This window comes from Salvelinus namaycush, chromosome 29 (genome assembly GCF_016432855.1).
Source record: "Salvelinus namaycush isolate Seneca chromosome 29, SaNama_1.0, whole genome shotgun sequence".
Taxonomy (NCBI): Eukaryota; Metazoa; Chordata; class Actinopteri; order Salmoniformes; family Salmonidae; genus Salvelinus; species Salvelinus namaycush.
The window spans coordinates 5,657,363-5,713,766 of record NC_052335.1 but is presented as its reverse complement, the minus strand read 5'-3'; the positions used below and the strand labels follow the sequence as shown (position 1 = coordinate 5,713,766).

At 44.0% G+C, this 56,404-nt stretch overlaps 2 protein-coding genes across 2 annotated transcripts; both read right to left on the bottom strand.

Moving 5' to 3' along the window:
- Positions 1–16,028: 16,028 nt before the first annotated feature.
- On the bottom strand, positions 16,029–18,520 carry LOC120023933 (galectin-5-like). Its single transcript, XM_038968036.1, has 4 exons — positions 18,251–18,520; positions 17,528–17,616; positions 17,098–17,269; positions 16,029–16,187 (listed from the first exon to the last, which is right to left on the bottom strand). Exons 1-4 carry the CDS (start codon positions 18,518–18,520, stop codon positions 16,029–16,031), a joined length of 690 nt encoding a protein of 229 aa, XP_038823964.1.
- An 11,305-nt stretch (positions 18,521–29,825) lies between these two features.
- Positions 29,826–45,535, bottom strand: LOC120023932 (galectin-3-like). Its single transcript, XM_038968035.1, has 6 exons — positions 45,531–45,535; positions 39,869–39,937; positions 30,881–31,376; positions 30,570–30,658; positions 30,130–30,301; positions 29,826–29,984 (listed from the first exon to the last, which is right to left on the bottom strand). The coding sequence occupies exons 1-6, from the start codon at positions 45,533–45,535 to the stop codon at positions 29,826–29,828; spliced, it is 990 nt and encodes a 329-aa protein (XP_038823963.1).
- Positions 45,536–56,404: the final 10,869 nt, after the last annotated feature.

Here is a 56,404-nt window from a genome sequence, read left to right as displayed (position 1 = left end):
GGCCATGCCCACTACTTGACCACACCTGATCTTAATGAGGGCTTGTTTCCTTTTAAATGGGGTCTGTTTGAATAGATGAACAGCTTTGTATGAGTTTTTTTTTAAACATGGCGTGCTAGCTCCATCCTGGTGGTGCAGTGGACTAATTCTATGGATAGAGAACAGAAGATTATAGGTTTGAATCTGACTGATGCCGTGTCACATAACATTTTGTATGCATGATTAAGGAATATCATTTCCATGTGTTTGGAGTTAAAAAAAATGTTAACCCAAAACAAGCTAGCAATGTTATTAAAAGTCTTATTGAAACATTCAGTGGAAATTTTTAGGAAGTTATTCATAAACCTCCAAATAACCTAACATTTCTGTTCTCAGAGCGTTAATAAAACCTCCCAAAGGAACCATAGTAAAAAAAAAATCACTTCCGACTCAGAATGTTTAAAAAACGTTCAGTTTCACCGATCAGGAAACGTAATTCCCAGAACTAATGGAAAACCAAAAACGTACGTTCCCACAAGTTCCAAGGAACCAAATGTGTTAGCTGGGTAGTCCCCCCATTTGAAGGTGTCATGAGTATTTGGAAAAATTGACTTGTAGTGTATTACATTTAGTCAACATTGAGTATTTGGTCCCATATTCCTAGCACACAATGACTACATCAAGCTTGTGACTCTACAAACTTGTTGGATGCATTTTCAGTTTGTTTTGGTTGTGTTTGGGATTATGTTGTGCCCAATAGAAATGAATGGTAAATAATGTATTGTGTCATTTTGGAGTTACTTATAAAGTAAATATGAAATACAAACTTCTACATTAATGTGAATGCTTCCATGATTACGGATAATCATCTATGAATCGTGAATAATGATGACCTCGACCGTTATTGGTAATGGTGAGAGGTTAGCATGTTTTGGGGGCATGATCTTTGTGCATCTGTAATCTTTATCAATCATCATTATTCACGATTCATTCATGATTATTTGTAATTATGTTAGCATCCACATGAATGTCGAAGTGTCCTATTCTTATTTACAATAAAAGTTATTTCAAAATGACACAATACATTATTTACCATTAATTTCTGTTGGGCACAACATAATCAAAACACAACCAAAACAAACTGCAAATGCATCCAACAAGTTTGTAGAGTCACAAGCTTGATTATGTGTGTAGATATGTGTGCTTGGATTATGGGACCAAATACCAAACTTTTGACTAAATACATTTTTAGTTCAAATACTTATGACAACTTCAAATGGTGGGGCTAGATACATAAAGTAAACGGTAAAACAGATATGTATTAAAATACCCTCAAAGAAATCTGATCTCGAATCCAAAATGCTGGAGTACTGAGCCAAATTCAACATTTTAGATTCACTGACCAAATAAATACGTAGGGGAGTGTACTTTCTTTCTTTCCTTCCTCCTCTCTCTCTCTCTCGTTCTCACTCTCGCTCTGTCTCTCTCTCTCGCTCTCTCTCTCGCTTTCTCTCTGTCTTCCACTCTCCTCTCCAGGCCCTAGACAGCCCTCTGGCCCCTGAGCCCTCCAGTCGGCCCCGGCGTCGCTGGTCCTGTCGTATGGGTTCTCTGGAACTCATGGTCAAGTCTATGCTGGACCTGAGACAGCTAGAGGCCTTCTCCATCACCGGCTCCTCTCACAAGAAAGGCCCTGCCTCCCGGCTCAAAGCGAGCGACGCAGGAAGCACCTCCAGCCTGCAAGGGGCCTCGGTAAGCAGAGAGAGAGAGACTGGGAGAGAGGGAGGAGGGAGAGAGACTGGGAGAGAGGGAGGAGGGAGAGAGACTGGGAGAGAGGGAGGAGGGAGAGAGGGACGAGGGAGAGTGAGATGGGGGGGAAGAGTGGTTATCTATAGCAGGGATGGGCAACTGGCGGGCCGCAACTGGCAGGCCCTCTGATGGACTCAGTCGGGGTATAAGCTTACTGTTGCGAGTTAGAATAAACAAGGTGCAATTTTGAAATTTGTTTTTGCATCAGCGGTTTCTCAGTTGTTATGTTAGTCACTGATAGTCAGTCAATTAGCCCATGTCAGCAGAGTTAGTTTCTTGGCCAGCTATTTCTTATCATGGTCTGAGTTTGTTAGGCAGTCTCACTCAGATTTACATTGACGTAATTTAGCAGACGCTCTTATCCAGAGCATAGAAAGTACATTTTTCCTCGATAACGTAGCTATCAGTACGTTATCAGTAGAGTGAGAGCTAGAAGGAGGGGTGGGTTCGGGTGTGGTGGAGGGTGGTGGTGGGGGGGGTTCAAGTGCAAGTGCTGATAAATGTTTTTATTTTTTTATTTTTGGGGGGGGGCTGTTTGAAGAAGTAGGGTTTCAGATGTTTTTGGAAGATGGGCAGGGACTCTGCTGTCCTAGCTTCAGGGGTAAGCTGGTTCCACCATTGGGGTACCAGGATAGAGAAGAGTTTGGAGGTGGCCAAGAGTGGGAGGGCCAAGAGACCCGAGGTAGCAGAATGAGTGGGAGGGTTGGGGTGTAGTGTTTGAGCATAGACAACAGCGAGTTGCAGTAGTCCAGATGGGAGAGGACAAGTGCCTGGATTAGGACCTGTGCCGCTTCCTGTGTGAGGTAGGGTCGTACTCTACTGATGTTATAGAGCATGAACCTTCAGGAGCGGGTCACTGCTTTGATGTTTGCAGAAAACGACAGGGTGTTGTCCAGGGTCACGCCAAGGTTCTTTGCACTCTGGGAGGGGGACACTGTGGAGTTGTCAACCATGATGGAGCGGGCAGGCCTCCCCCAGGAGGAAGAGCAGTTCCGTCTTGTCGAGGTTGAGCTTGAGGTGGTGGTCGCCATCCAAGTTGAGATATCTGCCAGGCACGCAGAGATGCGTGTCGCCACCTGGGTGTCATAAGGGGAAGGAGAAAAGTAGTTGAGTGTCATTTGCATAGCAATGATAGGAGAGACCATGTGAGGATATGACTTGGTGAATCGAGAAAAGAGGAGAGGGCCTAGAACCGAGCCCTGGGGGACACCAGTAGTGAGAGTACGTGGTGCAGACACAGATCCTCTCCACATCACCTGGTAGGAGCGGCCTGCCAGGTAGGATGCAATCCAAGAGTTTGACGTCCAGCCCTGAGAGGGTGGAGAGGAGGATCTGATGGTTCACGGTGTCGAAGGCAGTGGATAGATGAGAGCAGAGGAGAGAGTCGGATTTGGCAGTGTGGAGAGCCTCCGTGACACAGAGAAGAGCAGTCTCGGTGGAGTGACCTGTCTTGAAGCCTTACTGGTTAGGGTCAAGAAGATTGTTCTGAGAGAGACAACGAGGAAGTTAATCAGAGACAGAACGCTCAAGTGTTTTGGAAAGATAAGAAAGAAGGTATACAGGTCTATGGTTTTTGACGTTAAATGAGTCAAGTGTTGGTTTCTTGAGGAGGGGAGCAACTCGGGCCATTTTAAAGTCAGAGGTGATGCAGTCAGTGGTCGGGGATGAGTTGATGAGGAAGTGAGGAATGGGAGAAGGTCTCCAGAGATGGTCTGGAGAAGGGAGGAGGGGATGGGTTCGAGCCTGCAGGTTGTTGGGCAGCCAGACCTCACTAGTCGACTGGATAGAGAGGGGAGGAAGAGGTCTAGCCGTAGGGTAGTTCTGTGTGAGTGAGACCAGTGGACTCAATAAGCTGAGTGAATGAGTAGCGGATGTTTTCAACCTTTTTTTCAGTGTGGTTAACAAAGTTTTCCACAGGGAGGGAGGGGGAGGGGTGGAAGATTAAGGAGGGAGGAGAAGGTGGAAAAGAGTTTCCTAGGGTTAGAAGCAGACGCTTGACATTTAAAGTGGTAGAAAGTGGCTTTAGCAGCAGATCAGAGGAAGAGAAGGTAGAGCGGAGGGAGTAAAAGGATGATAGGTCCTCCGGAAGTTTAGTTTTCCTCGCTAAGATATCATATTAAAAACTGCAAACATTTCTCTCCAACCTATGGTAAAATGTGTAGAATTGCAGGAAGTTAGCTGTAAAACAGCTCGTTTTCCTCTCCACCCCATGGCAAAATGAGTAGAATTTCAGGAAATTAGTTATAACATTTTAAAATCTTCTCTCCGCCCCATGGCAAAATGTGTAGAATTGCTGTCAAGAGTGGGGCCACTAAAATGTTTTGCTCGCAATAAGGGGGTTGGGGGGGGTATGGACGTGGGTGGGCAGGCAGATATTTGGTGGCCCCCACCCCCATCAAAGTTGCCCATGCCTAATCGATAGCTAATAGATTAGTAAAAGATTATAGACAGGTACGTAGATGGACTTGAATTTGGTTTTCTCCAACCCTAATGCTCCTCTGTTCTGTGGTATAAGCAGGACTTGGAGGAGCGGGTTAAGAGACGTCACTATGCTGCCTGGCTGACCCCTAACCCCAACCCTGACTCTGACCTGGGCTCCCAGGGGTCTGAAGGACGTGTGCTGTACCCCGAGGGTAGCGATTACGCTGCCAGACGACGGGGCAGGTACACTATGTTTAGATACACACACACACACACACACACACACACAGTCTTGTACAGCTAACCTTGTGGGGACATACAATTCAGTCCCATTCAAAATCCTATTTTCCCTAACCCCTAACCCTAAACCTAACCCTAATCCTAACCCGTACTCTTACCCTAACCCTAACCCAAAAACCTAAACTTTATCCTAACCCTAAACCTAACCCTAGCTCCTAACCCTACAACTAACCCTAGCTCCTAACCTTAATATTTAACTTAATTCTAACCCTAACACTAATTCTAACCTTAACCCTAAACACCCTCGAAATAGCATTTGACCTTGTGGGGACTAACAAAATGTCCCCAGCTGGTCAACTTTTTGTTCGTTTACTATTCTTGTAGGGACTTCTGGTCCCCACAAGAATAGTTAAACACGTCCACACACACACACACACACACACACACACACACACACACACACACACACACACACACACACACACACACACACACACACACACACACACACACACACACACACACACACACACCACTTCGACCTTCAATTTTTCCTTTCATGTTTCTCTTTTTCTATCAACTTGCTGTCTCTGTCTCTGTCTCTCTCTTCTTTTGACTATCTCTTATTTTTGTCTTCTCACTGTTCATTCCTTCTTTCTCCCCTATCCCCTCCCTCTCAGTGATTACCTGGTGAAGGAGTCGCCCCGCAGCTTGAGTAGGGGGAACCGTGGGCTGGAGAGCCAGGACAGCCAGAGCCCAGACAGTGCCTGTTCTGTGGGCTATGGGAGTAGAGAGCTTACTCCTGACCCGGATCATGGAGGTAAGAACACGCACGCACGCACGCACGCACGCACGCACGCACGCGCGCGCACACACACACACACACACACACACACACATACACATACATCCTTTGACTTTTGAACTTTGACCTCTCCTCCCAGACTCTGAGGGCACAGCAGAGCCTCTAAGCTCAGACGAGGACAGTTCTGACCGGGAGGAGGAAGAGGATGAGGAGGAGGAGAGGAAGATGGAAGTGTCTAGTATGGATGAGGCGATGAGGAAAGTCTCTGACCCTCTAGAAGACAGTCACCATCAGGCCTTCCTCAGACACCACTTTGAAACACTGGCTGAGCCCAGCAATATGGGTAAGAGAGGACACATTCCATCTTTGCACATGGAGGTGACATTATACCCATAAACTGTTGTACAGGTACACATTACAATTATTTGACTGTAATTATCCGCCTCCCCAGAAGTGCGCAGCACAGCTCCCAGCATCAGTATGTCAGCGCGATTCCTGGCCAGAGGCTCATACAACAGGTAATTGAGCTCGCTAGCTTGTAGTCATAAAAAACCTAAATGAGTTAGCATTTTCTACCTCTGGTTCGTCGGCCATTCCTATGGGGTAAATGAATGGGGAAAGAATGGGGTTTTGGGATTAAAGGCGAAAATGAGGTCTGCGGAGATTTTATACGGTAATATCAGTCAGTCAACATGACCTTCATGAATTATGAAACCTTTATGTGCTTGATGTGCTTGTTTTGATTCCAAAAATGCTTCAAAATGCTCAAAAAGGGATATTAACTGATTTAGATCATAGAACAAAACGTATACGATCTCCTAAGTCTGTGATTCCTACCAGGGATCCTAAAGACTTTTACACACATACATATGGAAGCCCATTTCTACTTTCACATGTACGCAACACCAACAAAGCTTTTTTTAAATTGTCTAGAGTTGCTTTCACCCTGTCTAGTACAGGACTGTAACCAGGTGATGTCCTCTCTACAGGAGAACCCCTCTGTTTTCCAAGGCCCATGAGAGGGAGCAGGGGCCCTTGGTGTCCAAGGTGAGGCCACTGATGGAGGGGGGCCAGGGGAAGGGCCACGAAGACAGGGAGAGGCCCATGACCCCTGCGAGAGGGCAGGAGGGGACAAAGTGAGTAGCTTTAGAGAGGGGGGGGACTAAGTTATTTGTGAGAAATATTTGCAAGTCAAAATATTTTTTTTATCATGTATGTATTTGTGAAAAATGTTGAGTGATTGATTGATTGATGAAGCTTCCCTCCCTGTGTCAGACTGGAAGTGTGTGCTCCAGAAAGGGGCACCGTGCTGCGTTCCCATCCCCAGAAGAAGAGGCCTCTTGGGGCTCATCTGTGGAGGATGTCAAGCCCTCTGGCCAGAGCTCCAGCCCTGCTGGACAGAGCAGCTGGACTACACAAGACCCAGTCTGTACAGAACCTGGCCACAGAGGGTGAGTTGCTCAGTGCCACTGATGTTCAGGACAGCACATACATTATAATACTGCACATATTAATAATCTAACCTCAGAGGGGGAGTACAGCACAAGCCACATGATCTCAAAACAAGATTAATGGCTTATCATTAAACACCTGTCTAAGTATATACATGTGACATTTAAAAAATAGTTTACATTACATTGGTTGTCTAATTGACAGTAAGCAGCATTCTTTTTTTTCTTCTATCCTCTCTACTGTCTCATGACCCTTCCCATGACCCTGGACCTGCCCCCCCCCCCCCACCCCCCGTAGTCCCCCGCTCCCTAAACCCCTCCAGTGGTAGAGGAGAGATGTGCCCTCGCCCCCAGCACCTCCCCTTCGATATACACCCTTCCAAAGCCCACTCCTGCCTCCCTTCTCCCTCCTCTACCTCTTCTACCCCCCCTCTCGTCTCCTGCCTGCCCTCGGAAATCCCCAAGCTCAGATCCCCCTGCGACTACATGAGTCCCACCACCAGCTCCATGGCCAAGACCAGCCACTCTGCATCCCTGGCAGAGGGCCTCCATCTGGGCTTACTGCCTTGCCATGCTTCCCTAACACCACAAGGCCTGGAGGATGGTAGTGGAGGGAGTAGAAACACACCTAACAGCCCCAAGAGCAGGAAGCCTTTTTGTGGGCTACTGGAGGCTGAACCACCTCGCCTCACTTCCTCCTCTCCTTGTTTCCCCTCTTCCCACTCTCTCTGTTCCCGCTCCTCTTCTCTCTCTTCCCCTTCTCCCTGTCCTCTCCCTGGCCCCTCCCCTTCTCCTCCATGTGCGACAGTCTCGCCCAATCCCAGCTTGGCGTTGCCCCTGAGCACCCAGCCCTCCCGCATTCCCCTGCCCAGCAAACAGCCACTCAGCCCTCGGTGCAGCCTCTGCCCGGAGACCAAACCTCAACCTGATTGGACTGTTTCCCCGACGAGAGACCTTGCCCTCGGGAAACAACACCAAAGTAAGCCAGAATTATTTTTGTAAAGTGTCTAGGTTATTAGAGGACATCATCACAAAGCAAGTATAAAATTAGATATTTTTTACATGTTTTATTGAGGATGTTATAGATACTGAAAAGTGTTGATTAAAGGAACGTTTAGTAAACTTAATGTAAAGGCATTGATGCTAATCAACCTGGGGGTGTCTGTCTCTGCAGCCTTCGGTAAACGCCTCTCCCTGACTACGGCCCAGATGCAAGGGCTTCTGGGTAACGTCCAGCTGGTGTCTGTCTCACCTACCTCACTTCCTATAAAGCACTCAGAGAGGTAAACTGTAGTCTATTTACTTAGGATACACTCAAATGGCACCCTTATAAATTCTTCATAGTGCACTATGTTTGACTAGAAAACAAAGTATTAAAATATTTGGTGACTAAGGTGTCGTTTGAGACGGAGCCCCCTAATACAACAATACATTGCAAACACTCAAAGTTTCCCCGTGAAACCTTTCCATTCTCAGTGCTCCAGACTTGGAGGAGGCGGTGTGTAGAGAGCCCCTTCTAGTGTCGGTCCAGGCCAACACCTTGACCTCCGACCCCCAGCCAGGTCTGAATCAACGCAGACGCTCCTCTATCATCCTCACCGCCAGTCTTCCTCTCCATCACTCCATCTCTCTACCTCCGCTTCATCCTTCTCTTCATCATAAGTGTCTGTGCGCTTTCTGGCCTGTTTGTCCATCTGTTTCTGTCCCTTCCTGCTGTCAACACTGCTGCCTGAATGGTGAGTCAGCTTAATGCCTTCAGCATTCAAACCTTCCCTTTGCCTATTTGCATGTGCTGTTTGTCTCGAATTTACTAACTCACATTGTTCACAGACTAAAGCTATATACCAATGCATCCATAACATGTTACCTTTTGTGTGTGTTGTATTAGCTCTGTACCTATCCATTACGTGTGTGTGTTATACTGTAGCATGTTTGTGTTTACTACTCTCAGCTCCTCAATGATTATGAGACACCAGAATGTATGTCTTCTACCACAGATCCCGCTGTCACTGTGGAAATCTGTAGACAGGCTATAGCAGAGCTGCACAACAGTGTGAGGAGAGCTACCCAGCTCTATACTACGGTCAGTCTGGTGTGAGTGTTTGGTTTTACTATCCTTGTGGGGACCAGAAGTCCAAACAAGAAGTTCAAACAAGTGGAAACATTTAGCTGGTCCCCACCAGGACAAATGCTATTGTAGGCTTAGGTGTTAGGGTTAGGGTTACAATTAGGGCTAGGGTTACAATTAGGATTAGGGTTAGGTAAGGGTTATATTTAGGGTTAAGGTTAGGGTTGGGTTATGGGTTAGTGGTTAGGGAAAATGGGATTTTGAATAGGAATCAATTGTTTGGTCCCCACAAGGATAGTAAAACTAATGTGTGTGTCCGTATCCGTGTCCTGGAAGAATGGCGCCGGAGGAGATGGCTGCCGTTTTACAGGCTCCTAACCAATTGTGCTATTTTGTGTGTTTTTTTTGTAACTTCTTTTGTACATAATGTTTCTACCACCATTTCTTATGACTGAAAAGAGCTTCTGGATGTCAGAACAGTGATGACTCACCTCGGACTGGACAAAGATTTTTTCATTAACGAGTTGGACGCGAAGGATTTACTCCGGATACCCGACCAGGCTCAAATCCCCGTTATTCGCAGGAAGAGAAGACGGCGATACAGGGGACGCAGGTCCGGGTGCCTTGTGAGAATTTGTCGGCGAGTGGGTAACCTGCCTCTACCATCCGTTCTATTGGCCAACGTGCAGTCATTGGAGAATAAACTGGATGAGCTCCCTTCAAGACTATCCTACCAACGGGACATTAAAAATAATGTAATATCTTATGTTTCACCGGGTCGTGGCTGAACGACAACATGGATAATATACAACTGGCTGGGTTTTCCGTGCATCGGCAAGACAGAACAGCTGCCTCCGGTAAGACAAGGGGTGGCGGTCTGTGTCTATTTGTAAATAACAGCTGGTGCGCGAAATCAAATATTAAGGAAGTCTCAAGGTTTTGCTCGCCTGAGGTAGAGTATCTCATGATAAGCTGTATAAAGCCATAAGCGATCAAGAAAATGCTCATCCAGAGGCTGTACTCCTAGTTGCTGGGCACTTTAATGCAGGGAAACTTAAATCTGTTTTACCTCATTTCTTCCAGCATGTTACATGTGCAACAAGAGGAAAAAAAACTCTAGACCAGTGGTTCTCAACTGGTTTTGCTTTGGGACCCAAAATTGACAATGACAATTGAGTCGCTACCCAATATAATGGACTGTATGAATAGATTCACAACCGTTTTTTTATAGGTGTACGTTTGTAACCAGTTCAATAAAATGTAATATGAATGTCAGAATTAATTAACATTAATAATTAACATACTGAACAATAACTAATTTACCAGTTTCTTTCTTTATTTATTGTGTGCGTGTGTGAAGTTTATTGAAGTCTGCGGTGATGGTTGACAGGGAAACTTGGAGGTCATGCTGGCTGTCGAGTTTATTTCTGCTTTTAGTTTTCAGCACGGCCATAGCAGCGAAGCCCCTTTCACACAGATAGGTAGTGCTGAACGGTAGCATGATTCTGATTGCATGACAGGTGAGAGCAGGACACTCTCCCAATACGCTGCACCAGAACTTTGGCAGTGTCATTTCCGGGAAGCGCATGCTCAGTCTGTTTATAAAATGACAGCTCTACCAGCTGATCATCGTCGTTACTTGGCAACGTGACGCTTCCCATCTCCACTTGAAAGGGGTCCGGTATCCAGTCGTCTTGTCTCCTCTTCTCCTCCGGGAAGTAGTCGCAAAACTTTCCCTGCAGCTTAACAAGACGCTGTTTAACAGGTTTTTTCAGTGTGTCGCCGTGCGCTTTCTTGATCAGATTCCTGCTTTTCCTGGAACTCTTTTTGATATTGTTGACACACTTGATCACATCCTGGAGAGTGGCGTGGAGCTCAGGCACCATGTCCTTCGCTGCCAATGCCTCCTGTGTAGGAAGCAGTGGTTCCACATTGCACTCGGTGCTCTTTCCAAGATCTGCTTTACTACTCCGGAGTGCTTTCCCTTCATGGTAGCTGCCCCATCAGTGGTCACACTGACGCACCCATCCCAGGCCAGTCCCACGGAGCCCAGGTACATATCCACTGTGTTAAAGACAGACTCTGCAGTGGTGGTGTTGTGCAGATCAGCACTAAAAAGGAACTGCTCCTCGAAGTTATTATCCCAGACATGTCTGACATAGACCATTAGAATGGCATGGTTAGCCACCACACCTGTGGATTCAACAAGCTGCAGTGTGTAATGACCATTTGCACTGATGCGCTCTGATGTCTGGCGTTATGTCCTCAGATATGTCCTGGATTCTCCTCCTCACGGTGTCATTGGATAGGGGTGTGGTTTTAAGTTTGTTGGCGACTGACTCTCCCAAGATTTCAGTGTACGTATCATTCGCAGCAGGGAGTATGAGATCCTCTGCGCTGGTGTGGGCTTTTTTTGCACTTAGCAATGCGCTGGGCCACAAGGTATGAGGCACGAAGTACCTTTTCTTGTACCTTGCATACGTTCTTCAATGAATCTTGTGAGGCCTCCATATATTGACTTTTTTTTTTTTTTTAAGTCCGCTGTCTTATCTTTGTGGCTTGGATGTTTGGTGTCCAGATGCCTTTTCATTTTGCAGGGTTTCATGCTCTCATTAGCTAACAGCTCGTTGCATAGGATGCACAGCGGCCCTGCCTGTCTTCTATATATGTAAAACCCCATTTGAAGTCAGGGGTAGTATTTTCTCTTCTTGAAAGGGACCGGGTTGTCTGCCTGGTTGTTGACATTGGACGCAGCACTAGATGAAGACGGAGCTGCACGGTTTAAAAACTTGTCCATGATTTTACTCCGACAGCTAGCCTACATGACATAAGTGACAGCTAACTATCCACATGTGCAATGCCTGCAGAACACATCTGCATTGTTAGCTGTCAACCAAGCTAGCTGTCCAAAAAGATCTGTATTATCTGATTGGACGTGTCACATTTAAAACAAAACAATGTTGCAGAATGACATTTTTATTGTATCAGTGTGTGCTTGTGGGGTGAGAACGTCATTGTATTTGTCAGTGAGTGTGTTCAACGTGAAAACCCTCTTGAGTCCCAACGTAGCTAGCCATTTCATCACTGCGGACGCGCTGCACGTGTAAAGTCAGCAACAATAAGCCATGCAGTGCTCGCACGCCTGTGTATAGCGGTAACGTTGTGTAAAGTCAGTTGCGACCCCCCCCAGTTGAGAATCACTGTTCTAGACAACCTTTACTCCACACACAGAGACGCATACAAAGTTCTCCCTCACCCTCCATTCGCCAAATCTGAACATAATTATATGGCCTGATTCCTGCTTACAAGCAAAAACTAAAGCAGGAAGTACCAGTGACTCGCTCAATACGGAAGGGGTCAGATGACGCAGATGCTAAGCTACAGGACTGTTTTGCTAGCAAGACTGGAAAATGTTGAGGGACTCATCCGATGGCATTGAGGAGTATACCACATCAGTCACCGGCTTCATCAATAAGTGCATCGATGACGTTGTCCCCACAGTGACCGTACGTACATTCCCCAACCAGAAGCCATGGATTACAGGCAACATCTGCACTGAGCTAAAGGGTTGAGCTGCCGCTTTCAAGGAGCGGACTCTAACCCAGAAGCTTATAAGTTATCCCGCTATGCATTCAGATGAACCATGAAACAGGCAAAGCATAAATACAGGACTAAGATTGAATCGTGCTACACCTGCTCCAATGCTCGTCGGATGTGGCAGGGCTTGCAAACTATTACGGTCTACAAAGGGAAGCCCAGCTGCGAGCTGCGTTGTGACACAAGCCCACCAGACAAGCTAAATTAATTATATGCGCGCTTCGAGGCAAGCAACACTGAAGCATGCATGAGAGCACCAGCTGTTCCGGACGACTGTGTGATCATGCTCGCCATAGCAGATGTGAGTAAGACCTTTAAACAGGTCAACATTCACAAGGCCGCAGGTCCAGACGGATTACCAACACGTGTGCTCCGAGCATTCGCTGACCATCTGGCAAGTGTCTTCACTGACATTTTCAACCTCTCCCTGGCCGAGTCTGTTATACCTATATGGTTCAAGCAGACCACCATAGTCCCTGTGCCCAAGAACACCAAGGTAACCTGCCTAAATGACTACCGACCTTCACGTCTGTAGCCTGAAGTGCTTTGAAAGGCTGGTCATGGCTCACATCAACACCATCATCCCAGAAACCCTAGACCCACTCCAATTTTCTCCAACAGATCCACAGATGACACAATCTCTATTGCACTCAACACTGCCCTTTCCCACCTGGACAAAGGAACACTTACGTCCGAATGCTGTTCATTGACTACAGCTCAGCATTCAACACCATATGCCCTCAAAGCTCATCACTAAGCTAAGGACTCTGGGACTAAACACATCCCTCTGCAACTGGATCCTGGACTTCCTGACGGGCCTCCCCCAGGTGATAAGGGTAGGGAACAACACATCTGCCATGCTGATCCTTAATGCGGGGGCCCCTCATGGGTGCGTGCTTAGTCCCCTCCTGTACTCCCTGTTCACCCATGACTGCGTGGCCTAGCACGACTCCAACACCCTCATTAAGTTTGCCGTCAACACAACGGTGGTAGGCTTGATCATCAACGACGATGAGAGTCTATATGGAGGAGGTCAATGACCTGGAAGTGTGGTGCCAGGACAACAACCTTTCCCTCAACATGATCAGGACAAAAGAGATGATTGTGGACGACAGGAAAAGGAGGACCGAGCATGCCCCCATTCTCCACATCACCAACAAACTATCATGGTCCAAACACACCAAGACAGTCTTGAAGAGGGCACAACAAAGCCTATTTCTCCTTAGGAGACTGAAAAGAATTGGCATGGGTCCTCAGATCTTCAAAAAGTTCTACAGCTGCACCATCGAGAGCATCCTGACTGGTTGCATCACTGCCTGGTACGGCAACTGCTCGGACTCCGACCGCAAGGCGCTACAGAGGGTAGTGCGTACGGCCCAGTACATCACTGGGGCCAAGCTTTCTGCCATCCAGGACCTCTCTACCAGGCAGTGTCAGGGGAAGGCCCTAAAAATTGCCAAAGACGCCAGTCACCCTAGTCATAGACTGTTTTCTCTACTACCGCACGGCAAGCGGTACCGGAGCACCAAGTCTAGGTCCAAAAGGCTTCTTAACAGCTTCTACCCCTAAGCCATAAGACTCCCGAACAGCTAATCAAATGGCTACCCAGACTTTGTGCATTGTCCCCCCCACCCCCTCTTTTACTCTGCTGCTACTCTCTGGTTATTATCTATGCATAGTTACTTTACCCCTACCTACATGTACATATTACCTCGACTAACCTGTACCCACGCACATTGACTCGGTACCGGTGCCCCCTGTATATGTCCTCTTTATTGTTGCTTTTTAATTTTTTACTTTTATTTATTTAGTAAATATTTTTCTTAACTCTTATTTTTCTTAAAACTGCATTGTTGGTTAAGGGCTTGTAAGTAAGCATTTCACGTTAAAGTCTACACCTGTTGTATTCGGCACACACGTGTGGGTGTGCATCTGTGTGTGTTTATACCTTGTGTATAGACAGTAAAGTATGTCATGTTTCTCCCCAGGTGCTGAGCAGTGGGTCAGAGGTCAATGCAGAGCAGCAGGAGATGGAGACGGTTCTGGTTGAGGCTCTGGGAACAGTGAAGACTGAGCTAGACTCCCTACCTCACCTTGTACATAGAAGTAAAGGGCTCAGGCGGGAGGTAGCAATGAGAGGGGAGGTAGGGGTCAAAGGTGAGGGGGACAGGACATTGGCTCTCCTGCAGCAGTATTCTGAGCTCTTACTAAAGTCAGTGGAGAAGAGGCTGGACAACAAGATCTAAAAAGGAGACATACACAGAAGATGCATACAAGCAGACATGCATATGAATTAAATGCATATTACACATATGAAAATACACACAGACAGGAATCGCTCGGTAATCAACAAATCATAAGGACAATGAGAACCAGACACTTCCTCATAGAAAAGTTTAATAAAATTGCAAACAAAAACATGAAATAGAGTGAAGATGGACAAATGAGTTGTTAAGAATGAATAGCATTTAAGATTCTCATGTGTACTTTTAAAAATGTCTTGTGTGTATTTCTTTTATATGACTCAGTACTACTGCGACGTCGCGGAAGAACTTGTCAGCAATCGTTTCACTGTACTTTTTACACCTGCTTTATCCTTGCACGTGACAAATAAACTCTGATTAGATTTTTGTTTGATTTTGAACGGCTGTAGGGATTAATGAAGGAAGGAAAAATGAATGAATTCTGGGACTGCACTGTGAGCAAATGTCATGTCCTATCCACTGTTGAGGGGAGAAAATGACATGGGTTTTCCCTAAGCAAATGGAGTGGCCATAAATCATTTATGCCTGTTTTATCCTTTTAACTGTGAATTCTCTAAAATGTTTTAGCTTGCACGGCAAGGGTAGACTTGTTTACATTCACTGTAATTGTGCAATGGCACCGTGACTTTTCTCAATGAGCATACTGTTTGTCTTACTCTACATGTTCTGGAATCTATGCTTAATGTCTCTATTTCCCCTGGTTTTATAGTGAGTGTTATGTCTGACTGTGATTTGTTTGTGAGCATTGAGTTGACTGTCAAACCTGTCTTGATGTTGCAGTTGTATGAGCGGTCTGATACAATAAAATATTTCAAACATAACTTCATTCAGTTTAATGGTTTTATTTCATACAATTTTACATTTACATTTTAGTCATTTAGCAGGCGCTCTTATCCAGAGCGACTTACAGTAGTGAGCGCATACATTTTCATACTGTTCCCCCGTGGGAATCGAACCCACAACCCTGGCGTTGGAGGTGCCACACTCAACCAACAGTTTTTTCTTATTTAGAGTGGCAGAAGTTAACCTGGTTAGATTCTGAAAACGCTGAATCAGCTGAGGACGCTGAATCCTCTCATATAGAGACCTTCTGTAACTACTAATATATTTAGTCAGTTCAAAGTCATAAAGTATGTTTATTTGTATAGACATTCAACAGAAAATAGTTATATGAAATAAGAATTAAAATGAAATGGCATTGTTGAATTCTTAGGCCTTTAACATTACACACATTTGCAGACGGAGTGTTTGTTAGTGGGAATTAATGTGGTTTAAGTGTACAGCTCGTTATCATCATCATAAAACAGGTACAAAGACAAATGCAGATTGATGCCATGTTATGCATGTAGCCTATGCTGGGTGTTATATACTGTATATTGATGTCATGGGTGTGGGTGTCATGGTATTGTGTCTACGTTGATGGAGATGAGGATGACATCATAGAGGATGTTGATGCGATCGATCTGGTTGAGTTCTCTGACGCGGTGTTTAAACTCAAACAGCTGAGCTCCGTTCACAGCCACCTTGAACTCCCCAGACGTAACCAGAATCTTCATCTGAAAGGAAAGACGAACACTCTTAAAGGTGCACTGTGCAGAAATCACTCCGTCACTTCCTGGTTGCTAAAATTCTAATAGTTCGCCTAATTTCAGTTTATGTGACAAAACAAGCAAGTATAGTGTAGAGAACCATTGTACCATCTTAACACAGGAAGCAGCTGAGAGGAGCACGGCTCATTATAATGGCTGGAATGGAACTAATGGAATGGTATCAAACACATGAAAACCACGTGTTTGATGCGTTCGACACCATTCCATTCACTCTGTTCCGTTCATTACTATGAGCCGTTCTCCCCAATTAAGGTGCCACTGACCAACTCTGCATCTAAACCACTGTGAAATATCTTTTCAAAAAGCAAAAATATTGTATTTTCAGCTGTTTGAAGCTGCTCTACAAAACCAAAAGTAGGCCAAAATACGAAAAAACTAAACTTTAGAACTAAAAGCATCAAAATAGTGCATAGATCTACCGCTTCTGAGACGTGCTTTCAATGAGAATGACAGATCTATAACACATTTGTATGTGAATTTGGTCGGGTTGCCGCCAGAGTGACATATTGCAACTTTAAGCCAGATTGTTTTTGCAAAATAGCCTGGTTCGATAAATATCCCTGAAAGGTACATCTGACTACCTCCCGGACACTCAACAGTACATAGACTCTGCATTCAACCAAAGCTTTCACCAGACAGTGCTTCAGAGAGAGGATATCCCACAGTGCTGATCTACAACCTACTTTAGTTACAGTACTTTATCCCTGTACTAACCTTAACTAGTAGAGATCAATAAAAACAACTAACCATCGTTCTATGCTTAATAATGATAGCAAACACACTTTTCTATATTCCTTTTATTAGTTAGTACAGTAGGGGCTACAGTTGCACTGCTGTAATGAATATTCCCACTGACCTCGAAGGACTGTCCGGCCATGAAGGGGAAGCCTCCCTGTGTGTGCCTCTCCTCCTTCCCCCAGTGCTCTCCCACCTTGGTGTTCCTCACCACTGCCTGCTTGCCCCCCTCATTGAACCGAGAGTTGAGGTGGAAGGCGATGTCTTTACCTCGCAGGAAGTTGACTGTGAACCTGGAGGGGGATACGACCAAAAAAACGAATCAAAAATCATGTTTAATTGATCAGATTGATAATAGGATCGGTCAAGACATTAGACAGTGAAAACAAGCCACTGTCATCAGACGAAGGCAGCTGACATGCTCAGAACAAGCAACTTTACAAAATGACACGTATGTTAACATCCAATGCTCACACTGGGTCTCTCAGGGATCTTATTAATCCTAGTAAACAACAAAGACCATAGTAGACTATGGAAGTTGATGAACTCACTGCTTAGCATTTGGTTTGACCCGGCCCATGATGGTGATCATCATCTTGTCGTAGATGCCTCTTTGTAGGTTCTGGTTGTAGGGAACGCTCTATACACCAACACAACACATTGACATTTAGGATATGGCTCTATCTTCACACCAACACAATTTATTGCAAATTTCCTCCTTCCATCCACATCTACTGTTGTGAAATTGTTAGATTACTTGTTAGATATTACCGCATGGTCGGAACTAGAAGCACAAGCTTTTCGCTACACTCGCATTAACACCTGCTAACCATGTGTATGTGACCAATAACATTTGATTTGATTTTATTTGGAAACATCCTTCCCTCCCTCCTTGTCTCTCACCAGTCCAGCTGGTGTCGGATTCCACTGTGGAGCAGGTGTGAAGCCATCTGTGTCCTGACCAGGGCCTAATGGCCATCCAGACCCTGGGTTAACGCTTGGGCTAAGGCCTGGGACTGGCCACCCTGGGACACTAGGCTGACTGGGGCCCTGGGCCTGGGCTTGGATCAGAGCAGGCTGAGGCTGGAATTGGGGAGGCTGGGGATGGGGTCCAGGCCAGCATGGCTGGCAGGGATGGGCTGGGGCTGGTTGGGGTGGTTGTGGTTGGGGACCAGGCCAGTTTAGGGATGGAACTGGGCCTGGTTGGGGTGGTTGTGGTTGGGGACCAGGCCAGTTTAGGGATGGAGCTGGGGCTGGTTGGGATGGTTGCGGACCAGGCCAGTTCCAGTTTTGGGTTGGAGCTGGGGCTGGTTGGGATGGCTGTTGCCCAGGCCAGCAGGGGGTGTTGGGCTGCCCAGGAAAACAGGGCATTGGCTGAGGTTGAGCCGGAGCTGGGGCTGGTTGGGATGGTTGTGGACCAGGCCAGCAGGGGGTGCTGGGCTGCCCAGGAAAGCAGGGCATGGCCTGGGGTTGGGTGGGCTGTTGTCCAGGCTGTGTCGACCAGACAAGACCCCCTGGTTGCTTCTGACTGGGCCAGATACCATTGCTTCCCTGGGGGGTATAACCAGAGGACGGACAGCCACACAAAGCATCAGAGAGCTGATAAACACACCTTCAAAGATACACACATGCACACTGGCACCAACACTTATGCACACACTCCCATACATACAGACACAGACACACAGACAGACTATTTCCACACAATATTTCAAGAATACTGAGACAGTTCCTTTCAGGGATAGTTCTCAGTCGTTAGTTGTCAGTGTAGAGGTTGGAGGAGGTGAGGTACTTACTTCCATAGTATCTGTAAGTAAAGAGAGAACAGCATCACTACGATTTTTTATCTTCATCAGAAACGGAAGCAGTGTTGCAGCCATGGTCCCCTAACAGCAGAAAAAAAATCCCTCTAGCAAATCACCACTGTCAGATCATCGGGCATTCAGTTCAAGTTAATTGTTTCCCCCAGTTTCATCCCTGATTATACCAGCTTATCCTAAGGGACATTAGAGAGGGACAGTCACATCCCCCTCTCTCTAAAGTACCAACTGACAGCTCAGAACAAATAAGCAGGAGTTTGGAAACATTCCTTAGTGAATTCAAATTGGCTCACAACATCTCTGTATTATTGTAGACCAAGTCCCTACTCATAGACAGAGTATGAAGGTAGAAGGCCACCCTAAAGACCATTGTAACACTGGAGTAAAGACCATTGTAATACTTGGAGGAAATTGACATAATATGGCATCTAAAGCATAATTAAAGCCCTTTGTAAGGAATGTGTATGGAACTGTGAATCTGTTGTCTGTAATAATTCTGCCTCTCCTCCTGGCACGTCAGATTCCACAGATAGCTACTCACCAATTACATCATAACCTGATTACCTGCCCTCAGACTAGTCTTGCATTTGCTGTGCATTGTCTTATAGACTATAACATTTAAGTCATTTTACATTTTAACATGACCGCAATTATGATATGGATGCGTAGTATAAGATAGGCTCCCATCCCATAATAGGCCTCCAAACCGTAACTGCAGTCATGCCCAAATAAGTTGATTACATTTTCTCAGCAGCTACTATAAGAAGCAACATTTCAGTCTAACATATTTGCTTTGTGTATTTCTTTGTCATTCAGAACGGGACATTCAAGCCATAACGTCTTAAGAGTTCTTAGTCTTATTTTGCTCAGAAGCTACTTCTGAACATTCCATAGATCAGCACAAATATTTCGTTACAAGACTTAAAACATGTTTTCAAACAGCATGCTGGACATGCCTAATCTCTCTCATAGAAAATGTTCGACAATTCATTTTTCGATTCAGCCAAAATTGAGGTTAGTTTCACGCTATATGCCAGGACTTTTCACACTGCAAAAGGTTGGTTTGCCAAAGGAGAACTTTTGGACTGCAGCATAGCACACTCTAAAGTCAGATAACACCAACCTTTAGCCCAGGACTAAATTGGCTCGGCTGTAGAGCAGAGCAAGCACCAACTTTTGGGGAGGGCTAACCAATCAGCCAAAACTTAATTGGAATATTCCCTCACTAGCCTAGCGGTTAAGCACATTGGCCAGTAACTGAAAGGTCGCTGGTTTGAATCTCTGAGCCGGCAAGGTGGAAAAATCTGCCGTTCTGCCCTTGAGCAAAACCCCCCACAAGAACTGCTCCCTGGGTGCTGATGACATGGACGTCGATTAAGGCAGCCCCCCGCACCTCTCTGATTCAGAGGCGTTGGGTTAAATGTGGAAAACACATTATGGTTGAATGCATTCAGTTGTGCAACTGACTAGGTATCCCCCTTTTCCCCTTCTATGTATCATGAAATATGATTCTACACAGCTGGAGCTAAACTTGATTTAAAGTGCATTTAAAATTGCAACACACTGAACAGTAAAACAATAAAAACACAATAAGAGCTCTAAACCAATGGGACAATACAATCTCAAACTCAGTCTCAAGACATAAATGAATGCAACGTTACGTTACCTGTTATTCACTGCGCTCCTCAGGTGTAACACGGTAGAACCAGGTTGTTGCTGTGTTGTTGAGGTGACAGCTAGACAGCTATAGCAGGAATCCACACACACATTTATGACCTCCTTTATACCTTCCCTTTTTCATTTGGCCACTCCTTCATTCCCAACTCTTCTGGGAGAACCACGCCCAGGGGGAAAGATTCCCGGTCACAACATCTCCCTTATCAAACTATGTTCTTCCATCTTACTAAAAGCGGATAACTAAACTCAGAAAAAAAAGAAACATCCCTTTTTCAGGACCCTGTCTTTCAAAGATAATTTGTAAAAATCCAAATAACTCCACAGCTCTTCATTGTAAAGGGTTTAAACACTGTTTCCCATGCTTGTTCAATGAACCATAAACAATTAATGAACATGCACCTGTGGAACGGTCATTAAGACACTAACAGCTTACAGATGGTAGGCAATTAAGGTCACAGTTATGAAAGCTTAGGACACTAGAGAGGCCTTTCTACTGACTCTGAAAAACACCAAAAGAAAGATGCCTAGGGTCCCTGCTCATCTGCGTGAACGTGCATTAGGCATGCTGCAAGGAGGCTTGAGGACTACAGATGTGGCCAGGGCAATAAATTGCAATGTCCGTACTGTGAGACACCTAAGACAGCGCTACAGGGAGACAGGACAGACAGGATCGATACATCCGAACATCACACCTGCGGAACAGGTACAGGATGGCAACAACAACTGCCCGAGTTACACCAGGAACGCACAATCCCTCCATCAGTGCTCAAACTGTCCGCAATAGGCTGAGAGAGGCTGGACTGAGGGCTTGTAGGCCTGTTGTAAGGCAGGTCCTCACCAGACACCACCGGCAACAACGTCGCCTATGGGCACAAACCCACCGTCGCTGGACCAGACAGGACTGGAAAAAAGTGCTCTTCACTGATGAGTCGCGGTTTTGTCTCACCAGGGGTGATGGTTCGGATTCGCGTTTATCGTCGAAGGAATGAGCGTTACACCGAGGCCTGTACTCTGGAGCGGGATCGATTTGGAGGTGGAGGGTCCGTCATGGTCTGGGGCGGTGTGTCACAGCATCATTGGACTGAGCTTGTTGTCATTGCAGGCAATCTCAACGCTGTGCTTTACAGGGAAGACATCCTCCTCTCTCATGTGGTACCCTTCCTGCAGGCTCATCCTGACATGACCCTCCAGCATGACAATGCCACCAGCCATACTGCTCGTTCTGTGCGTGATTTCCTGCAAGACAGGAATGTCAGTGTTCTGCCATGGCCAGCGAAGAGCCCAGGTCTCAATCCCATTGAGCACGTCTGGGACCTGTTGGATCGGAGGGGGAGGGCTAGGGCCATTCCCCCCAGAAATGTCCGGGAACTTGCAGATGCCTCGGTGGAAGAGTGGGGTAACATCTCACAGCAAGAACTGGTAAATATGGTGCAGTCCATGAGGAGGAGATGCACTGCAGTACATAATGCAGCTGGTGGCCACACCAGATACTGACTGTTACTTTTGATTTTGACCCCCGTTTGTTCAGGCACACATTATTCCATTTCTGTTAGTCACATGTCTGTGGAACTTGTTCAGTTTATGTCTCAGTTGTTGAATCTTGTTATGTTCATACAAATATTTACACATGTTAAGTTTGCTGACAATAAACGCAGGTGACAGTGAAAGGACGTTTCTTTTTTTGCTGAGTTTACATAAAAATGTTGGTTATAAAAAAAAACGTAGGATATAAGCAATAATTTACAGCGCCTTCAGAAAGTATCCACACCCCTTGACTTTTTCCAAATGTTGTTGTGTTGCAGACTGAATTTAAAATGGATTTAGATGTTTTGTCACTGACCTACACACAATATCCCATAATGTGGAATTATGTTTTTCAAATTTTGTACAAATCAATTAAAAATGAAAAATGAAAAGCTGAAATGTCTTGAGTCAATAAGTATTCAACCCGTGTGTTATGGCAAGCCTAAATAGCTTCAGTAGTAAAAATGTGCTTAATAAGTCACATAATGAGTGGTATAATAATACTGTTTAACATGATTTTTGTATGACCACCTCATCTCTGTAGCCCACACATACAATGATCTGTAAGATCCCTCAATCGAGCAGGGAATTTCTAACACAGATTCAATCACAAAGACCAGGGAGGTTTTCCAATGCCTTGCAAAGAAGGGCACCTATTGGCAGATGGGTGAAAATATAAAAAGCAGACGTTGATTAAGAACAAATTCTTATTTACAATGACGGCCTACACCAGCCAAGCCCTCCCTTAACCCGGACGACACTGGGCCAATTGTGCACCGCCCTATGGGACTCCCGGTCACAACCGGTTGTGATACAGCTTGGAATCAAACCAGGGTCTAATAGTGATGGCTCTAGCACTGACATGCAGTGCCTTAGACCTCTGCTCCACCCTTTGAGCATGGTGACGTTATGAATTACACTTTGGATGGTGTATCAATACACCCAGTCACTTCAAAAATACATGCGTCCTTAACTCAGTTGCCGGAGAGGAAGGAAACCGCTCAGTGATTTCACCTTTGATGCCAATGGTGACTTTAAAACAGTTAGAGAGTTTAATGGTTGTGATAGGAGAAAACTGAGGATGGATCAACAACATTGTAGTTACTCCACAATGCTAACCTAATTGACAGAATGAAAAGAAGGAAGCCTGTACAGAATAAAAATATTCCAAAACATGCATCCTGTTTGCAAAAAGGCAATGAAATTGGCCATGAAATTGGCCATGAAATTAACTTTATGTCCTGAATACAAAGTGTTTGGGGCAAATCCATCACGACACATCACTGAGTACCACTATTCATATTTTCAAGCATGGTGGTGTTTGCATCATGTTATGTGTATGCTTGTCTTCGGCATGTACTTGAACGATTTTACTATAAAATGAAATGGAATAGAGCTAAGCACAGGCGAAATCCTAAAGGAAAACCCTGTTCTGCTTTCCAACAGACACTGGGAGACAAATTCACCTTTCAACAGGACAATAATCTAAAACACAAGGCCAAATATACACGGGAGTTGCTTACCAAGACGACATTGGATGTTCCTGAGTGGCCTAGTAACAGTTTTGACTTAAATCGGCTAGAAAATATTTGGCAAGACTTGGAAATGGCATTCTAGCAATGATCAACAACCAACTTGACAGAGCTTGAAGAATTATTTAAAGAAGAATATGCAAATATTGTATAATCCAGGTGTGCAATGCTCTTACAGACTTACCTAGAAAGACTCACAGCTGTAATCGCTGTCAAAGGTGAATTTGGTATTTTGTGTAGATCGTTGACAAAAAAATGACAATTAAATCTATTTCATTCATACCACTTTGTAACACAACAAAATGTGGAAAAAGTCATGTGTGAGTACTTTCTGACAACACTGTATATATACACTCAATAACTGACAGGGGGTGCAGTTTCGAAGCAACCGTGCCTCAATTTTGGCAGCCCCCCACCAATGAAAAAAATATTCGGAAAGCTATAAAAATGCATTTATTAATGTCTACATTTGTTTTTGCCATGTTTACGCTATTACAGACACCTAATGCATACTTTTAAATTACAAATAAATATACAAATAAATACAACAATTATATGTAAATGTTTTCCTTAAAGTATATCTTTTTTAAAGTTCTAATGTAACTGCCCCCACTACAACAACAAAATAGGTTATATAAAAACATGCCTATAATATCAAAAAAGCACTTCACTTCCATGGTGTTGATGCTCTTAAATTGTCATGGGTGTGGCTGGAATGCAACAACCCTTTTTCGAGAGAGAGTGAGTGAGAGAGAGAGAGAGAGAGAGAGAGAGAGAGAGAGAGAGAGAGAGAGAGAGAGAGAGTGAGAGAGAGAGAGAAAGAGAGAGAGAGAGAGAGCACAACACTTACACAATATTGAAATGTTGCCATAGAAACCAGGGAATTTTGTCTGTGTATGGTTATGTTGTATGTGTTTTATGTATACGTGTGTGTGTGCGCGCGTGTGTGCGCAAGCGTGCGCGCCTGTGTGGGTGTTAGCAGTGCGAAGTGGTAACCCTGGTTACCACTTAATTGGTAACCAATTAATTAGCACGACAGCGCCCATTGTCATGCATACCCCCGTTTCCAAACGCAACGAACACAGGGAGGGGCTCTGAGTCTGCTGTGGGTAACATGGTTGACTTCATTGCTCAGCAGCCAGTCATGAGACTATGTCTCACAGACACTAACCAACTCCCTGACATGCCCTGACATGGTCTCTGTGCCAGGGACAGTAATAGCATTACAACAGACAGATACCTCCACTGTGTCAGAGCTGGGCTTGGTTCCCTGCGCAGATAGGGTGAAAAGTCTGTGTCATTACATTGAGTCTGTAACGCTTCATAAGAGGGCCCAGTCTAACAGTTTCCTGGTAACGGTGATGAACATAATCAACTCTGTTGATCCATCTCTCAAAGTAAAAGTTATGTCATCGTTATTTCATTGTTATGACAGTGTTAACCCTCCCATAGAAAAGCTATTATTGGAGATGTTCATTTTAATACCTGAATGAAATCGATAGCTAAAAAATATAAACAATGTTGAAAGATTTTTATAATCTCTTAATCATTTTCACCATAAAAATGCACCTTTATAATAAAAGCATTACATGCATAATCGCATTTGCGGTCACTTTTGATAATGATGTTTTCCGCTAATGGAACATTCGCACTTATAGCCTACTACCATGTGCGCATTGCTGTGCTTATAATGTGAAGAAATAGCCTTATAGTTTATCAACATTTTAAGGTAAATGTTCTAATCTGTTGCGTCAGCCACATTGTCACGTTCCTGACCTTATTTTCCTTTGTTTAACTTTGTTTAGTTGGTCAGGACGTGAGCTGGGTGGGTAGTCTATGTTATGTGTTTCTATGTGGGGTTAAATGTGTTGCCTGATATGGTTCTCAATTAGAGGCAGGTGTTTGACGTTTCCTCTGATTGAGAACCATATTAAGGTAGGCTGTTCTCACTGTTTGTTTGTGGGTGATTGTTCCTGTGTCTGTGTCTGTTGCACCACACGGGACTGTTTCGTTTGTTCGTTCGTTTGGCTAGTCTTTCCTGTTCGTGCGTTCTTCATGTCTATATGTAGTTCTCAAGTTCAGGTCTGTTTACTTCGTTTGTTGTTTTGTAGTTTGTGTAAGAGTTTTCGTGTTTCGTCTTTCTTTAATAAATTCCATTATGTCTGCATACAAGCTGCGTTTTGGTCCGACCCTTACTCCTCCTCCTCATCCGAGGAGGAGGCATTAGACAGCCGTAACACACATTGCGTAAAAAAGGTTTTTGATGCTAGTGGTTGTATTAATTTGGGATCTAGTGCATCCCACAACTGTCCAAGACTATGTTTGGAATATTTATTTGTCGCACAGAATAGAATAGGTCGACTTTTGTACTATGTGGGATAGTAGATTGACATAGACTAGTGCTTTTGCTGTTTGTTTGGCCTACTCATCTTGCTGGCTGATGAAAAGTCAATGTGAGCAGTTCTTCCAATATCTTCAATATTCACAGTTAGGTCCCCAATGTGTCTGGCTTCACTTGTAACCTGTGAGAAAGACCCGATCCCGTGATGGAGAGCCAGGTGGGTGAGAGGTGCTTAGGAGTGCGCAGCACTCAGGGAGAAGGGCTCAACGCAGTACTCCGGGACAAGGGCACAACGGCCACTGGCCACTAAAGGCATGGATTCTTTTAGGGTACATTACGGCCACAAAAGGGATGTCGCCGTGAAATTCGAGGCATTATCAAGAGCTTGTCAAATTGTAAATGAGAGACTAATGAAGTGTGTTCAGCCTGCGCAAAACACAAAGCAGAGCTCATGCCTTTCAGGCGACTTTTTTCAAATCATCATTAGAATCTCATCATGCAGCCTTACAATGTATTAAACATCAAAACATAGCCCAACGTTTGTAGAACAACTAAAGTTACATTAATAACTCTAAATTAAACATATAGGAGTACCTATTTATTTTTTAACCGCTTTATTACAGAATAGCCGCATGTGCGCACTCCCTCAAATTGTTTGGAGAAAATATTTATATTTTATTCAGCTTTGTTCAGTTGTATTCTTCATACTATGAAATAATTTAAAATAATGCCACAGAATTCTACCCAAATATTTTGTGCCCGCCACAGCCCTACTCTGTGACGCTAATATTTGTTTATCTAATCCAGTCTTATCCCTAATTCCTGTAGATCATTATGGTGGAGAGTGGAGATTCATGGTCAAACTAACTCACAGCTAAATTAACGGTGTCCGCGGTAACAACAGCAAAACAACAAATCCTTACCTCTGTTAGCTACCTGGGATGTATCCTTGATGGAAGCTTGGGAGGTGTGAGCATGGCCAATAAAGTGCTAGGGAAGGTTAATGCCAGGACCAAGTTTTTGGCTAGAAAGCCCAAGCTGCTTGATTAGGACTCCATGAAAGTGCTAGCCACTGCCCTCATTCAATGCCATTTTGACTATGCTAGTACTTCCTGGTTTGGGGGATTATCTAAATTTATGAAGGGGAAGCTGCAGATAGCCCAGAATAAGTTGATCAGGGTAGTATTGAAGGTGAGTCCACGTACTCACATAGGCAGGAGCTGCTTTCAGGAACTAAACTGGCTGCCTGTTGAGGCTAGGGTGTCCCAGATTAGACTAGGTTTGGTTTACAGGAGTATTTATGGTTCTGCCTGTTGAGGCTAGGCTGTCCCAGATTAGACTAGGTTTGGTTTACAGGAGTATTTATGGTTCTGCACCCAGATATCTAACTGATTACTTTCCTCGTGTTAGGGATGCACACAATCACAGCACCAGATCAGGTGTTGCTGATGTGTGTTTATACAGGTTCAGGAGTAATGCTGGGAAAGGTACTTTCTTGTATACTGGAGAACTCAAAATGGAATAAGTATGCCCAGAATGAGTCTGCCCATAAAAACGAGGTCCTCTCTGGGCAGCTTTAAAAAATAAAGTAAAAATATGTTTGATGTCTTCTGTGCCCATATGAATATGATGTAACTGCAATGATGAGATAGATGTTCTTCTTCTTTGTTTTTATGTTTTATTATCTAGTGCCTAACCCTAACTGGAAATGCCAGTGTCGCACTTCCGCATCTGCGGTGAAAGGTGGCGGAGCTAGAGCGGTGTTTGTCAGACCGTGAGACATCCCGAAAATAGGTCTTCCCATGAAAACGTCTGTAGCATCCAAACTATCATGACCACTCTATGGAAAGGGGAGACACTCACAAACACGATGGTGTTTGACTATGACCCCCATAAGTGTCAGGAGACTTGTTTGAAGTCAGTACCGTATGTGCCAACCTCTGTTTGGTAGCGTCCGAACCGTTTTGGCTACAAACTAATGGGACCCCACTGTGGAAAGGGGATATTCTCACAAACACGATGGTGTTCTCCGTTTTGCTCTACATTCCCCACAAGTTTCACGGGACTCGTCTGAAGGTAACCGGTACAGGTTTTAAAAAACGAATGGAAGTATGAAGGTAGTTTTGTGCCTACCCAAAAAAGGGGTTAAATATGTGTAAAAAAAACGACCATTTACATTTAAGTCATTTAGCAGACGCTCTTATCCAGAGCGACTTACAAATTGGAAAGTTCATACATATTCATCCTGGTCCCCCCGTGGGGAATGAACCCACAACCCTGGCGTTGCAAGCGCCATGCTCTACCAACTGAGCCACACGGGACCAAAATGTTTCCTTTTTTTTTTTTTTTTTTTTTTTAAATATCTCCTAGATTTAGGAAAGACACTTCAAAACCTTGTTTCTTATGATACATTTTTTGACTGCCTTTTTTGTAGTTCATGAATATGTGGTATTGGCCATATACCACGTCCCCTCAGGCCTTATTGCTTAAGTAGACCATCCTTTTCTATGAAAAATAGTAAATGGTATGAGATGGTAATCATACATTTTATAGGATCAAATGCTAAAGCAGGAAGGTGTGAAAAACGACATTTGATAGTGTTTGGAATTGTTAACATGCTCCATGCTGTATATTGTAATGCTGATTTAAAATGTTTATAATACAGCATTAATGAAATCAAATCAAGTCCATCAAAAGTACTCAGAACCAAGCAGGTAGTTATGGTATTACAAACCAAGCATAGATAGTAAGGCCTATTGTATACTGTCTGCAATACTATACTTGGCTGACAAAGCCCTCCTAAAGTATGATTGGGCCTCTCTGCAAAAACACATCCAGTAATATTGAAAATAATTTCAAATATGAAACAGAGAAGAGATGTTCAAAGTGAAAAAGTCACTGAAGTACCGTACAGTGTACAAAATAAGTGACTGAAATTGCTGATCAATTAAATGTCCTTTTTAAATGTCCAGAAAATGGAGAAAAACTATATATTGCCAGCTGTATTTTATCGGGAAAATATTCAGTGTACACAAGACTCAGAACTCTGTGGCCTTTTTCAAAACAGTAAATGCATTTTGAAAATGTATTTGCCTTCTCAAAACATCAAATAAATCAGAAGAACATAACTGCCTGCATAAAGAATAAAAAACATACATGGATATCTCTAGAGTCAAGCTGACTAGAGGTATGCCTTGAAAGAAATCCCACTTAATCATTTGATTAACGTCTTTGCGGCCACTAAACTATCAACATTGAAAAATCAACTATCAAAAGGTGACAAATGATGGTAAATTACTCACCTTTTATGCATGTGTCACCAATCATTTTCATACACATCAAATACTTGTTCATGATCAAAAATGAAATGTGAAATGTGCACGTTGTGCAGGAATCTTTCCATGTAGTCGGTCTGCTCTTACACGGTAGGTTTGTAGACTTTGCATTGGCAAGCGGAAAAAGAATCCCCAGCAGACATCAGGAGAAGGGAATTCAGTAGAAGAACACAACTGATGTGAATGGACAGGCCTCACACTACACCAAAGCAAAGCTCTGTAATGGATGCTCACAACGTTGGAGATGATGCGTTAAAAAAAGCATTTTCAAATAGACGGTCCCTATTGCTTAGCTCTTTCCTTATATTGTGCATGATTTGGAACGGATGGAGGCGTTTACAATTTTGTGCGCTTATATTTGCTGATTGCTGGAAACAGTTCACTTTTCTCTTGATGAAAGCAATGTGTTACAGTAAAGAACATTGCAGAAGTTTTTTTTGTCCTAAGATCAAGTTTATTTGCACATGGACAGAGTTAGTGGGCATTAACGCAGTACTATGTGTGCACCACAGAATGAACACAGCTCATCATCGTCGTCGTCATCATCATCATGAAACAGGTGCAAATAATTAATTGTATGTATTTAGCATATGCTGGGTGTTATATGCGGTATGGTGATGTCATGGTATTGTGTCTACGGTGACGTAGGTGAGGGTGACATCATGGAGGATGTTGATGCGATCGATCTGGTTGAGTTCTCTGACGCGGTGTTTAAACTCAAAAAGCTGAGCTCCGTTCACAGCCACCTTGAACTCCTCAAACGTAACCAGAATCTTCATCTGAAACACAGGTGGAGAAAGGGAGAGAGGAGTTAAATATAGTGTCATTTAGCCGCAGACATTATCGAAAGTGGAACTCAGTTGATTTGTTCGTCAGTACAGTACAGACTACAAGAGCACTGCCTCCGTGGAAGTTCCCACTGACCTCGAAGGACTGTCCTGCCATGAAGGGGAAGCCTCCCTGTGTGTGCCTCTCCTCTTTCCCCCAGTGCTCTCCCACCATGGTGTTCCTCACCACTGCCTGCTTGCCCCCGTCGTTGAACCGAGGGTTGAGGTGGAAGGCGATGTCATTACCTCGCACGAAGTTCACTGTGAACCTAGAGGGGGATATGATAAATTAAAACAGTTTTATTGATCAGATTGATAAAAGCATGGGCCAAGACATTAGATAGTGAAAACAAGCCACAGTCATCAGGTTGATAGGCCCACTCTTCCAGGACAGTCAACAGTACAGATTGACTTATTCCATCAGTTGTGTTCAAATAACGTACTGGTAATGTGTACATCTAAGGGATAAGTCAGGGATCTTATTAATCCTAGTAAACAACAAAGACCATAGTAGACTATGGAAGTTGATGAACTCACTGCTTAGCATTTGGTTTGACCCGGCCCATGATGGTGATCATCATCTTGTCGTAGATGCCTCTTTGTAGGTTCTGGTTGTAGGGAACGCTCTATACACCAACACAACACATTGACAATTAGGATATGGCTCTATCTTCACACCAACACAATGTCTTTGCCAATTCCCTCCCTCCCTCCATCCCCCTCTCTCTCCTTCCCTCCACTAAAGCTACATTACAGCTTCTCTAGATCCTACTTCTTGTCTCTCACCAGATGTCCAGCTGGCGTTGGAGTCCACTGTGGAGCAGGTGTAAAGCCACCTGGATTCTGACCAGGCCAACCAGACTGACCAGGGCTGAAAGGCCATCCAGACCCTGGGTTAACGCCTGGGATAAGGCCTTGGGTAACCGGCCACCTTGGGGCACTAGGCTGGCTGGGGACTTGGGAAGAAGCCGGGGCTGAAGCTGTAGGTTGAAAAGGCTGGGGTGCAGGCTGAGGTTGGGGCTGCGGCTGGGGTTGGGGAGGCTGGGGCTGGAATTGGGGAGGCTGGGGTCCAGGCCAGCATGGCTGGCAGGGATGGGATGGGGCTGGTTGGGGTGGTTGTGGTTGGGGACCAGGCCAGTTTTGGGCTGAAGCTGGGGCTGGTTGGGATGGTTGTGGCCCAGGCCAGCAGGGGGTGTTGGGTTGCCCAGGCCAGCAAGATGGGGGCTGGGTGGGCTGTTGGCCGGGCCAGGCAGGACCCCCTGTTTGGTTCTGGCTGGGCCAGATGCTGTTGCTTCCCTGGGGGGTAGAACCAGAGGACGGACAGCCACACAGAGCATCAGAGAGCTGGTGGAAGAAGAAGGGTACACACATACACAGTCAGAGACACACACACATGCAGACATGCACGCTAAAACCCTCATACACACACACACACACACACACACACACACACACACACACACACACACACACACACACACACACACACACACACACACACATACACAGTCAGAGACACACACACATGCAGACATGCACACATGCACGCTAAAACCCTCATGCACACACACACACACACACACACACACACACACACACACACACACACACACACACACACACACACACACACACACACACACACACACACTCATGCACACATACAGTGCGCACAGATAGAGAGGCCTATTCAGACATGACATTTAAGAATTATCTCAGGATACTTGAATAACAACATTTAAATACTTCAAGAACACTGAGACAGTGAGAGCTGTGTTCTCAGTCGTTAGTTGTCAGTGTAGAGGTTGGAGGAGGTGAGGTACCTACTTCCATAGTATCTGTAAGTAAAGAGAGAACAGCATCACTACCACTTTTCCTCTCCATCACAAACGGAAGCATTATTCAAATCGAATCAAATCAAAGTTTATTTGTCACTGCGCCGAATACAACAGGTGTAGACCATACAGTGAAATGCTTACTTACAGGCTCTAACCAACAGTGCAAAAAAGGTATTAGGTGAACAATAGGTAAGTAAAGAAATAAAAACAACAGTAAAAAGACAGTGAAAAATAACAGTAGCGAGGATATATACGGTAGCGAGGCTATATACAGGCACCGGTTAGTCGGGCTGATTGAGGTAGTATGTACGTGTAGGTAAGGCTATAATTGAACATAATCACTAGGAACTCACCACTGTCGGATAACCAGTCATTAAGTTCCAATAAAGTATTGATATGACAAAACTCCCACTTGAGATCTTACACATTTCCCACATTTTCAAACCTGATCAATAATTGACATTAGAGGGACAGCTATTCTATATATATATGACCACTAGATGGCCCCAGTCACCAGTCCCTGAAGTACCAACTGACAACAAAAATGTGCAGGCGTTTTGGAAACACTCCTTAGTAAATTCAAATGGGCGCATAAACTCATTGCCTCGGGTATATTGAAGACCAAGTCTTCATGAAGTATGAAGTCAATTGTAACACTTGGAGCAAATCCTCATTTGGCACATGATGCACCATAAAGTCCTCAGTGAAGAATGTATATGAAACAGTGGAAATGTTGTCTGTAATTTTCAATTTTCAATATTTTAATCTAACCTTTATTTTACCAGGAAAGTTAAGAACAAATTCTTATTTACAATGACGGCCTACCCCGGCCAAACCCGGACGACGCTGGGCCAATTGTGCGCCGCCCTATGGGACTCCCAATCACGGCCGGATGTGATGCAGCCTGGATTCGAACCAGGCACTGCAGTGACGCCTCTTGCACTGAGATGCAGTGTCTTAGACTGTAATCATTCTGCACCAGTCTCACAAGCCTGCTGTTATCCCACCCTCTTAGCACAGCAGATTCCACAGATAGCTACTCACCAATTACATCATAACCTGATTACCTGCCCTCAGACTAGTCTTGTATTTGCTGTGCATTGTCTCTGTCTTATAGACTATAACATGACCGCAATTATGATATGGATGCGTAGTATAAGATAGGCTCCCATCCCATAATAGGCCTCCAAACCGTAACTGCAGTCATGCCCAAATAAGTTGATTACCTTTTCTCAGCAGCTACTATAAGAAGCAACAAATCAGTCTTTGGCTCTGTATATTTCTTCGTCAAGTTTAAATGTAAACGTTAGCGCCAACGTTTTGGGGGGACAAGCCCATCACAGAGGTCAGCCATCACCTCTACTGTATGTCTCATCAAATAGGATTTCACACAGCTTGAGCTTGAATAAGTAAATCAAATCAAATAAATGTTCATTTAAAATTGCATCACACTTCATACTAAATCGATGAAATAAGGTAAGAGCTCCCTGGTCAGATGTCACCAATGGGACAATACAGCTTTTCTGGATCTCAGTCTCAAAGGTGACTAACCTGGATAGTCAGTCAAATCTTAGTTACCTGTTATTCACTGCGCTCCTCAGGTGTAACACTGTAGAACCAGGTTGTTGCTGTGTTGTTGAGGTGACAGCTAGACAGCTATAGCAGGAATCCACACATATTTATGACCTCCTTTATACCTCCCCTTTTTCATTGGGTCACTCCTTCATTCCCAACTTTTCTGGGAGAAACACACCCAGGGGGAAAGATTCCCAGTCACAACTTTCACCTTATCAAAATACGGTGCACAATATCAAGAGTAGATCTATGCATTTCTTTATGATGAAGTAGGCTGTCTTAGCCCTGTGAAACCCCCGGGTTGTAAAAATGCAACAGGTCCTAAACTCATGTCAAACACCACGTAGTAAATGTCCATAGACTAAGATGTATATTTCAGTAGCATTTGTTGTGTGTCCTGTCTTCTCTAAGACGTGGTGATTATGTATACATTTTTCTCTTGACAAACAAACATTCCAGAGGAAGATGTACTTTTGTAAAGTGCTGCAAAAACAGATTAGCAAAAAATGCTTGGGTCTCGTGAAAATCCATCAATCGGAGGTAGGATATAAGGCATGACTGGTGACTAGTTTTGGAAATGTGCTTTCGCTAAATAATGTGGTAGTGCAGTGGACTGACGCACTTTTGTCGAACTGTTGGTTTATTAATGCATTTAAATTGACATAATTTAACTAATGATGGGGTGGCTGGAATGAAACAATCAACAGAGACACCAGAACACATTTAGAGAGAGAGGGGGAGAGTGCAAACAACACATGACACAAGGTTTTTTGGAATTTCCTCTTAATGTGTTTGAGCCAGCCAGTTGTGTTGTGACAAGGTAGTGGTAGTATAAAGAAGATAGCCCTATTTGGTAAAAGACCAAGTCCATATTATGGCAAGAACAGCTCAAATAAGCGAAGAGAAATGACAGTCCATCATTACTTTAAGACATGAAGGTCAGTCATGTCTCTTCAAGTGCAGTCGCAAAAAACATCAAGCGCTATGATGAAAGTGGCTCTCATGAGGACTGCCACAGGAAAGGAATCTCACAAACACACTGATGGGCTCTGAGTCTGCTGTGGGTAACATGGTTGACTTCATTGCTCAGCAGCCAGTCATGAGACTATGTCTCACAGACACTAACCAACTCCCTTACATGGTCTCTGTGCCAGGGACAGTAATAGCATTACAACAGACAGATACCTCCACTGTGTTGCAAACCTGAGAGGAGCTTTAGAGTGAAGTCAGGCCTCTGGTTGGTTCCCTGTGCTGGTGGAAAGTATGTCTCACTGCATTGAGTCTGTGGCTGCATCCAAATTCCCTTTATAGTCCACTACTTTTGACCAGGGCCCATAGGGAATAGGGTGCCATTTGGGACACGCCCTGTATCTCAACAGAAGAGGGGCCAGTCTAACAGCTGGTAACGGTGATGAACATAATCAACTCTGTTGATGTAGCTCTCAAAGGAAAAGCTATGTCGTCGTTATGACAGTGTTATGACAGTGTTATGAAGCCCGTATGACATATTGTTAGAGTAAAGTGTAGCCTAACCCTCCCAGAGAGCAGTAAAAGCTGGAGGAAATTGATAACTGAAGCATAAACAATGTCAAAGGAATTTTATAATCTCCCAGATTGTCAACCCTAATCCCTCTCTCCATCCATGATCAGATTATGATCCCTGTAATCGGTCTGTAGGTATGTATAAATTCAGCCAGTATTAGAACTGGTCATGCTGTCTTGCCACTCGTATGTAGTCACACCCAACAATGACCATAGGCCTTGTCAAGACATCACAAACAGATCTGGAATCAGGCTAATGGAAATCCCCTGCACCTAACCTCTGGCAACTAAAATGTCCCTTTCTAATTACATTCCTAATTCCTGTAGGTAGTATGGCGCTGAGGTGGAGAGTCATGGTCAAACGAACTCTGTGATAAACAGATCAATGGTGTCCACGGTAACAACAACACAACAAACAAACATTCCCAACATGGCACACTCACTGTGTCAGTTCTCTTTGATTAGACTAGCTGTGATTTGAGTTGAGAAATGTAGGACATTTAAATGAGGTATGAGTAGACAGACTGGGAATTGGAAGAGCCATGGACTTGGTCTTTCTAGCTGTATTGTTTTTATTTCTATGGCTACCTCAACTCCTATGTATGCTGTTTTACCTGTGCTTTGATCAGTAGACAGAAGTCATTCTGTTATAGTCACTTATATTGACACGGTTCTGCTAGCCCCTGGAATCCTGGCTGACTGCATAGTGAGCCTGTGGCAAACTGGGTCAATACATTCAAGCATGGAATGGATAACTCACATCCGCTTAGGCGATCTTCATGAATTAAGCAATAGCAACGTTTCTGCATGGAAAAGAGCTTGTAGTACATCCACTAAACCACTTGATGACACTGGCACATTCACAGCATATACTGTAGTTGCGTTTTGGGTTTAAGTTGCCCTTAGGCACAGATCTAGGATCAGCTTACCCAGCTCACTCCTTGGTGTTACGTTGCCCACATTACTGTCTATTTCCATGTCCATGTACATTGGACTGATATGACTCACGACTCAGAGTCAGGATATCATTGGAACACGTGGACAACCATTACACAGCTTGCCTTTCAATGGTTGGATAATACAGTAGAACAAAGTTGAATACACTTCATGTCAACCTGCGTCTGGCAGGCTATGTTCCATCCTCTCAAGTGTAATCATCGGCCGTCAAGGCTCAACATGATAACATATAGACACACACACACACGACACACACATCCAGTATGGCTGCGTGAACGCAAGAGAACACCCCGCAGGAGGACCTCAACTCGCCAGCTGTGACCCACAATGCCGTGCATTGGGTGGCTGAGGGTTGCAGGGCATTTGAGGGCCACAGGCATTGTGTGTGTGTGCTAAGTGTAGCATCTGATGTTGCCATGATGACTCACTTTCCCATGAGCCCCTGGACTGGGACTCAAACTGTGAGCAGTGAAACTTGAAGTAAGACTTTGTACAATACAGAACCATCTGGTTCATCACAGTTACATTCTGGAGTCAGAGAAAGCTTCTGATGCCATAAACAGAAGGGTTGTGATGTCATAATGAGAAGGGATGTGAGGTCATGATATCATAACGGGAAGGGTTGTGATGTTATGATGAGAAGGGTTGCGATATCATAACGAGGAGAGTTGTGATGTCACGATAAGAAGGGTTACAGTGCATTCAAAAAGTATTCAGACCCCTTCCCTTTTTAAACATTTTGATATGATACAGCCTTATTCTACAATGGTGTCACGTGTGCTCCCTCTTCGGCCTCTAGGTCACCAGGCTGCTCGTTAGGGCGCACCTGTCACCAGCATTAGGCGCATAATGACATTCACCTGGACTCCATCACCTCCTTGTTTACCTGCCCTATATATGTCACTCCCTTTGGTTCCTTCCCCAGTCGTCATTGTTTCTGTTTCTGTTTCATGTCAGTGCGCTGTTTGTGTTACGTGTTGGTTTCATTTATTAATTAAATGTTTTCACTCCCTGAACTTGCTTCCCGACTCTCAGCGTACATCGTTACAAATGGTTTAATTAAAATAATATCTTCATCAATCTTCACAAAATACCCCATAATGACAAGGGTATTTAGAAATGTTTGCTAATTTATTAAAAACAGAAAACATTTCTGCAGCGTTGAAGGTCCCCAAGAACACAGTGGCCTCCATCATTTTTTAAATTGAAGAAGTTTGGAACCATCAACGCATCCTAGCACTGGCCTCCAGGCCAAACTGAGCAATCGGTGGGGAAGTACCTTGTTCAGGGAGGTGACCAAGAACCCGATGGCCACTCTGACAGAGCTCCATAGTTCCTCTGTGGAGATGGGAGAACCTTCCAGAAAGACAACCATCTCTGCAGCATTCCACCAACCAGGCCTTTATGGTAGAGTGGCCAGACGGAAGCCACTCCTTAGTAAAAGGCAACTAAAGGACTCTCAGACCATGAGAAACAAGATTATCTTGTCTGATGAAACCAATATTGAAATATTTGGCCTGAATGCCAAGTGTCACATCTGGAGGAAACCTGGCATCATCCCGTAGGTGAAGCATGGTGGTCACAGCTTCATGCTGTGGGGATGTTTTTCAGTGGCATGGACTGGGAGACTTGTCAGGATCGAGGGAAAAATTAACAGAACAAAGTACAGAGAGATCCTTGATGAAAACCTGCTTCAGAGAGCTCAGGACCTCAGACTGGGACGAAGGTTTACAACAACCCTAAGCACACAGCCAAGACAACGCAGGAGTGGCTTTGGGACAAGTCTCTGAGTGGCCCAGCCAGAGACCGGACTTGAACCCGATCGAACATCTCTAGAGAGACCTGAAAATAGCTGTGCAGCGACGCTCCCCATCCAACCTGACAGAGCTTGAGAGGATCTACAGAGAAAAATGGGAGAATCTCCCCAAATACAGATGTGCCAAGCTTGTAGCATCACACCCAAGAAGACTCAAGGCTGTAATCGCTGCCAAAGGTGCTTTGACTTACCAAATCACAGAACAGATTGAATGGTACACGTCCTGCTTTTACTCCCTGCTTGTACTTCCTATGGGTACACTCAAAATGACTGCCAGTCCATCCATTATGCCACCCGAATGGGGAGGCCCGTTCTATAGTCTCAGTTGGTATTAGATAGAACGTCGCAGCCCCACCCACCTGTGGGGAAAACAACCTGTGGTTACCTAGTTTATCCCCTTGGCTCACAACAAAAACATCATCTTTTTCAAACACAATTTTCTTGTTGTCTGCTTGTTTTAATTAATTACAAAACTACATTTAAGAAAAATACTTTTCAACATTGCCTGCTCGCTAGCGTTCCTCACTACTTAGAAAAATGTCATATTGTATTACCTCATGCCCTTTTTCATGACGGTGCTAGCAACCACATGAGTGAGTGCTAGCTAGCTACCAACCAGAACATGAAGCCAAGACCAAAAACAAACAAACGGACTATACAGCTACAACTAGTTACAAACTGACTATACTAAACAAGTTACATTTGTGCACATTTGTGGCCTGCTGGAGGTCATTTTGCAGGGCTCTGGCAGTGCTCCTCCTTGCACAAAGGCGGAGGTAGCGGTCCTGCTGCTGGGTTGTTGCCCTCCTACGGACTCCTCCACGTCTCCTGATGTACTGGCCTGTCTCCTGGTAGCGCCTCCATGCTCTGGACACTACGCTGACAGACACAGCAAACCTTCTTGCCACAGCTCGCATTGATGTGCCATCCTGGATGAGCTGCACTACCTGAGCCACTTGTGTGGGTTGTAGACTCCGTCTCATGCTACCACTAGAGTGAAAGCACCGTCAGCATTCAAAAGTGAACAAAACATCAGCCAGGAAGCATAGGAACTGAGAAGTGGTCTGTGGTCACCACCTGCAGAATCACTCCTTTATTGGGGGTGTCTTGCTAATTGCCTATAATTTCCACCTTTTGTCTATTCTATTTGCACAACAGCATGTGAAATTTGCATGTCAATCAGTGTTGCTTCCTAAGTGGACAGTTTGATTTCACAGAAGTGTGATTGACTTGGAGTTACATTGTGTTGTTTAAGTGTTCCCTTTATTTTTTTGAGCAGTGTATATTTTTGTGATATTTCTGACATTATTAGCTCAGAACATCTTTGGCATTATTACATACAGCCGGAAATAACTTTTGGATATTAGAGTGACGGTAACTCACCAGCATTTAGACCAGAAATAAGACTTTCCTGAATTACTTGGACATTGGGTCCCCACATTTCCCACTCTCCCATGGCGAATAGCCTGAAGCCACAGGGCTCTCCTTGCAGGCTCTATTTCCCTACGTGGGAGCATTACGAACTTTAGGCTGGGATTTTTGACCTGGGTACATACAGTATACATTAATTGAACAACAAAGCAGCTTTTCAGCGTATTTAGTTATTTCTTAAAATCAACCAAGAAGTTAGCCCCGTGGGGGTCAATGGGAAAGAATGTTTGCTCTCCCCAATTTGTGGGCGTGGTCGAGGGGAATTATTTCTTATGACGTGAATATGGACTCGGAGTATGGATTCTATTACTATCAGTTGTTCTGATAACAAAATGAAAAGGTTTCTGATGTCACAATGATAAGGTTTCTGATATCATAATGATAAAGCTTCTGATGTCATAATGAGAAGGGTTCCCATGTCATAATGATAAGGGATCTCATGTCAATGAGAATAGTGTCATTATCAGAACAGTTCTGATGTCACAATGAGAATGATGACACAAAGCCAGGCATGATGACCCATAGATGGTCGTAAGCTGTGACTGAGTGATATTGAGCTCAAGCAGCTGAAAGAGGAGAGGCTCTATTCCTGTCCTTCTCTGCCTCAGCACACATCACCAACCTCATCAGCCCCAACCCCTCAAAGCCTCTCAAGCCACCATCGCTCCCTATCTCACCCCCTATTTCCCCCCAGCTCTCTATCCTTCTCACCCTCCTCAAGCCGCCGGCCACCCTGCTGGGTGTACCTGGAGGTAAGAAGACACAACAAGATCTCACGGTCTCACTTCAGTATTCAACGTTTGTCCAGGGTAGGATAAACGTCTATGGATGGCGTGAAAGTACACTGTAACAAAAAACTAATTTATATGGTTATTTTGGGTATTGTCAACAGTAAAATACTGTGAAACATTTTACTGCAGCATACTGTAAAGTATGGTGCATTGTGGCAAAAGTTTGTGGGCGTGGAAAGAATTGTGGTATTTTGAATGGCACTATAATTCCACCCCGCAGAATACAGTATCCGTATTGTATTTTTAGAGTACCAAAAACCTTTTGACCACTAGAGGGTGGATGGTATTTTTGGTAGAGGCTCATTAACATATTTTGAGGCATGCCTTGTAAAGAGGCTATATTTGTTGCACCCGTGAGTGAGAATGCTGTACCTATTTATCTCCTATGTAGTAGTAGTGCTCCATCAATTTAAAACATATTGGGGATACATTTGAGTGGCAGCAAGTCTTGAACCTTAAATGGTTGAGTATTTGCCTGTCTGTTTTGCCCAGTAGTCGCTGCTAGTTTGGAAGCCTTTGTAAGTGATTTAAAACACCAAATATTTATTCATATGCTGTAATGTGTAAACACATGACCTAACAGCCAACCTGCTTGCACCAATCCCTTGTGAATACTGTAAAATACATCACCCCTCAATGATTTTGATTCTTCCATCCATTCATTCATTCATTCATTTATTCATCACGATTACGGTAGCATTAACCTTTTACAGCATAATAGAATCACTTTTTACGGTATTGTACTGTGCTTCATTACACAGTACTTTGCTTTGATACTGTATGTATATTACAGTAGTTGTACTACTATATGAAATAGAGAAATGTACTTGCCATGAACTGCATTTAAGCTAATGTCAAATTCACATCAACTCCTTGACAGTGTAGGCAAGGGTTAAGATAGAAAAGACTTGACGGTTAAGCACAAAAAACTTGACTGTTAAGTTTAGGCATTGATTATGACTTGTTAAGGTAAAGGGTTAAGGTTTGGGATAAGGAGAAAAATTAAACAAGTGCCTAGCACTGGGTTCAAACTTGCAATCCTTGGATCTGAAGCACATGGTTTAAGCACTTTGTCTATCCCCATCCACAATGTCCTAGCAAGCATTGAGCCTAATTGAGCGTAATATGTGCTCACGTTGCCCCTAATGGACGGTATTGAAGGCATCTCCCGATGTCTGATGCTCTATCTTATCATATCCCAATCCTATTCTTTCCTATCCTATCCCATAGTGTGAGGGTTACACGTTTGTGGTGTAGAGACGTTGTTGTGTTGTGTTCTCGATGGTGGTGACCTTGTTATGGCCAGCCAGAGGACGGAGAGCCACGGCCCTGCGTGATCATGGGATATTGTTTAGCAGGTCAGAATAAAACAGCCTCCCCAAATATCAAGGCTCAGAACAATGTCCTTGGTCCATCTTGCCACTGTATGGTCTGTATGGGTGTGTGTGTGTGTGTGCGTGCGCGCGCGTGCGTGCGTGCAAGTGTTTAGTGTACCTAAATGGCTATTAAAGAGGGATCCTGTGATCTGTGATGTCAGCCCATGACAGGGCTAAAAAAAAGGTAGCGTGAGGCTGTTAGGCAGAAGAGAGCATCCGGGGTCTGCCAGCTCCAAAGGGTTGTATGTTTGTGTATGTGTGTGTCTATATTGTGTGTGTCAACTCCAAAGCGGCTGCGGTGGCATTACGCCCCGATAAGCCCTGGGCCTTGTTCTAATACTCTTAAACTGCATACGCCCTCCTCAATTTCATTCTGCCTTCATCCTCCCTAGACGTAATCCCTCGACCCTCGTCAGACATGACTAGATTAGTGAAAGAAAATCATTGCAGGGAAAGCTAATCTGAAAACCTAAATCAATCAGTCAATCAATAAATCAATCAAATTGTAGCTGCATGTACTGTTACTGTTTTGCTTTTTTACTCCTAATGATTAGGGTTAGGATTAGGGGTGGGTAAATTGATCCTAAATCTGTGCCTACAACCCAGGCAGCTTCTGCCCAGAGCTCTCCCAGAGAGAGATGGTTTAACTTGGAGAGAGAGGGGATAGAAGGACTGTCTGTGGTTGCCATAGGGACAGGAAGCAAGCCAGGCACACTGACCTGGGGATTTTAAGACCCCTTTGATGGACTCTGTTTTTTTTACTGACATGGAAAGAGTTATTTGAAGCATGCTTGATAAGTTTATGTTGGATTTAGTTGATGTGCATTAGCCTCTGATCCACTTACTGACTCATTACTTACATAGAAATGATCAAGAGCTCAATCAGAGGATTTGATGACATTTCTCGTCTTTTTTCGACAAAGCATACTTTTCCTACATAAAGAGATGCAAATGAGACTGTATATAATTCCAATTTGCCAATTCATGACTAAATGAAATATATTAATCCAAACTTTATTACAAGAAGTAATGTTGGATTCACCTGTCCAGTTTCGATATGCAATATGTAGTCTCTATTTCATATGTGTGGCTGGCCCCCTGGTGGCCATGAAATGTACTGTTCTTTCTCTCTTAAGGCTCTTTATTTACATATGTTCCTTTGAATGAAAGGACAACTTTGAAACGAACTTCTATTGTTGAAAGAACCTGTATTGGCCTTCCAGGGATACAGTATATTTAGTACCAGTCAAAGGTTTGGACACACCTACACATTCATGGGTTTTTCTTTATTTTTACTATTTTCTACATTGTAGAATAATAATGAAGACATCAAAACTATGAAATAACACATATGGAATCATGTAGTAACCAACAAAGTGTATTTTATATTTGAGATTCTTCAAAGTAGCCTCCCAGTCTTGAAGGAGTTCCCACATATGCTGAGCACTTTGTTGGCTGCTTTTCCTTCACTCTGTGGTTCAACTAATCCCAAACCATCTCAATTGGGTTGAGGTTGGGTGATTGTGGATGCCAGGTCATCTGATGCAGTACTCCATCACTCTCCTTCTTGGTCAAACAGCCCTTGCACAGCCTGGAGGTGGGTTGGGTCATTGTCCTGCTGAAAAACAAATGATAGTCCCACTAAGCGCAAACCAGATGGGATGAGGTATCGCTGCAGAATGCTGTGGTAGCCATACTGGTTAAGTGTGCCTTGAATTGTAAATAAACCACAGACAGTGTCACCAGCAAAACACCCCCACACCATCACACCTCCTCCTCCATGCTTCACGGTGGGAACCACACATGCACAGATCATCTGTTCACCTACTCTGCGTCTCACAAAGGCACGGTGGTTGGTACCAAAAATCTCAGACCAAAGGACAAATTTACACTGGTCTAATGTCCATTGCTTGTGTTTCTTGGCCCAAGCAAGTCTCTTCTTCTTATTGGTGTCCTTTACTAGTGGTTTCTTTGCAGCAATTTGACCATGAATGCCTGATTCAAACAGTCTCCTCTGAACAGTTGATGTTGAGATGTGTCAGTTACTTGAACTCTGTGAAGCATTTATTTGTACTGCAATTTCTGAGGCTGGTAACTCTAATGATCTTATCCTCTGCAACTGAGGTAACTCTGTGTCTTCCTTTCCTGTGGAGGTCCTCATGAGAGTCAGTTTCATTATAGAGCTTGACGGTTTTTGTGACTGCACTTGAAGAAACTTTCAAAGTTCTTGACATTTTCCAGATTGACTGACCTACATGTCTTAAAGTAATGATGGACTGTCGTTTCTCTTTGCTTATTTGAGCTGCTCTTGCCATAATATGGACTTGGTCTTTTACCAAATAGGGCTATCTTCTGTATAACACCCCTACCTTGTCACAACACAACTGATTGGCACAAACGCATTAAGGAAAGAAATTCCACAAATTGACTTTTAACAAGGCACACCTGTTAATTGAAATGCATTCCAGGTGACTACCTCATGGAGCTGGTTGAGAGAATGCCAAGAGTGTGCAAAGCTGTCATCAAGGCAAAGGGTGGCTACTTTGAAGAATCAATTTGGCTACTACATGATTCCATATGTGTTATTTCATAGTTTTGATGTCTTCACTATTATTCTGCAATGTAGAAAATAGTTCAAATGAAGAAAAACCTTTGAATGAGTAGGTGTGTCCAAACTTTTGACTGGTACTGTATGTTGAGAGAGCATAATGGCCTCAGGCATGTTGCAATCACAATCTGGCAGTTGATGTAGTCATTCACCTGTGCATTCTCATGTGTTCAACCTGAATGTCAACAACCACCAGTCATGTGGTATAGGCCTACGTGATTCCTGGTAGACGTTACGGAAAGGCTCAGATCTTGGCATTACTTAATTAGATTGAAAAGAGGGTTCTTTGCAGTTCGCACACCATATGAAGTCCCAGGTGCATGGTGGGACAACCCCTCAATATTAGAAAAATAAACTCCAGCACACTGGTTGTGGGCCTGTCTAACTTGCAAAATTATATTTATCTGGCTAATAATCGGGGCCTCGAGGGGAAAAAACAGACCGGTGTGAGGGCCTCAAGGGAAAAAATGGTCCAGGTTGACCGAAATGCCAGAGACGATTTCTGGTCCCAGTCCTCCCCTGCCAGTGTATTTGAGGTTATTTTACTAGCGCTGTTTTACTTGCCATGTCCTCTGTTGTGGGGATTCCCTCTCCTCTCCCAGCCAATAGAAATGGTTCCCTCTGCAGCCATTTGATGGTGATGCTGAAAAGCCATAACAAGTGTGCTAGCCACTGCCTGAAATAGGCCTGAGCTAGAGACAGGAAGGATGAGTGGTGGAGGGGTGGACACTGTACACTGACAGGGGCTCACATTCCCTGAGAGAGAGAGCTGTGGAGAGGAAGAGGAGGGATGGGGAGGAGAAGAGCGAAAGGAGGGAGCGTAGGAAAGGGAGGAAAGTGGGAGGATGATGCTGTCTCACACACACACACCTGCATGCACAAACACCCCCCCCCCCCCCCCCCCCCCAGTCAAAGGCCTGAGGTGCCTCCAAAGTGGGTGGCCTACACTTGTCCCCTCAGACACTGGGACAGCCCCTAACTGCATGCCAACACAGGCTGAGATCAATGTGGGGCCTGACACTGTCAACTAGCAGGGATGTCACACTTTACAGTAGCGGAGTGAACGTAGGAGGAATTGTTCAGCTTCCTGAGTCCCACAGTTAGAATATGATCAATATATATTATATATAGCCCAATTATCAGTCCGGTTAAGCAGTGCCTATCTGGACAAATAATCAATCACTCAAACAGACCTCCAATGTCAGACAACTGGCTAAAATTGAGTCCTAAAATCCCTCTACCTCACTGATATTATGATAACAAGTTGAGTTATAAACATATTATAATTTAACCACTGTTGACGACTTCCAAAGTCCCTATTCTCACACTATCTTGACATAATAATTATTTCATCCAGTCCTGTTATTAAGCAAGGGTTATATCAGATCAATATGCAGCATTGTTTCGTGCCCATCCTCAGATTTATAACATCTCCATGTAAAGCCAACTCCATGAACATCGCTGGCGTTGCCCCAGTGATGCGCGAGCGTGCACGTTGCCAGCCGCGCCACATCAAAGCCAAACCCCATTAGTGTCGTCACTGTTCACGCTCAAACCCACATACGTCATCGATGGACCACTTTTGACTTTTCCCCCTTTTTTCTATTTTATTTCCGGTGATGTTGCACATTTTGATTATCCCTCTCACTGGCTGTCGCTTATTCCCATTTGAGCCTATTTATCATAGAAGTCTTTTGGAATTGCACGTGAATGCCATGCACAGCTGCAACGTTGCATAATCATATTACCGATTATAGCTCTCAATAAATAAACATACGTCGGCTACGTTAGCCTAGAGGCCTATAATAATCTGTGTCACTGTTGCTGCACGTTTCACCTACAGCCCTTCACTGTCATTCAATCATCCCAAATCTTAAAGAGGGCGTTGCATTGACTATATTGCGACCACGTCTTACTGTTACACTGAAAACGAAATAATTACCTAGGCGACATTATTTATTTTCAATTCAATTTGTACCACTCCCATAATACTTCCCGGCCGAATCCTCTTCCAACGTTCAACCGCGGGCCACTCTAGAAACACAGGTGCTCTAATTTCTGACGATCGCTCCAAGCCCCACTCCTCTCCTCTCCACAACACCCCGGATGTAAGCTTGCACACAGCGGTTGCTCCATACAGTATTGTACGGCGCAGCTCAGTAGCACAACCGAGAGACATTAACATGGCGCTGACAGCCACATAACGGTACCCACCATAATAATCATAATAACCAGACCAAATACAGCGGCGGGACATGTGAGCGGGTCAACCTCAAGACAGCAGGTAGGTGCAGTTCTGGTATTCGATAAACGCTCTGCGGTGTGCCATTTTGTGAAATATGGTATGCAGAAAACCGCTCTCTGTAATAGCGAAATATGGGTTAGCTCCGTCCCTCCCATTTAGTAACCTAGGCTGATAGTTCTACAGTTAAACACCACGGGCACTGATAGCCGTTTGTTCTTCTCTACAAGCCAGTCGGGAATAGTCTACGTATGTCGTTGGGAGCGAGCGTATGTTACTGTATCATGGCTACAGTCTGTGGGGTTGAATACGTGCTACAACCGCTGTCCTTGGTGTTGAAACGGGGTGCGTACCTCGCTGCGAAATGCTGTCTGCATTTTGTAGCCTAAATAGACGATAGTCAGTGGCTGCATTTGTGGTGAAGCATTCAACCAATGGAGTCTTAAGAACACGGATGTTTGTTTGTTGTCAGGGGGTCATATTCATAAGCAGCGTTCGACATTATCCTTGGTGCCATTAAGGATGTTATTTCACCAGACGGACCGTGTAGGCTATGTATGATGATTGTGGTGATGGAGATGAGAGTTAGTACAGTAGGCTACAGTAGGCGGTTTGATTGAACAGATGGTGAGTTCAATGTTTCTCCAGGATTAGAAGGTGAATAGAGGGGAATTAAAAGTGGTATGCTGCTGGGGTCTAGCTCTTAGCCTAATCCTGCTATAAAGAACTGGATAGAAGGCCAATTTACATAGGAACAGAATGTAGCCTATTCCTCTTGAGTGTCATTGGCACATAGTAATGTTGTAAATCAATGACAGGTAGGTCTAAATAATAATAATAATAATAATATAATGACATTGTAATAGTCCTTTTTATATATTTTACCTCTTGAGGTTTCGTGTGTAGATATTTATGTGTTCATGCAGCTATTTTGGTGTGACTGTTTTAAACGGATGTCATGTGCCTCATCTTCAGGAGAAGGCCTTGATTCAATAACACTACTACCACAGTGGCACCATTCTCTCTCTCTGTACCCATCCCTGTCCCTGTCCAACTGTCCCCAACACTCAGACAAGGATCCCTATGGCAAGCCGGTGGCAGAAGCATCTGAGCTCCTAGAGTGTGCAGCTCTCCTTTATTTTTCAAGTGTTCTACTCCGCTAGCCAGCACCTCGCCTGAACAGGTGTGCGTTTCTTTCGCCTTCAGATTAGCTGGAGCAGAGACCCCAGGCTAGGCCACTCGCGCCTCGCGGTAATACACTATATATACAAAAATATGTTGACAACCCTTCAAGTTAGTGGATTCGGCTATTTCTGCCACACCCGTTGCTGACAGGTGTAAAATCGAGCACACAGCCATGCAATCTCCATAGACAAACATCGGCAGTAGAATGGCCTTACTGAGGGTCTCCCGAGTGGCGCAGCGGTCTAAGGCACTGCATCGCTACAGACCTGGGTTCGATCCCAGGCTGTGTCACAACCGGCCATGACGGGGAGTCCCATAGGGCGGCGCAAAGTTGGCCCTGCGTCGTCCGGGTTAGGGAAGGGGAGGGCGCTGAAGCGACTCCTTGTGGTGGGCCGGGTGCTTGCAGGCTGACTTCGGTCATCAGTTGAACTGTGTTTCCTCCGACACATTGGTGCAGCTGGCTTACGGGTTAAGAAGCGTGGTTTGGCGGGTCATGTTTCGGAGAAAGCATGACTCGACCTTCGCCTCTCCCGAGCCCGTTGGGGAGCTGCAGCGATGAGACAAGCGGGGGTAAAACACAAAAATAAATAAATAAAATAATTGCCTTACTGAAGAGCTCAGTGACTTTCAACGTGCCACCATCATAGGATGCCACCTTTCCAACAAGTCAGTTCATCCCTTTTCTGCCCTGCTAGAGCTGACCCGGTCAACAGTAAGTGCTGTGATTGTGAAGTGGAAATGTCTAGGAGCAACAACGGCTCAGCCGCGAAGTGGTAGGCCACATAAGCTCACAGAACAGGACCGTCGACTGCTGAAGTGCATAACGCCTAAAAATGGTCCTTCTTTGGTTGCAACTCTCACTATCGAGTTCCAAAGGGCCTCTGGAAGCAACGTCAGTACAAGAACTGTCCGCCGGAAGCTTCATGAAATGGGTTTCCATGGCCGAGCAGCCGCACACAAGCCTAAGATCACCACGCGCAATGCCAAGCGTCGGCTGGAGTGTTATTAAACTCTGGAGCAGTGGAAACATGTTCTCTGGAGTGATGAATCCTACTTCACCATCTTGCAGTCCGTTGGACAAATCTTGGTTTGTTGGATTCCAGGAGAAACCTGCCCAAATTCATAGTGCAAACTATAAAGTTTGGTGGAGGAGGAGTAATGGTCTGGTGCTGTTTTTCATGGTTCGGGCCCCTTAGTTCCAGTAAAGGGAAACTTAACGCTACAGCATACAATGATATTCTAGACGATTCTGTGCTTCCAACTTTGTGGCAACAGTTTGGGGAAGGCCCTTTCCTGTTTCAGCATGACAATGCCCACGTGCACAAAGCGAGGTCCATACCGAAATGGTTTGTCGAGATCGGTGTGGAAGAACTTGACTAGCCTGCACAGAGGCCTGACTTCAAACCCATCGAGCACTTTTGGGATGAAATGCAACGCCGACTGCGAGCCAGGCATAATCGCCCAACATCAGAGCCCACAGCAATGTTCCAACATCTAGTGGAAAGCCTTCCCAGAAGAGCAGAGGCTGTTATAGCAGCAACTCCATATTAATGCCCATGATTTTGAAATGGGATGTTCGATAAGCACTTTTGCCCATGTAGTGTAATATAACGTACACACAAACACGCGCACAGTCGCTGGTTATCCGGTCGCTAATGTATTCAGCAGCGAGCACAACAGCTTTGCATAATGATCAAAGCTAGAGGGTGCTCCGCATGCAGTAGCCCTAATAATAACCTTTGAAGCTATCAGAACATTCATTCCACTAATATTAGACTCTAATACCACAATAGAGTAGGCAGAGGCCGATAGTATAGACCTGTTTATGTGTGTATTGCAGTGGTAGTATAGGGGCTTGGAGGATGAATGACATTGGTAAGGAACGCATGACACATTAATTGCTACGTTTGGCCTGTGGCTATACTAGGCTATCATGGTGTATGCATGCCTTCAGGATGTGTCTCTGATATATTCATGGACTTCACGTTGTGAAAGACCACTCATCTAGTCGCTTCTTTCACAATGACTTTGTGTGTCTGTAGCATCTCTATCACTGTTGATACAGTGTTGTTTCATATGTAGTAATCGTGGGAATATTGTTTGAATGGTTAAATGTGTGTGTGTGTGTGTGTGTGTGTGTGTGTGTGTGTGTGTGTACGCCTCTGTAAGACTGGAAGTTTGAACCCAGTGTGTCTGGGAGACTTACAGAGATCGATTCTGATGATGGAGGGAAAGATTGGAGGTGCATGTAAATGAACTAGACCCAGATAGAGGAGAGGAGGCGGAAAGGAGAGGGAGAGAGAGGAAGAAGAGAGGAGACAAGGGTAACACCGAGGAGTAGAGAGGAGGAGGACAGAAGGATGAGAAGATGAGCAGAGAGGCCTGTCTGGTGATGAGAGAGGACAGAGTGAGTGCGACAGACACGTCTTCATAGGTCACATATTTGCATATCTGTGTTTCACTGTGCTTGTGCTTTTTCAGCATGACCCTCTGTGAGTGTGTGTGTGTGTGTGTGTGTGTGTGCGTGTGTCATGACTCGGTATGTGGGTGCATGGCATGATTCGGTGTGTGGGTGTGTTGCATGACTCTGTGTGTGTGCCATGACTCGGTGTGTGTGTTCTGCATGACTCAGGGGGCTGTCGCAATGCAAATGTCACGTGTGGTTGGACCATGTCTGTCTACCCAGCCAGCCAGCCGGAGGAGAGCTCCACTTAACAATAACCTAGTTATTCCCTCTCCCTCTAGACATCAATTTACGGTCAAATTTGCACCCCACCCCACCCCCACGGGTAAGATTATAATTGGGGGAGGGTAAACTGATCCTATATCTGTGCAGACAGACAACTTCTACTTTGATTCAACACTACTGTATTTGTGGCAGAGAAGACTACTGTCTTTGTAGCTCCAATGATTCAGTCGTGGGGAGGTTGTATTGGGATCAGAGTGCACTGATGAGGGGAAGTGTGTGTGTTTATGTGTTTGAGAGCAAGATAAAAGCTGGAGAGAGAAAGAGCAAGTGTGTGTGTGTGTGTGTGTGTGTGTGTGTGTGTGTGTGTGTGTGTGTGTGTGTGTGTGTGTGTGTGTGTGTGTGTGTGTGTGTGTGTGTGTGTGTGTGTGTGTGTCAGTGGGCTGGGCGTTGGGGGCTTAGCATCAGAGGGCAGTGATGAGAGGGCTATTGGAGCCTGAATACCAAGCGATGCCCTCAGGCTGTGCTGCTGCTGCCCTGAACTGGCATTACTGCTCTGCCACTCACTCCTTGTCCTAGGGAATTACTGTTTCAGAGTGTGTGTGTGTGTGACTGTGTGTGTGTGCGTGTGTGCGTGTGTGCGTGCGTGTGTGAGAGAGAGAGAGAGAGAGAAAGAGAGAGATAGAGTGTGTTTGCGTGTACATGTGTTTGTATGTGTGGTGTAGGCCTCACTCAAGTCTACTCAATCACTAAACCGTCTGGTAACGTGCGAGTGAGTAAGTGTGAGCGTAATTCCAGTGTAATCGCTATTAAAGCGATAGCCGATTAGAAGGGGCAGGTTTAAAAAGACAATTGGTCTGGGTGTTGTGTCTCGCCTCTGCAGTACTCCATAGCAGTTACATAGGAAATCCAGTGAAGAACTAAACTGACCGCCGCCTCGTGTTTTCATCAATCAAAACACCTTTTTTTTGCCATCTACAGTAAGAACACCCGCTGGGAAAGCCATCCAGAGGATTTAAAAAAGTCCAGGCCAGTATTCACAAAGCGTAGGAGTAGGTGTGCTGATCTAGGATCAGTTTACCCTTTTAAATCATAATGAATAAGAGGGGAGCTAGATCAGCACTCAACACATTGTAAATATGGGTCTTGGTCTGTTCCATTAGTCTGAATGGGGCTCTAAAGTTTAGGCCAAAATCTAAAGGTAAAACAGAGATGAAACTGAAGTGATTATCATTTTTCAGGGAAACAGTAATGGTGTGTAATGCAGGTTGTTTTACTATGCAACATTCAAGACCATGTTAACCTACTCAGCTAAAGCCCAGGCCCTAGACATAATCTCTGGGAGCTAACACAAGTCTCAGGCAAGGTTACTTATCACACAAGCCAGCAGGCCTTTTGGGGGCCCTATGTGAGATTTGGTTGGTAGGGGGGCCCATCTCACAGAAAATCATTATTGACGGTGGAGAGAAAATTTTAGTTTTAAAGTTAATTTCCTGTAAGTCTGCAAATTGTGTTATGGGACATTTTGCAGTTTTAGGGGCCCAGTGCAGTCAAAAACGTGATTTTCTTGTGTTTTATATATATTTCCTTACTATGAGTTTGGAATAATACTATGAAATTGTGAACATTATGATAATGTCCTTTTGGTGTAAGAGCTGTTTGAAAAGGCCGCCTGAAATTTCAGCCTGTTTTGCTGGGTTGGAGTTTTGGCCTTCCATTGTGACATCACCATGCAGTAAATTTGTTAAAAGACCAATAAGAAAGAGAGTTCCAAACCTCTCTGCCAATAACAGCACATTTTCAGTAGTCCCCTCTCCATTCAGACCACTCCCAGACAGTCCTAGCAAAATTATTATTATCTATTTTTGTTTATTTTTGACCATTTTAATTGAAAAAAATCACAGTACATTTTGCGATGGTGCGGAGAGAAAATGCTGCAATTTTATAACACATTTCATGCAATTCTACTCCTTTTGCCATGGGGCAGAGAGAACATTTTTTCTGTTTTAAAGCTAATTTCCTGCAATTCTACACATTTTGTAATGACTTATGACATCTAAAAATAGTTAGCTGACATGGCTAATTGAGTGACTATCAGTGACTGACATAAGAAGAAAAAAACTGCTGATACTCAAATTGCACCCGGTGTATTCTACTTTTCTAACTCTCAATAGTAAGTTGAGACCCCGACTGAGTCTCCCCCGCTCCCTCCAAAAATAGGTAACGCTTTACTTGACACCCAGCGTCTTAAAACCTCTCTAGGGTACGTGGCACCTGACCAACATCCAGTGAAAGTGCAGGGCGCCAAATTCAAACAACAGAAATCTCATAATTAAAATTCCTCAAACATACATGTATTATACACCATTTTAAAGATACACTTGTTGTAAATCCAGCCACAGTGTCCGATTTCAAAAAGGCTTTACGACGAAAGCACACCAAACAATTATGTTAGGTCAGAGCCAAGTCACAGAAAAACACAGCCATTTTTTCAGCCAAAGAGAGGAGTCACAAAAAGCAGAAATAGAGATAAAATTAATCACTAACCTTTGATAATCTTCATCAGATGACACTCATAGGACTTCATGTTACACAATACATGTATGTTTTGTTCGGTAAAGTTAATATTTATATACAAAATCTCAGTTTACATTGGCGCGTTATGTTCAGTAGTTCCAAAACATCTGGTGATTTTGCAGAAAGCCACATCAATTTACAGAAATACTCATAATAAACATTGCTAAAAGATACAACTGTTATGCATGGCATTTTAGATCCACTTCTGCTTAATGCAACCGCTGTGTCAGATTTCAAAAAAACTTTACGGAAAAAGCACACCATGCAATAATCTGAGTACAGCGCTCAGACACAAAACCAAGCCATACAGATATCCGCCATGTTGTGTAGTCAACAGAAGTCAGAAATAGCATTATAAATATTCACTTACCTTTGATGATCTTCATCAGAATGCACTCCCAGGAATCCCAGTTCCACAATAAATGTTTGTTTTGTTTGATGAAGTCCATCATTTATGTCCAAATACCTCCTTTTTGTTTGCGCGTTTAGCCCAGTAATCCCAACTTCATGAGGCGCGATCACTAGGTCCAGACGAAAAGTCAAAAAGTTCCGTTACAGTCCGTAGAAACATGTCAAACGATGTATAGAATCAATCTTTAGGATGTTTTTAACATAAATCTTCAATAATGTTCCATCCGGAGAATTCCTTTGTCTTCAGAAATGCAATGGAACTCAAGCTAACTATCACGTGAACGCGCGTGGTCAGCTCATGGCACTCTGGGAGAGACCTTACTCAATCCCCTCTCATTCGCCCCCACTTCACAGTAGAAGCCTCAAACAAGGTTCTGAAGACTGTTGACATCTAGTGGAAGCCTTAGGAAGTGCAATATGACCCCATTTCCACTGTATCTTGGATAAGCAAAGAGTTGAAATACTACAACCCTCAGATTTCCCACTTCCTGGTTGGATTTCTTCTCAGGTTTTTGCCTGCCATATGAGTTCTGTTATACTCACAGACATCATTCAAACAGTTTTAGAAACTTCAGAGTGTTTTCTATCCAAATCTACTAATAATATGCATATCCTAGCATCTGGAACTGAGTATCAGGCAGTTTACTCTGGGCACGCTTTTTATCCGGATGTGAAAATACTGCCCCCTACCCTAAAGAAGTTGTCATAATATGTCATAACAGCTGACATAACTTGTCATAATCTGTCATAATATGGTCATAACACTGTCATAACACATATATTTAGACCTGTTATGACATATATTGCATAACTTTTTGGCTGGTTATGACACCTACATAAGAGTGTCAAAACCCACAAAACCTACCACACAAGGCAAAACATTCCATTATTACACCATAGCCTACATGTCAACAGTATGTTTATGTTATATAAAATGTTCTGAAATTGACCATATTCAATTGTCATTGTAATTGCACACAAATTGATGTCAGACATGCACCTGCCCCAATGCTCTGTTGCTGATGACTGGGATGAATGCAGGAGCAGATTTCAGGAGCAGGACAAGACACCCTTTTTATGACTGATGACTGACATAAGGACATGTACGTGATAGGCCTGGCTTATTTGACTATGATGTCATAACGCTTCATGACAGTGTCATAAAGTGTATGTTCTGCAAGTTATCTAAAATATGATGAGAAAACAGAAACACGACTGTGAACATAATTCATTACAACAACAAAGGACTAAAGAAACAAACTTTCAAACAAAAAATCTACTTCTTTGGAATAAATGAGGGTTTTGATAAAAAATAACTCAATATACAGGTGTAAATACATGGGTCATGACATGATTATGACTATATTATTCCAGGTTATGACAATTTATGCCAGCTGTTATGACATATTATGACATGGTTATAACCCTGTCATAACATGTTAGTGGTGTCAAGTAAAGCGTTAACAAAAAAGGTTAATATATACACCAAACATTAGGAACCCCCCCCCTTTTGCCCTCAGAACAACCTTAATTCTTCAGGGCATGGACTTTACAAGGTGTCAAAAGTGTTCCACAGGGATGCTGGCCCGTGTTGACTCCAATGCTTCCCACAGTTGTGTGAAGTTGACTGGATGTCCTTTGGGTGGTGGAACATTCTTGATACAGACAGGAAACTATTGAGTATGAAAAACCCAGCAGCGCTGCAGTTCTTGACACAAACCAGCGCCTAATACAATACCCTGTTCAAAGGCACTTAAACGTTTTGTCTTTCCATTCATCCTCTGAATGGCACACGTACACAATTCATGTCTTAATTGTCTCAAGGCTTCAAAATCCTTCTTTAACCTGTCTCCTCCCCTTCATCTACACTGATTGAAGTGGATTTAACAAGTGACATTAATAAGGCAACATTGCTTTCACCTGGATTCACCTGGTCAATCTTTGTTATGGAATGGGCAGGTGTCCTTAATGTTTTGTATACTCAGTGTATATATATATATATATATATATATATATATATATATATATAGAGTACCAGTCAAAAGTTTGGACACACCTACTGATTCATGAGTTTTTCTTTATTTTTACTATTTTCTACATTGTAGAAAAAAGTGTGAAACAAATCAAAATATATTTTATATAGTTTCGATTCTTCAAAGTAGAACATAACTGGCGTGCACAGAGCCCTGACCTCAACCCCATCAAACACCTTTGGGATGAATTCGAACACCGACTGCAAGCCAGGGCTAATCACCTAACATCAGTACCCAACCTCATTAATGCTCTTGTGGCTGAATGGAAGCAAGTCCCGGCATCAATGTTCCAACATTTAGTGGAAAGCCTTCCCAGAAGAGTGGAGGCTGTAATAGGAGCAAAGGGGGGACCAACTCCATATTAATGCCCATGATTTTGAGTTGAGATGTTTGACGAGCAGGTGCCCACATACTTTTGGTCATGTAGTGTGTGTGTGTATATATGTATATACAGTACCAGTCAAAAGTTTGGACACACCTACTCATTTAAGGGTTTTTCTTTATTTTAACTATTTTCTACATTGTAAAAAAGTAGTGAACACATCAAAACTATGAAATAACACATATGGAATCATGTAGTAACCAAAAAAGTGTTAAACAAATCAAAATATATTTTATAGTTGAGATTCTTCAAAGTAGCCACCCTTTGCCTTGATGACAGCTTTGCACATTCTTGACATTCTCTCAACCAGCTTCATGAGGTAGTCACCTGGAATGCATTTCAATTAATAGGTGTGCCTTGTTAAAGGTTAATTTGTAGAATTTCTTTCCATCTTAATGCGTTTGAGCCAATCAGTTGTGTTGTGACAAGGTAGGGGTGGTATACAGAAGGTAGCCCTATTTGGTAAAAGGCCAAGTCCATATTATGGCAAGAACAACTCAAATAAGCAAAGAGAAACAGCAGTCCATCATTACTTTAAGACATGAAGGTCAGTCAATCCGGAACATTTCAAGAACTTTTAAAGTTTCTTCAAGTGTAGTCGCAAAACCCATCAAGCGCTATGATGAAACTGGCTCTAATGAGGACCGCCACAGGAAAGGAAGACACAGAGTTACATCTGCTGCAGAGGATAAGTTCATTAGAGTTACCAGCCTCAGAAATCAGCCATTAACTGCACCTCAGATTGCAGCCCAAATAAATATTTCACAGAGTTCAAGCAACAGACACATCTCAACATCAACTGTTCAGAGGGGACTGCATGAATCAGCCCTTCATGGTCTAATTGCTGCAAGGAAACCACTACTAAAGGACACCAATAATAATAAGAGACTTGCTTGGGCCAAGAAACACGAGCAATAGGCAG

Bases quoted from the DNA above. Each gene is read 5' to 3' on its own strand.
- LOC120023933 (XM_038968036.1), bottom strand. From the start codon at position 18,520: ATGGTATCTGGCCCAGTCAGAAGCAACCAGGGGGTCTTGTCTGGTCGA. The intron at 17,617-18,250 runs GTCCGCAACCAT...GTTGGTGTATAG, and splicing joins CCAAAACTGGAACTGGCCTG to AGCGTTCCCTACAACCAGAA. The intron at 17,270-17,527 runs GTGAGTTCATCA...ATCCCCCTCCAG, and splicing joins GTCAAACCAAATGCTAAGCA to GTTCACAGTCAACTTCCTGC.
- LOC120023932 (XM_038968035.1), bottom strand. The intron at 30,302-30,569 runs GTGAGTTCATCA...ATCCCCCTCTAG, and splicing joins GTCAAACCAAATGCTAAGCA to GTTCACAGTGAACTTCGTGC. The intron at 29,985-30,129 runs GTCAGTGGGAAC...CCTGTGTTTCAG, and splicing joins TGGCAGGACAGTCCTTCGAG to ATGAAGATTCTGGTTACGTT.